The 71,736-nt window shown below is 40.3% G+C and overlaps 2 protein-coding genes across 7 annotated transcripts; both read right to left on the bottom strand.

Annotated features, from left to right (window-relative positions):
• Positions 1–15,259: 15,259 nt before the first annotated feature.
• On the bottom strand, positions 15,260–38,193 carry SMARCE1 (SWI/SNF related, matrix associated, actin dependent regulator of chromatin, subfamily e, member 1). Of its 4 annotated transcripts, none has more exons than XM_040245419.1 (11): positions 37,699–38,193; positions 35,438–35,489; positions 35,218–35,261; positions 32,211–32,315; positions 27,227–27,307; positions 25,773–25,904; positions 25,337–25,508; positions 20,189–20,361; positions 19,555–19,656; positions 18,720–18,942; positions 15,260–16,543 (listed from the first exon to the last, which is right to left on the bottom strand). In XM_040245419.1, the coding sequence occupies exons 2-11, from the start codon at positions 35,442–35,444 to the stop codon at positions 16,335–16,337; spliced, it is 1,248 nt and encodes a 415-aa protein (XP_040101353.1). In that variant the 5' UTR covers positions 35,445–35,489; positions 37,699–38,193; the 3' UTR covers positions 15,260–16,334. The 4 variants fall into 4 exon arrangements, with proteins under 4 accessions (XP_040101353.1, XP_040101354.1, XP_040101355.1 ...); XM_040245420.1 differs by having other exon boundaries at positions 18,732–18,942; positions 37,699–38,153; XM_040245421.1 differs by lacking the exons at positions 32,211–32,315; positions 35,218–35,261 and having other exon boundaries at positions 37,699–37,988.
• A 3,667-nt stretch (positions 38,194–41,860) lies between these two features.
• On the bottom strand, positions 41,861–57,913 carry KRT222 (keratin 222). 3 transcript variants are annotated; one of them, XM_040245418.1, is made up of 7 exons: positions 57,820–57,913; positions 57,559–57,669; positions 48,145–48,273; positions 47,247–47,467; positions 44,723–44,799; positions 44,251–44,386; positions 41,861–43,832 (listed from the first exon to the last, which is right to left on the bottom strand). In XM_040245418.1, exons 3-7 carry the CDS (start codon positions 48,247–48,249, stop codon positions 43,604–43,606), a joined length of 768 nt encoding a protein of 255 aa, XP_040101352.1. In that variant the 5' UTR covers positions 48,250–48,273; positions 57,559–57,669; positions 57,820–57,913; the 3' UTR covers positions 41,861–43,603. The 3 variants fall into 3 exon arrangements, with proteins under 3 accessions (XP_040101352.1, XP_040101351.1, XP_040101350.1); XM_040245417.1 differs by lacking the exons at positions 57,559–57,669; positions 57,820–57,913 and adding an exon at positions 51,201–51,471; XM_040245416.1 differs by lacking the exons at positions 57,559–57,669; positions 57,820–57,913 and adding an exon at positions 51,283–51,465.
• Positions 57,914–71,736: the final 13,823 nt, after the last annotated feature.

The following is a 71,736-nucleotide window of genomic DNA, read 5'->3' as shown; positions in this document are numbered from 1 at the left end:
GTGTCTTGTCTGGGTTCACCCAGAACCCAGCCTGGCACATCGTCGGAGCTCAGTAAGTATTTGCTAAATGAGTAATTCTCAAATGTTGAGCTGAGCTAGTCCTTCCAATGAAGTGGTCACTTCACTGTGAAACCCTGTGGAGAACAAAGTAGTATAAGGTTGGGTGCCTGTCACATGGTCACATGCTGCCCTGTAACGCCTTGGTATTCATTCATGGAACATCTATCTCTTCTGTAATATACTGTGTCTAATAGTCACTGGGGTACTATGATGAATGTCAATCAGTATTTTTTAATACTCTCCCTGAGTGGGGCTCCAGGGATACCATGGTGACTCAGGTTGGGACCACATCCTTGGGAGGAGACACAGACTGTGCAAACCACAGATGGTGAGCATCTCACACCACCTGGAAATAGAGGTGCTGGGAAAAGCTTCTCAGAGGTGGGCACATGTGGGCTGCATCTTGATGGCAGGGTAGGCATTTGTGAGGCTGAAGCGAGACCAGGGGGAGCATTCAAGATGACTGTGTGAAGGTCTGGCATCTCCCAAAGGCAGGCTGAGGCTACCCTCCAGCCATACTTCCTCACTCCCAGCTTCCTCACCACCCAAACCCACTGATAGTATCTTTTCTTCTTACTAACTCCTTCATCATTCACTCCCAGCCAGGCTCACCCTAGAGCCTGACTCCGTAGTAAATGTACAGCACAGATGTAGTTATTATTAGTAGTAATTTATATCTATTTATTTAAATTTTTCCTTTATACTGGAGTAGAGTTGTTGACAATGGTGTGCTAGTTTCAGATGTACAGTAAAGTGATTCAGTTATACATATACCTATATCTATTCTTTTTCAGATTCTTCCCCATATAGGTTATAATATGTGTTATTATTAATCCTAGTAAATGTAGGAACTGTCCCCAGATCTTGGTGACATTATTGGTGCTGGCATGGCTTGGGGACAGCAACTCCCACTGAGCTGTCCTTGGTTGGTCTGGCTTACTTGGGGACTTGTGTAAGGGAGAAAAGGCTGGCAGGGTTAGGGCATTCTTGAGCTCTCTGTACCCATGACTTCCTATCAGGCCCCACCCAGGACCAGTGGATGGTGAGCCTGTCCACACTGTCTAGCATAACGCAGAGCTAATGTCAGTGGGGCTGCCTGGATACACTGACAGCACCTACTCTTCATTTAGAGGCATCCAGACTCAGGCTGGAGACCCTCTGAAAGAGCAATAGAGTGGTACATTGGACCTATGGGCACCTCCACCCCCACAGTTTGTTCTGATCTAGCAGTTCTTCAGGTCTCGAGTCTGAAACGTCAGAACCCAGTCACGTGTCTGTGATCAGAAGATGCCCTTAAAATGCCACTTGAAGAATGTTGTTTGGGTACTTTTACACATCAGCTGTTAATCTGTACAGGATTTTCCCCTTCCCAGGGTAAAGTGAAAGAAGAGGAAGTGAAAACAGGAGGGGGAGAGTTTAGTATAGCACCTCTCGCCTTACAGATAACAACCGAAAACCCCCTAGGCGTTGAACAGAGCCTTGCACTTTCTATAGCTCACCTGCATCCATGGATTGCCTCATTTGGTTCTCAGAGCTCCCCCAGGTGGGAGGCAGGATTCTGAGCCACCTGATTTCACTCTCATTTGCAGAGAGTAGGTGCTCCTTAGGCAGGAGGCAAGGGCTGGGGACTGGCTATCCTGATAGTAGTTCTTCAGAGCCATTCTAGAGAGGTGCTTTGGGTTTCTGAGTTTCTTCAGGGAATCTGGATTGAAGCTGATCCATATCTGGTGGAGAAAGGTCTCTGTGACTAGGGATCTGAGCCAACAGTCCTTTGGCCAGAGCTCTTCGGCCAAACAGGACAGAAGCATTGGTCTTCCTAGTGCTGAGTCACCACCATCTGCTGACCTTTCCAGCCACGGGACTCTCCTGGGTGCTGGGGATTCCCTTCCTCAAAGCCTAGGGCCTCTGAGAAATTTTGATTGCATTATCTCCTACTGAGAAAGGGGTGGTCTTACCAGAGTCCAGTAGGCATGTTTTAACCTGTCTTGTTGCTTTAACAGTCTCCCATAACAACTCATTCCTATACCTCCCAGCCAGGAGGACCAAGTGGAGGCTGAGATTCAGCCTGGGTTTGGAATCAGAACCCTCCAGAGTATCCCCCCTCCACTTGAGCAACTGGCTTATTGTGTGATCAAACCCAACTTGAATCTGAAGGCAATCTCCTGACCCCAGGTTGTGGTGAAGGAAAGTGCAGCGTTTATTGCAGGGCACCAAGCAAGGAGTACAGGTGGCTAATGCTCAAAACCCCCAAACCCCACGATAGCTTTCAAGGAAAGATTTTTAAAGAAAGGGTGAGGGAGAGGGTTGCATGGTATGTGATCAACTTGTGGAAATTCTTCTGATTGGTTGGTGGTGAGGTAATCAGGGATTAACATCATCAACTTTCTGGTTCCAACTAGTCTGGGGTTACGTGCTTGTGGTCAGCATGCTTCCATCTGGTGGGGGTTTCAGTTATCTGTGAAATAGATCAAGGACATGACTCAGAACATGACCTATAGCCCTTGAGGAGGGACTAAAGGTCCTTGACTTTGTTTAATTGCTAAGCTACCGTTATTTCGTCTTACTTGACTGTTTTCCTTGATTTTTGCATTTTCTCACTTCTCTAATTAAATTTGTTATTTGGGAAATTCTAGGAGGCTGAAGTTTTTCTACAACTGAGAGGCAGGGAGAGGACATGTTGTGGGAGGTCTTCCCAGGAAGGCCCCATGGGGTCCTGCTTGGTTATAATCCCCCCTTTTCTTTGATACTCCTCAATCTGGAAGGGTAACAGGTGTAGGACAAGAAAGGGGATGAAATTTTGGATAAGGAGGTTAACCATAACTTGGCAGAAGAACTCAGTTTTAGGGGAACTCAGTTTTAGTTGATGTTCCTTTCTGTCTCTGCGCCAAATTTTCCACAGGTCCTCCCTTGCCTCCCATAGTGCCCTCTCTCCATCTCCCACTGCCCTTTCAGAACCAGCTCAGATACCACACTTCTGAAGCCTTCCCTAGTGTCTGCACACAGGAAAGTTCGTTTCCCTCCCCTGACTCATGGGACCATGCATGTGGCCTTTGGTAGAGACAGCCAGTGCATTTCTCTCCTCTTTCTCCAAGGGCCCAGGACCCCCTCATCTCTGAGGGTGCTCCATCACAGAACTCTCAAACCATCAGTAAGTATTGAATGAATGGGTGGAGATCTGTCACTCTCCTCCACCTCTATCTACCATCTTTTCTGGAGGAAAGGCAGTTTGTTCGTGTATTTCTGAGTAAGAGGTTCGAGAGGGAGCCAGGAAGAAATGTTCAGGGCAAATCCTGCCCCTCCCCCATCCTACCCCAAGATCTAGGAGAGCTGGAATCTTATCAGGATTAGGGTCAAGGGCACCCAGTCAGGGTGATTTGAAAATGACAAGAGGGTTCACTGATCTGGGCAGGAGGAAGGGGGCAGAAATCTTTGCCAGCAGGGTCTGGGCCCTGGAGGAATTTGTTGGCCTGCAGGCATGGGGAAGGGGAGAAGTCAGTTTCCAGATTAGGCCAGGGAGGCTCCATCCAGGTGTATTCCAGCTTCTTCTGGCTTTCTAGGGTCAGAGATGGAGGTAAATACAAGGAGCCAAGATGCTGGGCAACCTCCAAGGGGGCCCCCTTTGACCCCAGAACCATGTTTCCAAATGGATAAAGCTCAGGGACAGAGTCAGTTCAACCACTAGTCAAATGTCCTAGTTAATTACCTACTGCCTTCTCTTCAATCCACGGGAAGCCTAGGGTCCTGGGATGGGCACTGGCTGGAGATAGTGTGATGGGGATTCATTGGCATCCCTGGAGTCTTGAAACTGGAGGAACAGGAAGCATCCTGTTTAAAACTGAAACAATCTAACACCTTTTGTGAAGCACCAAGGAGGCGTGGATGGAGCCTGTGGTATGTGGGAGGAGCTATGAGGTACTGGACCCACCTTCCCATCCCCTGAGCTGGGCCCTCACCCTGAGGACCCTCCCTCTTTAGTCATCTTCAGCCCGCCTCAGAGCTATAGCAAGTTGTCACTCAGCTTAGCTCAGCCCAGGAGCTGAATCTGTCTCCACCTCTTCATTTTGATGGCAGCCTGGGATTGTTATCCTTCAAAGATCATCTCTTGGAAGGACACCAGCTCTTATTACACCTCCCAGCTTGCCTGGAGGCCAGTTCAGCTAATCCAGCATCTTTGGCCACTGGATTTGCTTCTGGCCTGGGTGTTACGACGCCACCTCTGGCACCAGTTGGGTGGGAAGACGGACAAAATAATTAAGCCCCATGAGTTGAAAGGAGAATTAATTCCCCTGTACAGGCTTTTGTTTCTTCTCTTCCTGGGTAACTTCAGATGTGTTAATCCAGGACTGTTCTTTTTTTCTTTTGTAACAGGTTTAATTTATAGCAGCACTGTTTTTTTTTTTTTTTAACTGAAGTTTTTCATTAGAATGTAGCCCATGTGAACTTTATAACACTAAAGATATTTCCCTTGTTTATGGTGAAAATGACTTAACTATATGAAACCCAGTTTTGCCAAGAGGAATAAAAGATCACCCCTAATGTTACTACAAACTCACTGTCTGATTTCTGTGTTTTCCCTTCTAGTTTTTCTCTGGATGCGTATTTAATTGTACAGGAGTATGACTCCAACACCAAGAAAGCAATGGCAACCCACTCCAGTACTCTTGCCTGGAAAATCCCATGGACGGAGGAGCCTGGTAGGCTGCAGTCCATGGGGTCGCAAAGAGTCGGACACGACTGAGCGACTTCACTTTCACTTTTCACTTTCATGCATTGGAGAAGGAAATGGCAACCCACTCCAGTGTTCTTGCCTGGAGAATTCCAGGGACGGGGGAGCCTGGTGGGCTGCTGTCTATGGGGTCGCACAGAGTCGGACACGACTGAGTGTTGGCTACCCAGGTGGCTCAGTGGTAAAGAATCCACCTGTCAATGCAGGAAACGTGGGTTTGATCTCTGGGTTGGGAAGGTCCCCTGGAGGAGGAAATGGCAACCCACTCCAGTGTTCTTGCCTGGGAAATTCCATGAACAGAGGGGCCCGGTGGGCTACAGTACATGGGGTTGCAAAGTCAGACACAACTGAGTGACTGAGACGTAGGAAGCGATCTGAGAGTGTATGTATAGCCCCACCTTGCTACATGTTCTTTCTTACCAGCATTAACTCGGAAAATACTTTCAGTATCATAATTTACTTAGCCAACCTCTGGCTAGAAATTTCCTGGGCTCTGTCAGTCCCTGGGGGTCAGGCAGAGAACGTGGGCTAGCTTCAGAGCAGAGTTCAAAGGACTCCAATGAGCCGTCTTACGCTCCTCTGCCCCCTGGCCCTGGGCCTGACTCCTGCCAGTCAGTTACTGCTATGTTCAAGTACTCACTGAAAGGAATGCCTCACTCATTGTTTTGTAGGGAGAAGGCCTTTCCAGGGCACATTTTTGCAACGTCTTTGATTCCTGCAGGTGTGCATCCGCTGGGCTCTGACCATTTGGACAGACATCTCCTCTACCAGACAAAAGGCAAGGGGCCATGTCGTGTTGGATCTTTATTACTGGTGCCTAGGACTTAGTAGCAGCAGCAGGAGGATTTTTGGAACATAATAGATTTCAGCAGCTGTTTGTCAAGTGAACGAAAATCAAAAGAATGATTCACAGCTCACGAGGAAACATGTCTCCAGTCCCCTGTTCTTTCCCCAGCCTGGGCTGTAGAATCTGATACATGGCTCTGCTTTAGGGCTGAGAGCTTTGACTCAGGGTAAAGAGCCTCATTATTCAACAGCTTATTTCTCCCTGCTAGGTAACCTCTGCACCTCTTTCCTTAGAATCCAGCTCTGTGTTGTCCCTTCCCCATCCCCGGACTTCAACCATAACATAATGACGACGATCATGCCCCTACAACCAGATTTAGGCCCTCATTTATTTAATGGGGTGGCCAGTGTATCTCAGCTTGCCCAGGACTTTCCCAGTTTTAGCCCTGAAATCCCTACTCAGTCCCAAGTAAGGGGGGGCCGGTTTTGTCCTAGTTCCCAGCATCCAGTTCTTAACAATGTCCTGTAGAGGGCGCTAGAGGCACAGCCCAGGTGCGCGATGGATGGAATGTCTGTCTGCTCTCCCAGTTGGGAGGTAATATCACTCGGACACCGTCGGACAAAGGGGTTCTGCCTCCGGCCAGAGTGAGTCAGAAAACAGCCCCTCCCCTCCCCTCCTGAAGGGGAGCGCCAAGTGTCAGGGAACCGACCCCTGCTGAAGAAGAGGGAGTTACGTGGTCCACAAGTCTGCTGCTGAGAGCCCTCTGTTTCTTGCTCCTGAGAAAGCAAATCATGGATTAATAAATTGCGGTTTAGTTTCAGGCTATCAAGCCTCCCAGCACTAATTGTCCTGATGGCAGGACACCCAGGTTGCGAGGACCTATAACACTTTCAGCCACAGCAGAACAAACGTGTCTGTCAACTTCCACCTGGTTTACAGACCTACCTTAGGAGAGCTTCCCTGGCTCAGATGGTAAAGAATCTCTGCAATTGAGGAGACCCAGGTTCCATCCCTGGGTCAGGAAGATCCCCTGGAGAAGGGAACTGGCAACCCACTCCAGTATTCTTGCCTGGAGAATTTCATGGAAGGAGGAGCCTGGTACAGGACTGTCCATAGGGTCACAAGGAGTCAGACATGACTGAGCGACTAACGCTTTCACTTTCACAGGAGCTTAAGTCAGAAATCATAAAATTTACCTTCAAAGTGGGTGGTGACAGTAAAAAAAAAAAAAAAAAAATCTTGCTACAATAATTCTAGTAACAATACAAGGGGAGGTCTTCCCTGGTGGCTTAGTGGTAAAGAATCCGCCTGCCAAACGAGGGTTCAATCCCTGGTCGAGGAAGATCCCACATACCTTGGAGCAGTGGAGCCTGAGAGCCACAACTATCAAGCCTGCGCTCCAGATCCCGGAAGCCGCAGGTACTGATGCCCGTGCATCCTAGAGCCTGTGCTCTGCAACAAGAGAACTCACTGCACTGCAAAACCTGCGCATCACAACAGGAGAGTAGCCCCGGTACAGCCAGAAATAAAATAAATAAATAAATAATTTAAAAAAACACAAGGGGAGACCTGTTCAGATCCTCCTCTTTATATTAGCATGGCTGCAGCCAACTCAAAGCAGCTATTCTGATAAGCACGCGTTTCCCGGTGCCCCGTTGGCATCAGCGCCCTGCTTCCACGTATAACGCCTATTGCTGATGTGTTGGGTTCAGCTGGGTCGCAGAGTGTTTAAGACAGATACCATCCTGGTGGGATCTTTTACCAGTTATCTCACGTGCTCCCCGTTTGTTGTTATGTACTTTGGGCGATGATTACGGTTCATTAGGTATGCTGTGAGAACAGTTTTGTAAGGCTGAGAATACCAACAAAATGATTTAAACACACAGAGCTGCTGTTTTTGACTTGGAATGCCCTATGTGTGGATGTTTCCATCTACACAAATATCTGGGAGATGACTAGATTATCAGTCTGTTTGTGCATGTGTGTGTGTGTGTTAGTTGCTAAGTCATGTCTGACTCTTTGTGACCCCATGGACTGTAGCCCACCAGGCTCCCTCTCCATGGAATTCTCCAGGCAAGGATACTGGAGTAGGTTGTCATTCCCTTCTCCAGGAGATCTTCCTGACCCAGGGATCGAACCCTGGTCTGCTGCTTGCGGGCAGATTCTTTACTGTCTTCTTTAAAGAGAAGTTTACTGTGTTCTTTAAAGAGAAGTTATTTTCTTCTAATCCTTTCTCCTTAACAAATCATTTTAAGGTTTAGGAGAAAAGCGTTGGTCCTTAAAAAGAGTTGAAGAGAGGAGGCCAGTTGGCAATGAGTTTGTATCTCACGGGTAGAATTTTATTTATCACCCATGGTAGTGGAGTCCGATCTAGGTGCAAATCCTGTCTCCACCATAAATTAACTGTGTGATCTTGGACAAGTTATTTAACTTCTCTGAACTTCAGAGTCTCCATCTTTAAAATAAGGATGATAGAATATCCTATAGTTAGGGAGTTTGGGATTGACATGTACAGACTGCTATATTTAAAGTGGATAACTGACAAGGACCTGCGGTGGCTGCTGCTAAGTCGCTTCAGTCATGTCCAACTCTGTGTGACCCCATAGACGGCAGCCCACCAGGCTTCCCCGTCCCTGGGATTCTCCAGGCAAGAACACTGGAGTGGGCTGCCATTTCCTTCTCCACCTACTGTACGGCAAAAAAAGAAAACGATATTCTATTATCTTCTCATAAGGCTGTGGTCAGGGATAAACAAGATGATGCGTTCAAAAGTCCTAGCTCTGAGCCTGGCATCAGGTAAGCATTCAACAGTTTGAGTGGCTCGTTTTTTCTTAACTCCAAGCTGACTGTGTGGTCTGTTAACCCAGCTTTGCTTTAGCTAGAATCCTATTGCAATTGATCAAGTTGTGAGTTTCTTTGGATTTAGATGCACCTATTGAATGGGTTTAGATGTTTCCAAGTTTGCTCAGGTATTCTGTCTTGGATTATCATCATCATCAACACACCAGCTTTTATTGAGTGTTTACTACATACTAGGGATCAGGCAACATACTTGAACCCGAAACTGCATGAAGGTCTGTGTTCTTAGCCACCCCTTCCCACTGCCTTTCAACATGGCAGGAGGTTTCCTAGGTTAGATTTTACAAGTTTTGCTTTTGGAGAGCATATCAAACTCTAGGCTCCTGGTTGCTGGTTGCAACTGGCTTTTGGATTTCTGATGACCCTGGCAATGATAAGACAAGTAATGGTTTAGCCGTATGAGGTCTACTAAGTCAAGCGGCATAAAGAGAAGCGTGGAAAAGCACCGCACGGTGGGGGTGTCAAACTCTTGGCAGAGTTTAGTCCAACTGGACTGGGAGGGGTTTTTGACTATCCTGAGGATCTGTTGCCAGGAACAATTCTTGTCCTGATGCTGAGACAGCTGGATCTTAGGTGAGTCATTTACTTCTCTTGGGCCTCAGTTTCCCCTTTTGGAAAATGAGGGGATTAAACCAAATTGCTGGTTCTCAAAACTTTGATGTGCTAGATTCCTAGGCTCCACCCTGGTAGACTCTAATTCAGTAGGCTTGGGTGGGGCCTGGCAGCCTCCCTGGGGATAATCTAATCCCCATTAATCTGAGAAACGTCCACCTAGACTGTGACTGATATTTGACTTTAAAGCTAATGTCCCAGGAAATGTGGAATGTCTTTTGAGGAGGAGGAAGATCCATTCAAGGCGCCCACACAGGAAGAGACAAGTGAAGTTCAAAGAGTCAGTGGGTGTGGGTGCTTAGTTGTTGTGTCTGATTCTTTGCGATCCTTTGGACTGTAGCCCATCAGGCTCTTCTGTCCATGGGGGATTTTTTTCAGGCAAGAATACTGGAGTGGGTTGCCATTTCCTTCTCCAGGTAATCTTCCTGACCCAGGGATTGAACCCTCATCTTCTGTGTCTCTTACACTGCAGGCTGATTCTTTACATGCTGAGCCATCAGTAACTCTGTGTAACAGACATCTGAGGTTGGTGCTTGCTAAAATCTGTGAGACTCAACCAAGGAGGTCTTCTAGAAGGTTCCCCAAGGCTCACAGATTGACAGGAAACCACAACAGGGGTAAAATGCAAACATAACACACCCTATCAGACTTGACGGCAGTTCCGCATGTAGTACAATAACTCGTATCACGGAAAAATTTATAAGTCATTTGTTTTAAATCTGTGTGTGTATCACTGCTATGTTTAAAATAGATAACCACTAGGACCTACTGTATTGCACAGGGAACTCTGCTCAATATTCTGTAATAACCTTAAATGGGAAAAGAATCTGAAAAAGAACAGATACATGTGTATATATAACTGAATCACTTTACTATACATCTGAAACTAACACAACATTGCTAATCAACTGAACGCCAATACAAAGTAAAAATCAGAAAAAAAAATGTGTGTATATGTATATTTATTTTGGGAGTATGGAGAGTTCTGGAGGAAAAGGAGGTGAGGATTCAAACAAGATTGCTTTTTATATGTACATCTCCTTTTATAAGAACACTGATCTCTGAGCAGATTCTCTTGAGCCTTTTTGATTACTGATCCACAGTGATGAAATCCCTAAGACAAATCTTCAATTTCCATAACATTTATATTGTGCTACAACTTGAGGCTAGGTTTTTTTTTTTTTTTTTTTTTCCCACAAGAAAAAATATTTGTAGGAGTTGATTGAGTCCAAGATTGTAAATATAGACTTCATTGGTAAAGTGATCAACTCTTATCTTGACTTCAGGAATTAGATATAAGACTCAAAAGGATGAAAAGAACAAAGGCTATAGTAAGTGCTCAACAACTGTTGGATTTTATTATTATTCAGCATTAGGTGATCAAGAGATTGACTTTCACTAATTTGATCTTGAGTTATAAACTGCTATTGACCTAGGGAGAGTTTCTAAGAAAACAAAGTCCTTGACACTCCAGGGATTATAAGGGAAATATAACTTCATCACTGACTCAATGGACATGAATCTGAGCAAACTCTGGGAGACTGAAGGACAGGGAAGCCTTGCATGCTGCAGTCCATGGGGTTGTAAAGAGTTGGACACGACTTAGGGAGTGAATGACAACACCAAAAATCACCTCCCTTTATCACAGTTGAATCCAAAGAGCTTTATCCCGCACTGCTATGTGGGATCCTTCAGGTGCTTTTATTTTTATTTATTTATTTGGCCTCTCCATGTGGCATGTGGGATCTTAGTTCCCTGACCAGGGATTGAACCCTCACACTCCCAAACTGGAAGCGTGGAGTCTTAACTACTGAACTGCCAGGGAAGTCCCTTTCAGGTTACTTTAGGATGATGTTCTTAAATAATGTTCTTTAAAATACTTTATATTTAAGCATAAACATAATTGTGTTTATGCTTAAATAAATAAATATCTGTGCTTAAATATACTTTTATGACAGGCAATGGTTTTGCTGATATAAAATTTTCTTGTAAAATAAAATTTTCAAGTGGAATAAATAAGTTGATTCAAAGAAAGCTGTTAAGTAATCATAGTAGAGGCAGTACCCAGAAATGATAAAAATTGTGGCAGTGGAATGCAAATGATCAAGGCTTGAGAAGTGTTGTGTGATGAATTGAATCTGCCTGTTCCCTGTTTTGCTACATATGAAAATTCTGACCCTTATTTTATAGAGTTTGCATATGTTACACAGTTATAAAATTTTCATTTTGGGCGACACTGTGAGATCATCACAGAACAACCCTCCTTGCTTCAGACAGGTGGTTTCTGAGGTCTAGAGATGCTGTGCCTTGATTAAGTGCAGTACACTGCAGAGGAACTGGAGTTTGATCCTGTTAGAGAAAATGTTCTTACTTTCTGGTGGTTTAGACCTCAAGAGTAGAAGAGGAATAGTCCTTTACCCCCAGTTCATCAACAGAGATGTTGGAAGAGAGACAATGTGTTCTACAGCAGGACCTCAAGGGGCACCAGTCTTGAAATATTCCAAGGTCTTTTGGTACACCTGAAACTAACACGATATTGTCAATCAACTACACTTCAATTTAAAAAAAAGGAAAATAAGAACAACAAAAATAAATCATCCTATCAACATGAAGATGCCTAAATGCCTAAAACAGTGTTATCATATGCATTCACTTCATTTTTTTCTCTCTTTTCTTTTTTGTAGATTTATTTTCTCTTTGCTTTAGTTTATTCATTGAAACCAGTGCTACTTCTCAACCACAATTATCCACAGAAGTATTACTAATCATTTGAGATGACTCAGGAAAAAAAAACAACCCATAATCCATCTAGACTCAACTGTCTTAAGAAATCCGTAGGATCATATGTCTATTCAGTTATTTAGGAAGAAAAAAGAGAAATATTTAGAGATCTTTTATTTGGAAGAGGATTACATTTATTCTCTTTGACTTCAAGGTATAGAAGCATAACCAGGAGGGTGAGATAATGGAAAGACAAGTTTTAGCTCAATGAGAGGAAATACTTTTAGTTAATTCAAGAAGTGAGCTGTCCTAAGAGAGATGGACCCTCCTCCCTACACCCTCTGCCTGTCCCCCCGCCCCCACCAAGACCAGAGGTGTTCATTTTAGGTGACAATCCTAGAGGACTTGTGGAAGGGAATGGTCTTATCTAAGGGGCTGATGGGTGGGTGAGGTGGCTGACCCAAGGTCTTTGCCACTTCTGAAGGTCAAGTCTGAGGTGGCCTTCCTTGCCTTTCAAATGGCTCACATAGGGAGGTGGCCATGATCTGCAGTCACTGTCTCAGTTCTATGTAAAAAGCAATTAAATCATTTGAGAACTTTCCCTCCCTGTATGTCTTGAACACATGCAAAAAATTACATATTTTTGTTGCTAAATGGGAAAACATGTGAACACAAGCCAGCTAATTTAACTATCTGTTATTGTGTTGTATTTTAAAAATCAGGCTGTTAAATACTTGATAGTTCAGGATTTGCATCTTAATCTGGATTTTAATAATAGGCAGTAATTTTTAGAGAAGTGTCAGCCTGGGAAGTCCAAAGTTTTATCATTTCACACTCAGAAAACTGCTATTAAGAGCTTATAATTTGGACTATAAAATGCAGAATTATTACATTAGACCAGGTGAAATTGTCATCTTGTAGATAAAAACTTACATTGGCAATTTCATACAGTTTAACTAGTCCATCCTAAAGGAAATCAGTCCTGAATATTCATTGGAAGGACTCATGCTGAAGCTGAAACTCCAATACTTTGGCCACCTGATTCAAAGAACTGACTCATTTGAAAAGACCCTGATGCTGGGAATGACTGAAGGCAGGAGAAGGGGATGACAGAGGATGAAATGGTTGATCAGCGACTCAATGGACATGAGTTTGAGTAAGCTCCAGGAGTTGGTGATGGACAGGGAAGCCTGGCGTACTGCAGTCCATGGGGCTGCACAGAGTCAGACACGACTGATCGACTGAACTGAACTGAATATTAAGATGTTTATATACAGTTTTATGATTACTAAGATCTGTAGATATTTTTGACTATACTCAGAATTTCCCCTACTGTGTTGATTAAAGAAACAACATTGTAAGCCAGATGACAATCCAGCATGACTTCTTCTAAAAAGGCTCAAGAGCTCCTTTCAGCTTGTTACACAGTATGGTTTTTTTCTTTTTTTTGTAAAGACACTGAGCTCTCTAATGTGCAAATCATTAAGAAGGTAATTGTTGTTCCAGCAAGTTTTGCCCAGCAATGAGAAGCAATAGGATAGAACTCCTGCCCTTGTTGAAGCCAGGCAGGGAGACTGTGTGGTAGTGCTTCGGGGTAGAAGGAAGTGATTTCTGAAGTGAGGATTTAACACAGTATAATCCCAGCTTCATTGCCTGCTCACACGAGAAGCCACAGCTTCAATTTAATGGCAGACAATAGGAATTTCACAGTCAGCACCAATTGTTCAAAACCTAAACTAGTCTCTAAAATGGAAGAAGGATCAAAACTAAAAATTTGGAGGGATTTAAGCTCCAGATTCTCGAATATAGTGAATCAAGTATCTTATCTTTTCCATAGGATGTTTTTATGTTAAAACGAGCTTCCTTCCAGTTACTTTCCTGAAAGCTCTGCTCTACAGAGTATGTCATTTTCATGTACTGCAGGAGAGGTACTTAAAAAGTCATGCTTGTTGATAAATGGAGAGATATGACATTTGAAACTCCTTTAAAAAAAAACACCTGGAGACGGTTGGGGATTCCCCTCTGCCATTTGTTGTTAAAAATGAATAAAAATGTAAGCCCTCAAACTTTATATGCATTCATACTCAAAACAAATGCATTAAAAATAATGGCTGTGGGACTTCCCTGGTTGTTCAGAGGCTCAATACAAGGGGCTCAGGTTTGTTCCCTGGTCAGGGAACTAGATCTTACCTGCTGCAACTAAAGATCCTGCATCCTACAATTAAGAACCAGTGCAGCCAAAAAAAAAAAAAAAAAAAAGTCATGTCTATGTGGAGAAGTAAGGGGACTGAAAGTAGTTCAGTCTATTTTATGTTGAAAGAGGCTCAAGAGAGTTTCGGTGACATGCCCAATGCCTACTGGGATATGGAAGACAAGGACCTTGATCATATGCCACCTTCTTAAAGAAACTAGGAAAACAACTCTGTGTTTTCTGCATGATCACTGACAGGAAAGAATTTTGATTTTCCTGCCCTGTGGTTAAAAGCTGCCAAATCCCATCTTAGTTTCTGCCTGTTGCTCTAGCATTGCATGCACGGGCTCGGTCTAGATAGACTTGTTTCCCCTGTCATCTCCAGCTTAGCAAAGGAACCACTTCCATCTTTTTGAGAGACTTCAATACCAGAGCAGTCTTGATCTAGCACTGTTTACCACCCACATTAACCACTCCTCTGCCCAGTTTTGACAATGTACTAAAAAGGATACCAAGTTTGTCGGGGATGAGTCGGTTGAAGTTCTTAGCCCTACAATACCCTACACCCAGAACTAGTACACTGTTTTTTAAAAACTTTATTTTTGAACAGTTAGCTGTGCTGGGTCTTCACTGCAGTGCTCAGGCTCAGTAGCTGCAGTGAGGGCTCAGTTGCCCCTGGGCATGTGGGACCTGTTTGCTGACCAGGGATCAAACTTGTGTCCCCTGCTTTGGAAGGTGGATTCTTAACCACTGGACCACCACCAAAAGGCCCTGATAAATTAGTTTTTGATTCAGAAAGAAACAGGAGAAAGATTTCATGCGTTTTTAAGAAAAAAACAGGTACCAAGGGGTGTTCCCAGCTTTGTTTCCTTTCCTGCTCTCACTCTCAGGAGGCTGGACAAAGTCATAGTCACTGTAGGCTGTGAGCTCAGTCGCAGTGAATTCACTGTAAATCAAGTCTTGTCCATATAGACAAGCTATCTACATGTAAGTAAAGGGTTTACCTTTATTTGGACATTTTTTTTTTCAGTGTAAAACTTTTTTCTCATATGTGAATGCAGAAATTTACTACTTTTGGGGTTGATGACCATGTGACATGACTACAATATAAGGAAACGAATTTTCTCAAGTGTCTTGTACAAATGAACTTACAGCAGTTTACGTACTTTGGTGAGACAGGACCTTATCTGGATAAGCAAATTCATTAACAGCTGTGAAAGGTCACTCCATATTGTCACTACATTATAACAAAATTAAAAGCTTGCCTTGCGTAAGAATATTTAGTGCATTAAAAACACTGAGACTCTTTTTTCCAATTTTTTATTACATTTGGACCTTTAAGAAACATATACCATCAGTTATACCACTATTCAGTAAAAATCTATTCTAGTTTTTAGAATGCTTATGTGTCACAAACTATCTTGCTTCTAGTCTCTAAGACTTTACTAAGAGTTTATCAAAAAGGTTGGCTCTGACCTATGGGATCCTGAGCCTTGAGGTTTTAAATGTTTTGATTATTGTAAAACAATTTCCAGTGGATGAACCTTAATTCCCAGCTGTTTTCTTTCTAGAATGGGCTAATCATTTTGAAGTTACATATTCCATTACAAGAATATTTACTTCTTTCAGTTTTGTGATCTATTCTGTCTTTGGAAAACTCAGGGAAAAAAAGTATTTTTTCCCCCTGTACAATAAAGATGGGTTCTCACCAGAACATATCTGATATTAATTATAGCAAAAGGTGTATAGATAAGTGTATATGTGCCACGTTCACTTTAACGACTATTTCATAAGCCAGTAACTAACTATGGAGACTATTTCTGGATCAATACAATCCAAGTGTGGCTGTAGGTACACTCAACACATTAACACAACTCTTGGTATCTGACACTGACGAAAAATAAAAAAGGGTAAGTGAACAAATACATACTCATACATGATTACGTTCTCAAGAAGCTCCTCTTTGTGGAAGGAAGCAAGAAAGCAGGCCTTCAGGAAGCTACTGATGGGGACTGGGAAGGCTTAAAGCTATGGCTTTGGTAAGCACCCAAGTGAGCTGTAGGAAGGCATTTGTACAAGTAGATTCTGCAGCATCAAAGGAGAATTCTCTAAAAGAGGTGGGCATTTTCTCAGTTAATCTAAATTCTGAGGCTCTCAGCAGTTGAGGGCTAGAAACAAGATCCAAAGAACCATCTCTGCGAACGCTTACGAAAGGTGACTGTGCCATTCAGCTTGTGATGCTAAATGGTCCAAAAGCCTTTGGTGGTGTGATATGGACAAGAACAATATTAATACACAAACCACATAACACCATTAAAACTCAAAAAACATTTTTTCATTTAAAAAAGTTATTTAGAACACATAAAACAAGGCAACATTTATTCTTTTTTCTCGTCTTCTGGTACGGGATCTGTTGGTGGCTCCTCCACGGTTGCGCTGTTGCTTTCTGAGCCAGTGTTGCTATCACTGGTCCCTTCCTCTGCCAGACTGTCCACCCCTTCCTGCCCGCTCTCCTTGTCCTCAGGAGTAGACGTGCCTTCTTCACCATTCTGTTGGCTTTCTGTCGTATCTTCAAGGTGTGTCTCCTCTGTAATCACACATTTGTCACTGTTAGTTCCCAGACAAAAATTTACACTTCTGTGTTGACAGTCCAGAGCTGCAGCATCCAATGATAAGGCAGCCACTCACTATATATGAATACACATATCAAGCACCTGAGATGGGCTAGTGTGACCAAGGAACTTTCAGCAGGTTTAAAACAAGTTGGAATTTGGGGGAAAAAATCCACTTTTTAACTGTAAATTTTGAATCTCAATACAGATCAAGTATTTCTGCTGAAAATTTAGCTTCCAAATTTCAATGTGCTCTAAGTCTCAAGTGCACACTGGCGTTTGAAGACTTATTAAAATTAATTTCATTTAAATTTCATTAAAAAGGGTTGGTAGCAGAACATTTCTAATTACACAGGGACATATTTTTTTGGACAATGCTGTGTGAAGTGCTCGGATTTAATGAGTGAGAAAGCAGGTAAGGAAATGGTATAAGACTGATAAAGTATTTTGTTATAAGTCATGGTAGGCTGTTTTCTGTTATTGCTCCAATAGTCTGAAACGATTTTCTTCAGTTAGGAGGATAAAAATTTGAGTAAAGACCTATGGTGGTGGTGGTGTAGTCGCTAAGTTGTGTCTGGCTCTTTGTGACCCCATGTACTGCAGTCTCCCAGTCTCTCCTGTCCAGAGAACTTCTCAGGCATGAATATTGGAATGGGTTGCCATTTCTTTCTCCAGGGGATTTTCCTGACCAGTAATCGAAGCCAGGTCTCCTGCTTGGCAGGAGGATTCTTCACCACTGCGCCACCTGTGAAGCCCAAAGACCTACAGGCACACTCTCCTACAGGCATACTCTATTCATAGATGACAAAACAGCGGCGGAGGACCAAGTAGTGTTCCAGTTGCCAAGTGAGTGAAGGAGCCGTACTTTCATCCTCATGCTCTTGCTTTAATCACAGAACGTGTTCATGCTCCAAACTTGTTAAGATAAAAAACACGTTCACACAAAACAGAAAACAATTCAGATAACTAAACTTAAAATCTGACTATCTGAAATGTTAATCTGCTGAATTACATTCTGTAGAAATATCTGGTAAAGATAGCATATCCCACTTAATGTTTTCCAGATGTCAAATCAGTTGTCAGCAGAGCACCAAGGGTGACTATGGTCCCTCTCAGCTCTTGTAATGACAGTCCAGGGAGCTTTTGGTTGTGTTTCCCATACTTCCTCCAGCTCAGTTCTGTTTACTACACAGCGCACTGAGCAGCGTCAAAACAGCGCGCAGGGCGATCCCAAGATTTCAGCCAATAATTGATTTAATCAGTACTTCACGTAAGCTTTGCACGTTATTGTTTGCCTTGAGGCATGCTTTTAGTCAGGAAAATCAGTAGAACTGGAAGTATGAATTTTTCTAGGATGGAATCAATAAACCCTTTCTGTGAGACTAGATAGAAAATTTTCAGGTTTTGTGAGTCAGGCTGTCTTAGTTGCAACTACTCAACTACACTGCTGGAGCCCCAAGGCAGCCACAGATAATGTGTAAACAAATGGTTCCAATAAGACTTTATTTATAAAAATAGGTGACAGGCAGGATTTGGCCTGCAGGTTTTATTTGCCCAACTCTGTTCTAGGACACCAAAGATGACTGATCTTAAGGGCAAGGACCACATGCTGTTTAAACAATTTTAGCAATAAAGGTTAAAATACTGAGTGCCAATACCATGTCAAATCCAGTAATGATGATTTTATGTACATCTGCTTCTTTATCCTTGGGAATTCAATTTCAAGAGGTGGGTGCTAGAATATTTACAAAGGAGGAAACTGAAATTAACTTACCTAGACTGAAGGTCACAGTGCTAGCATGGGGTGGAACAGTACCCAGATCTGTGGGCCCTCCAGGCCAGTACCCTTAACCATTAAACCACTACATTCAATACTTTATATCCCAAGTCAGGGAATGATATGACTCAATCTGGGCAAATACCCAAGACCTCAAACAGCCAGACTAAAGGCAACACATCACTGCTATTTTGTACCAATACCAACACTTTAAGTGAATCTATTATAAGACATTAAGATTTGGGAAGAAAGAATGCATATATCATATGGAGAATAATTCAAGAGGCAAGATTAACAGAGTGACCTCCAGAAAGCACTGAGAAAGGAGAATTAAAGACAGCTGTAAAAGCCCTCAACATTTACTCTGCAATCACCTGGCAGGCTACCTGTCTCCATCGGCATACTCTCGTCCTCCTTCTTGTCTTCGGTCTTACTTGCTGCTGGCTCCTCTTCAGGAACGATACTGCTCTGGCTGCGGTCAGCTTGCTCTGCTGCCTCTTTTTCCCTTTCCTCCTGCCTTTTTCGAGCCTGCTCCTCAGCTTGTGCAATTTCAGCGGCAATTTTTTCCATATCCACTTCTACTTTCAAACCACACAACTAGTAGTCAGAAAACAAAACACTCTCTTAGTCATGTTCTTTTCTTACAATCTCTGAATCAGAGAAATTATTTCACAAGTGGGTTTTCTTGGCTAAGAACTGTATTCATATATATGGCAGGGAAAAAACCAAGCTCTTGTGTCTACAGGAAAGTTGCCCTAGCAGCCATGTAGTATCAAGTGTTGCAGAATAGTTGGTGAAGCAATGCTGAAAGCACTGGCTTATACTCAAAGCTTCTATTTTATATTTCAGGCTGCCAAACACTATTTTTACCTGTTTTCACGTGAAGTGCAAACTGTGAGCTACAGCTAATAAAGACATTTGATGAGTAAGTTGCAATGAAAATAATTCACAAGTGTATGAGAGTTTAAAATATCAGAGGGTTCTAGAGTCTCAGGCCTAGTTCACTGAACGGGTATACTATACAATGTTTCAAACCTATTGCAACGTTGCCAGAAAATGGAAATCATTTTATAAAGATCTTACCAGCTACAGCAAAGTTAACCCTGTTTCAAAGTGAATGACACTACATAAAAACACTATTTTGGAAAAAAGAATGAGAAAAAAAAGTAACAGACACAGTGATACAAGTATAGGTAACACATTCGATACCCTTTTAAGCTCATTGTTAAATGAGTCTGTGCTTTCCAGGAATTTCCTCTTCTTTTCTTGGTGTCGCTCCTCTATTTGAAGAAGTTCAGCTTCTAATTTTCGCTGTAGAAGATAAGATCAGGCTTTGTTATTTACTACTAAATTATCTTCTCTAAAGCTAATGTCAAACACAGAAAATATGTCTCTTTTTTTTAATGGTCCACACTTTTTCACAGTGTGATAAGTGTTTCGCTTTTCAAATTTAAATTACTTATTATATAATGTGCTAAAATTTAAAAAATGTAAAAATGCAGCACAGAGAGGATGACTCATTAACAAGAGTAAGTTAGACAATACTGTCAGCTCTCAGCAACGTTTTGGAAGAAAAATATTTAGTATGCTAGTAAAAGTTGATAGGATATCTCAAAATTCTCAACAAATACACTTTCTGTCAAAAGGTTCCCTGTTACAGTTTTAATGACAAACTTATTAAATCTCTGGGAAGGGTCTACTCCCTCCAGCCTCTTCCCTGAATCAGGAACAGGTTAGATTGGACATAAATATTTAACAGGCACACTCATGCATGGTATACAATCAGGTTACCAGGAACCTATGGCACAGGCCCATCTTACCATAACAAACGTTTTGTCTTTACCTGATGAACCATTAAGGACTGGACTTGTCGTTTAAGAACCTGCATTCTAGCTGTTGTGACAACTGACCGAACGTCTGGCACCACACTCTCACTAAGGATTTCACTGATGAGGCGGTGGTTTCTCTGGAAACGGGCGGTGGCTGTATGCTTCATTGAAAAGCCATCATCATAATCTGGAATAAATAACATGATCTGGAAATCAGGTTGCCAATTACCATAATTAGCACTTAGTTACCAAGGAGCCATGGTCCTCACTGGTCTAATAAGTGGGTTTAAAGGGCGTCAAAGGAGCACCAGGGCAGTCACTTGACAAAAACCATACAGAGGATACGTGTTCACCGGCCAAGATGTTGGTTTTTCTCACAAAATCTTTTAAGTGAGGAGGTGCATCTGATATTTGGCTGAAACACAAATGAGATATAACCAAGTGTCTTTGGCCCGGAAATCAACATGAAGGCTGCACGTGACAGCAGTACAGATTTTGCCAGATAGTTCACTCTCTGGATAGTAATTCAAAGCTTTTACAACTGGTGGTGCGCAGGAACTTTCTGGGGTCTTTGTCACTGTAGCTCTTCAAAGTAAGGAAAATGCCCACTGAAAAAACATTACCTCTAGTAACAGCAGTTTCCAGATGGGCATATATATTCATCAGATTAAAATAACACTGAGGCCTTAAAAAATGTTTAGTTCTAAATTTCACTTCTAATTTTTATCAATTTATACATGTATACATTCGTTATCAGTGTATAAAGGTATCACACATTATTTCTATTCACTCAAGTTCATATACATATAGTATGGGTCTAGTTTACAAGCTTATTTTTAGTAGCTATTACCTTTGCTCTTACACTATTACACTTTGCCTAAGTGGGTCTTAGGAAGCATCACTATGAACAAAGCTAGTGGAGGTAGTGGAATTCCAGTTGAGCTATTTCAAATCCTAAAAGATGATGTTGTGAAAAGTGCTGCACTCAATCTGCTAGCAAATTTGGAAAACTCAGCAGTGGCCACAGGACTGGAAAAGGTCAGTTTTCATTCCAATCACAAAGAAAGGCAATGCCAAAGAATGATCAAACTACCACACAATTGCACTCATCTCACACACTAGTAAAGTAATGCCCCAAATTCTCCAAGCCAGGCTTCAGCAATACATGAACCGTGAACTTCCAGATGTTCAAGCTAGTTTTAGAAAAGGCAGAGGAACCAGAGATCAAATTGCCAACATCTGTTGGATCATCAAAAAAGCAAGAGAGTTCCAGAAAAACATCTATTTCTGCTTTATGACTATGCCAAAGCCTTTGACTGTGTGGATCACAACAAATTGTGGAAAATTCTTAAAGAGATGGAATACCAGACCACCTAACCTGCCTTCTGAGAAATCTGTACGCAGGTCAGGAAGCAACAGTTAGAACTGGGCATGGAACAACAGACTGGTTCCAAATAGGAAAAGGAGTACATCAAGGCTGTATATTGTCACCCTGCTTATTTAACTTATACGCAGAGTACATCATGAGAAATGCTGGGATGGATGAAGCACAAGCTGGAATCAAGATTGCTGGGAGAAATATCAATAACCTCAGATATGCAGATGGTACCACCCTTATGGCAGAAAGTGAAGAAGAACTAAAGAGCCCCTTGATGAAAGTGAAAGAGGAGAGTGAAAAAGTTGACTTAAAGCTCAACATTCAGAAAACAAAGATCATGGCATCCGGTCCCATCATTTCATGGCAAACAGATGGGGAAAACAGTGGAAACAGCGGCAGACTTCATTTTTTTGGGCTCCATAATCACTGCAGATGGTGATTGCAGCCATTAAATTAAAAAGATGCTTACTCCTTGGAAGAAAAGTTATGACAATCTAGACAGCATATTAAAAAGCAGAGAAACTACTTTGCCAACAAAAGTCTGTCTAGTCAAGGCTATGGTTTTTCCAGTAGTCATGTATGGATGTGAGAGTTGGACTATAAAGGAAGCTGAGCAATGAAGACGCTTTTGAACTGTGGTGTTGGAGAAGACTCTTGTGGTGTTGGAGAGTCCCTTGGACTGCAAGGAGATCCAGCCAGTCCATCCTAAAGGAAATCAGTCCTGAATATTCATTGGAAGGACTGATGGTGAAGCTGAAATTCCAATACTTTGGCCACCTGATGTGAAGAACTGACTCATTGGAAAAGACCCTGATGCTGGAAAAGATTGAAGGCAGGAGGAGAAGGGGACGACAGAGGATGAGATGGTTCGATGGGATCACCTATTCAATGGACATGAGTTTGAGTAAACTCCAGGAGTTAGTGATAGACAGGGAGGCCTGGCATGCTGCAGTCCATGGGGTCACAAAGAGTTGGACACTGAACTAAACCTTTGCTCTTATCACTACCAGTTTTTGACTGGTAACAACATGTGCTATTATTTGTTAATATTTTTATTTAAATCAACTAACTTTTTAAAAAAGCGCTTCCTCTTAAGCAATACACATTAAAACAAAAGTTCCTCTATCAGAGGTGGGGAACCATATTGCAGGAAACTCTACTGCAAAGGCCCTAACTGTGTTGCTGTGTCGTTTTAGCATGTCCCTTAATATTTGGTACTTAAGTAGTTACTGAAACTCTGATTATCAGAAATACCACCACTATGAACTGTTGTGCTGATTATTTTTGTTTCAAGTAGTTTCTGTAGGATATTACTTCTGAAATTAAAATTACTGGAACAAAAGATACCATTAAAAAATTCTGTGACTTTTTTTTACTTCTTAAGGGAGAGTTTTTCATATTCACACTTAGGATTATGTACATTTGTGCTAGGTTATCCATCTAGGTTTCCTTTTTATTACTGTTCTTCTTTCGTATGTCCTCAGTGTTGATCACTGGTAAATAAAGTCTTAGCAATATGGGCTTGTCTTTCCTTTTTTAAAAAATGTATTATTTTTTGGCCATGCTGAATAGCACGTGGGATCTTAGTTCCCCAAACAGAGCTCGAACTTACAGCCATTGCATTGGGAGGGCACAAACTTAACCAAGGAAGTCTGCACCTGTCTTTCCTTGCACTTTAGTTGGCTGATCTATTTTTGAGATTTCTTTGGAAGGAATGACGCTAAAGCTGAAACTCTAGTACTTTGGCCACCTCATGCAAAGAGTTGACTCTTTGGAAAAGACTCTGATGCTGGGAGGGATTGGGGGCAGAAGGAGAAGGGGACGACAGAGGATGAGATGGTTGGATGGCATCACTAACTCGATGGACGTGAGTCTGAGTGAACTCCGGGAGTTGGTGATGGACAGGGAGGCCTGGCGTGCTGCGACTCATGGGGTCACAAAGAGTCGGACGTGACTGAACTGAACTGAACTGAAGGGGAGGGTAGGTTTATATTTTCTAATTCACCAGGTATTTACTTTATCTCATGAATATTCTCTTTCTAAAAAAAAAATGCCTTCACTATCTTGTGAGGATAACTGCGTATGTCCTGTAGGCTTGTGGGTCTTCTCCGTTAGAGTGAGCAGCTGCTGTACTTGTGGACCTTCGGTCTTCCTCTTGGTTTTATGTACATTTCCACCCCCTCAAGTCTTCCTCTTTCTACTCTGTTCTGGGGGTAAAGTCCAAGGTCTAAAGTCATCCTTATCCTGGCATCTTAATTATTACTGTTCTTTCTTACTGTCAGCTCTAATTCTAATACCCTATTTTCAACTTAAAAAACATAATGGGCAGAAGCCTGAGAAACAGAGAAGGGCTCTCTTTTCAAGACTATTCCTTAGTGAGTCTCTTTCAGGCCCACTCCATGTTCATGCTGTTTGTTACCTTCACCTAGGGAAAACTTCATCTGATTCCTAATTAATGGCTTCTACATCCCAAGTCTTTGTTCCCACTTATTACTGACCTCCCATCCTTCCAATTATTTCTAAACTGGATCTTCTATTTTTTTAGTTCTGTGCTTTTTTCTTGCATTAATCATTCAATCTGAGCAATTAAGAGTTTGCATGTGCTTGTGTGTCTGTAGCACAGCTGACTCTGCTTAATATGCTCAATTGTCTCTATTCCCTATTCTAGTCTCTAAGTTTATTAGATCTGTATTTATGAGGATATCTGTCAATATTCCAGTCCTTTCTTTTAAAAACTCATTTTTGCTTTTTCTCCAAGTATTTCAGTTTATTCATGTCTTTAGATGGTATTAGTGCTTCTTTTTTTAAAGGTCTCTTCTTTAAGGCCTTACAAGCTTCTTGTTATTACTACTTTAAAATGGGATCTTAAATTATTTTCCTAATGTTTCTGTTGCTTGCAGCTAGAGCTTCCAACCTCTTCCACATCACAGCAGCACATGAGGAAAATGATTTGTATAGCATGCGTGCTATGTGGATGAGTATACTCATAGCGGGAGGTGGCTAGCTCTGAAGCTCCTTGCAGCCTCAGACCCCGCCTGGCTGCAGAGAAGCAGAAGGGCACGAGCACACCTGCAAACTCTTCATGGAATGCCAATTAGGAAGCTCTGCTCCACATGCAGGTGTGTGTATAACATTTGTAGGTGTGCACCCTCGTAGGGCTTCTTAGGTGGCTCAGTGGTAAAGAACCTGCCTGTCAAGCAGAGACGTGGGTTTGATCCCTGGGTCAGGAAGATCCCGTGGAGGAAATGGCAACCCACTCCAGTATTCTTGCCTGGGAAATCCCACGGACAGAGTCTGGCAGGCTACAGTCCACGGGGTTGCGAAAGATCAAAGGTGACTTGGCGACTAAGCAGTAAAGCACCCTTGTAAGTATCATTATGAGTTGTGCTTATAAATTCTAGTTGGATTTCTGAATTAACTAGAGTTCAAAATGTCTCTTCCCACTCATTAACTTTGTAGCTTAAGAGCCTTTAACTCAGCTGATTTAAGGAACCAATAACAATAACCTGAAGGCATGTAACTTTTAAAAGCAGCTGAGGTAAGGAGTACAAAGATTTTGATAAACAATAGGTAGTTTTTGCTATTGTCTGCACTAAAAAGGGTATTTCTTTTTCTTTGGGAAATTTACACACAAATCTTAATCAAAATAATTATTTAAAATACTGAAATGGCACTTAAATTATGCTTTGTTTTCCATTTCGGATAGGGAACAAACTTCAACTTAAGAGATTACTCATATTTTAATTCTCAGAGAAAGCATAAACAAAGCCCCACTTTTTTTTACCGTCTGGGTCTTCAGCAGGCTGAATGCTCATGTAAGGTTCTCCTTTCTCCATGCGAGACTGTCTCTGTCGACTTTCTTCCTCTAAAGCAGCTTCTGCACGACTTTTCGCATTTATGTAAGCAAGGTACGCGGGGGAATTATGGTAGGCCTTCATAGATTCATTGTATTCTATCTGAAATTCAAATATTTCTCTGTTTTAGAATTAATATTTTGCAGGTTATAATGAATACTTACATTATCTCATTTGAACATCAAAAGACAGTATAACTATCTCCTTCTTACAGACAAGGAATCTGAAGTCTAGAGAAATTGAGTGACTTGACCCAGGCAGATGAAGCCTCAGCTGTCTGATTAGATTGTATGTTTCTTTTATAAGTAATAAGCAAGTGTTTACGAACTTTATCTTGTACCTGTCCCACTGTAGTTCCCATCCTACCTTTTCTGCTTCGTATTCGTTTAAATATTCTTGTTTTTCTTCATCAGTGAGATCTCGCCACATGCCACCAATAATCTTGCCAATCTCCCACAACTTTAGGTCAGGGTTGGAAGCCTTTACTTGGTCCCAGACCTTGAAAAAGAAACAGTTCAGATTTTAGTATTGATGCCTAAAAATACAGACTTTTACAAATACTTTTTAATATAGAAACCTTTACTTTAATCAACAACAAAGGCACAAGGAATAGTATCAAAAGCCATGTTTCTATCAGCCTGCTGCAACAATTATCACGGGTCCTCCACTGGGTTACTTTAAGGTAGATTTCAGAAACCTCCAAACACTGCAGACACTTATCATGAAATAACTCTACATAGTCTGTCTTTCTAAAAATTCACGAGTTTAGAAGGAATGAGGTTATGGTGTGTAATACAACATAACATCGCCAAATTACACATATAGTAATTATGACCCAAAATTTCAAAATTTCTAAGTAGTGGTGACATAGGTAAATGCTCATCTTTAATAAAGATATCAGCTATACTTGTTATTTTGAGAGTAATGGAGGTTCATCATCTATTCCCCCCACCAAAAAAAAAGAAAAATTCAAGAAAGGTATAAAGAAAATAAAAAGTACCGTAAGTTGATTGTTTAGAGATAACCATTGTCTTCTAGGCTTTTTTTAAATTCAAACTAACATGTATTTCCTATTATTTTTATAAAAATAAGACACCAGTACTTATAGTCTCACATTCCTTTTTTTCACCTAACATGTTTCTCATGTCATTAAATATTCTCCAAAAGACTATACAATGTTGGCAACACAACTTTATCTTAAGTATTGTAACTGTTTATTATACACACATGTGTATTATTATTATTTTTTTGGCTATGCTGGGTCTTCGCTGCTGTGCAGGCTTTTCCTAGCTGACCCGAGAGGGGGACGCTTTCTAGCTGCAGTGTGCGGGCTTCTCGTTGTGGTAGCTGCTCCTGCTGTGGAGCACAGGTTCCAGGCATGTGTGGGTCTTCGCTGCTGTGCAGGCTTTTCCTAGCTACCCCGAGAGGGGGACGCTTTCTAGCTGCAGCGTGCGGGCTTCTCGTTGTGGTGGCTGCTCCTGCTCTGGAGCACAGGTTCCAGGCACGTGTGCGTCAGTAGCTGCTGCTCGGTGGCATGTGGGATCTTTCTGGACCAGGGCTCAAACCCTTGTCCCCTGCACTGGAAGGCAGATTCTTGACCACTGGAACACAAGGGAAGCCCTTAACTGTTTATTGAATCATTTTCTTGTTGGATTGTAGTTCTGGAATTTTGAAATCAGAACTAATGTCTTTAACAACTGCAATCCTGTATCCTCTCCTCTGACTATGCACTAAATGGCTGGCTAAGTCCGTCGAACCTTGATGTAAAGCAAAGAGCAAAGACTGTAGTCCTCATTCCTTTCTGGCTCCAGGGCACCTACCTTTCTGCTGTACCTCATGTAGGGCATCAGCGGCTTATCTGGTGGCTTTGGGGGTTTTGGAATCGTGATACCAGAGGACGCCTAGAAAAGAGTTAAATACGTTCATTACTCAATTGCTAGAAGTTCACCAGCAAACTGAAAAGAGAGTCCCTTTAAAAATTCTAATGCGCCTTTCTTCTACTCGTCCATGGATACAAGATTCTTATATTTTCTCCACTGAAAATAGCTATCACTGCAAATTCAGAAACGTTCACATCAAAAGAAAATAAAGAAAATGACTTTAAGCACAGAGCTTTTTAATATGTTACTTAGCAGTTTATTGCCACTGCTTTGACAACCTGGCTGTAAGAACAAATAAAATATTACACAATTATCCATACAGCAAAAATATATGGTTATACATCAGATGTCCCACATTTAGGACATTACCTGGCATCCTTTTATTTTGCTTAATTTACCATTACATATACAGTCAACACTTGATTATCTCACCAGAAGCTGAACCCAATCAGCACTTACCACATCTCACACTGCCCACTGGGGACTATTTACTATTTGTACCATTTCAGGAACACATTTCCACATGAACAACTACTACCACCACAAAGCCTACTCCCTAGATTCAACAATGAAAAACAAACAAAAAAAAACCTTCTTACTCCTTTGATATCACTAGAGATGTTATTTTTCTTAAGGTTCTATACCCATATCTAGTTTTTTTTTTTTTTTTTAAATAAAGGAGATTAGGAAGTGTGCACTGAAGTCATGCCTTTTTTGCACTCTTAGTCACAGCAGAGGAGTGAACAAGTTTACCAGGAACAGAGAAATGACAGAAACAGGCCCTGATTATTTTGAGACTGTATGTTAAGAAACTCCTCTTAATTTTTTAAAAATGCTGATTTTTTGGGGGGAAGACAGAGAAAAAAGAAATGGGAAACAGAAGGTGAGGAGACTGAAAAATAGTTTTTAAAAAGGTAAAGACAAAAGTGGGTGAGAGAAAGGCAAAAGGGAAAGAAAGAGAGGAGATGAGCTCTTTCTAAAGGCTAAATCCAGGCAGGAGACCAGGTAGCCCCGTGGGCAACCCCCCCACACCTCCAGTCCAGGAACGCTGCTTCTGAACCTACTCACATCTCTGCACACACTGCTGCATTTGATCAAGGGCCCAGCATCAAATCATGGCTGAATTACATTTGTTTCCCCCACATTTCTGGAAGACTCCTGATATTGATTTTCCTGCCAGGCTGGGAAGGAAGGCTGCCTTCTAATTATCAAAAGATAGGAATCAACAAATCTTTATAAGAAAACTAAGGTGACATTTTGCTCCCTTGCCCTTATGTGTTCTTGTGGTAAAACCAGAGGGAAACCTCCCACCCCAATTCTCAGCTGAGACCCCAAGTCTAACCTTATTTTTCATCCAAGGGCTCAGGGAAGAGTGTGTCTGTACCCCTTCCACCACTTTCAAACAATGCTTCTTCTTCCTATTAGAAGGGTCTCCCTCCAGCCCTATATACTTGTCAGTAACTCTGCTTCTTCATACATGAACTTATGAGAAAGCATTTCATCTCTACAGCAGTATTCCTCTCTTTCCACATTGCCCATGTATTCTTACCACACAGGATGCTGATGCCTGTGTAGACAAACCCTGCTTTTAGCCAGGAGTAGGCAGCAGGGTGAAGTGAGACACGGGGGATGGACACTGTCAACAGAGGTGGTACGAACAGCCAAAAGGAGATCTGTCTGAGGGCTGCAGGAGTTCTCTGGTGGGTGGGTGTGGATTTCTACAAAGCTAACCTTCTGTCATGAATTCAGAGCAAGAAGCACATGAAAGTCTGATTCTTCATACATAAAATTACTAGAAAGCACTTCCAACTCATAGCCAACACAAACCTTCAGAATTTCAAGGAGTGGGTTCCAAATGAATTAAAACACTAAAAACAAATTACAATAATATTTGCTCCTTGATATTTTTCAAAGAGCTGCATTTTATAACAATGAATTTGCTTCTTTTTTTTCTCCCAAAGGAAGGTATCTGGATCATTTGCATGTTGAGGTCATATTTTCATTACATTGACCAGTCAATTTACAAATACAAACAGAACCAAACCAAAACAATAACAACAACATTAAATTCTAGCTGGTTTTCAGGATGTTAAAGGTTAATATCACTCAACAGTCTTAATTTATTAACCATCTCAAACAGACATCTTTCTAAAATGTCTCAAACATTACTCTTCACCGCCCTCTCCCCCTCAAAAAAGCAGTTTGCACTGTACATAATTATAACCACTGCTTTGCTATAATCCTCTGGTTTGAGGTATGAAAAACTGTCGGTTCCTTTATTAAATGACCTGATAGTTACGATTTTGGAAGGCAGGTCTCCTTTTTCAGCTGTTTCCTTCCTTGCTGCTGTCAGGAAACCTACCTCCAGCAGCAACTGTTCCCCTCTCCAAACGGCAATGAGTCGGGGGAAGACAACTAATTATGCTAGTTAAAACTGCTTACAACAGAGGAAGGTCCCCTGTGAATAATAAAGTCTCTGGTTTAGTGAAATTTTGGCTACTTGAGAGATTTGTGTTATTTCTTCCCAATTTTCAGCTGCTTCTCTGGTAAGATTTTATCTAAGGTTTTCTTCGGGGATGAAATTCCCATTAAAGCACAGAAATGAACTGTTCTTAACATTCTGTCTCAATCTGTTTTCACATAGGTACTTAAGAGAATGTTAATCAGCATCTGATGAAGAACTGACCAGAAGTGAATTCCACTTTATAGCTACCATAAGCACTCCAAAAAGATTTCAACATGCTTATATGTATATAAAGTGTTTATTGTCTGAAAACTCTTCAAGTTTTCTGGAGTCATCGGGAAAACCACGTGTTCGTGGATCCTATGGGAAGCTACTCCACAGGGTGTCATCAAATCACTCCTTCAAATCAATGACTTAAGGTGATTTACAGACAATAATACCAGAGAAGCTCCCCCACAAAGTAACACATAAATGGGGTCATATTAAAATAACACTTTTATAAAGGTCAAAATCAGATCTATTGAGTCCTAACAGAGCTTAAATTAAATATACAGGCAAAAAGAAAAAGGTAGTTTAAAATTTTAGGCCTAATTTTTGTAAAGAATGATTACCCGAGAGGTCACTAAAAGCTGAGGGTAACACAGGCTAAAAGCCTCCACATTTCCTAGGCCCTTCACTTCAAGTCTACATAGCACCTGGACTACCCTTCAATATGGTGTTGAGAGGACAATAATACAAATAAAACAACTATAAAGAACCAGAACATCAACATTTCCATGCCCAACAGCCTTCCCATACTAATCTACTCTAAAACTAGTGCTTACTCCAAATACTGGGTTCCAACATCCCCAGGAAGGAATGGGGAGAAACAGATAACTGGCCAAGGCTGAGACAGCGACTGTACTTTCCTGTTCCTGGTAAGTCCCCACTGAATGATACCACTTTATTAACAAAGGATTCCCAGATACATCCCAATTGAGAACAGAATGCTTACAGAAAATAAAATACAAATGATTCTAATACTACCGTTACCACCATTACTTTTCCATCAAGATAGATAATCAAGAGCTGACTGTATAGAGCTATTAAAATGTAATCATTCTTTTGATTATTACCCATGAATAATTTTCTGTATTAACATAAATGATCCAAAATTGATTCTGCCCCTTAATTAAAATAAATGTTCTTTATCACTTGATAACTTTGCCACCCATTACACTTGTCAAACACCACATTCAGGCCAGGGGAAAAACAAGTACCAATGCACATAAAAACTGTATGCATTGTAAAATGCATACATACACACACTTTGTCAGAATTCTTTTCAGATACCATGAAATATGCATGGCACATAAAACTTGATATGCTTATGAAGTACAAATTATGCAGAAACAATGAAATATTTAGACAAACAAAACCTATCAAGCTAAGCAGTATGCTTACCAAGATAGACATATAGTTTGGTAGTTACAAGCTTTCTGTTCTAGCTTGACTACAGGGTGAGAGGGCTTTTCTGAAGTCACACTAATTGAATTATTTTTGAATACAGCAAACAAAAATCAGGTATTAAAAAGTTTACAGCCATTCTGAGTTGTATAAATTCTTACCAATATCACATTCCAATGTTATGTCGGCATTTGGCTTTTGGATTTATTTATCTATTTTTGGTAAATAATTTTTACAGTTATTCGCTTTTTTGGTACCTTAAATTTCCTTAAATGAAGTTAAAGATAATTTTAAAATAAAAAGTCTGAAGTTAAAAAAAAAGTTTGAAGTACATCATCCAATTTTGGTATCTCAGGCTGATTATTTAAGTGAAACATCTAAGTTTCAGAAATCATATCCTTTATCCTCTGAACTATAAATGTACTTCTGGTTGTAGATATGTATAGTCTGGTAACTCAAATTAATTTCGTTCAGCTTTCATTCTGCAGTTCTTTGAATTGGCACAAGTATCTTTTTAACTAGAGAGAAACAAATCTCAGTTACGACAACTGTTAAATCCAAAAGACAAATAACTGTGTGCAGCAGTTCAAACTGGTAGAATAGCCCAAAAAGGCCAGGTCTATAAACCCAGTCTTTATTAAGAAAATAGTTCTTGAGCCTAATGCCAAATACCTTAAATGAAAGATACTCTTTGCCTCAAAAAGGGCATCTTAACCGTAGGAAATCCTAGGTTTGTCTACATAGAGTACTACCATTAAGTGCCCAAGGCTTTATCTCTACCAATCACCAAACAGAATGGATTCTCCTTTTCTTCTATATACATATCCAGATCTCACTGTTTTTTTGTTTGTTTTTCAGTATAAGATTGTACAATGAATATTTCAAATAATCTAAAAGCCAGGTTAATTTTTTTTTTTAAATGGCTGTGCTGATGATTCAAAAGGACCTAAACCTGAAGGCATTTCTGGTCAATTCCAGTTGTTTGCTGGATGCTGTAATAGTTGATTCTCCTACCGTGACCCGGCTGTTGGTGCCCGGGTTCCCTCCCAGCCTGTAGTTGTTGTAGGCGAGATGACTGTATGGATTGTATCCCACAAACCCTGGTGTGCTGGGCATTTGCTGATGGAAACAAATGAGACAAAAACACGAATGAGAAATGAGCTCAAACGAGGAAAACACAGAAATGAAAAATGATCTGCATATGGCATGCAAAAGCAACCTGAATTTAAACAAGCAATGATGTGTTGTAATTGTTCTTTTTTTTCATTGAAAAACCAGTCTGCAAGTGGTTTTTGTTTTTTTTTTTTGTCTCTTTCTGTCTCTTTGCAGGGGCCAGTGGTGTTTGTATGTGTGAATGTGTGTTTGTCTTTCAGGATAAGCAATACACTGAAGTGTCTCGAACATTCACGATCTCTTTATGGTCAATATATGAAATAACAACTTAGCGATATATGTCTGAGATTGGAAAGCTTGAAATGTGATAAACTGGGAGTCTGAAAACACTTTACATGCAAAACAAAACATGATTTATTTGACAGTCATGTGAATGCCACCAATGTACTTATCTACCAAAAACAAAAACAAGAAATGGATTGCTTCCAAAGACAGCTTTAAATCATTTCATATAGTGTGAGAAATGAGAAGAGATTCAAATCAGGAAGCCAGAAGTCATCAATAGAAAAAAACATATGTGGGATTCAATGGATGTCACATACATGATTTCAAAACAAAGACTCATAAGAAATGCATGGATTTCATTCTGGGGGTACTGTCTGATCTTTTTAACCCAGTCATTCTTTTAAAGGCTTTCTCTTCCATCTCTTCTTTGATCCATCTTCCACAGGTCAATCACGAACAATTTCTGCATTTAGTTTTAATGTGAACTACTTCTCTAGTAGACAGACTTGAACTTTTTTTTCTCATCTGATTTCCTGATAGCCCTACCTCTTTCCAACCACAATTGCTTGTTGGAGCAACGGAATTTTCAGCTTTTGTAACTTATGTGTTGATGTGATCACAAATGGGCTCTTATATAGCAGTGCCCTTCGTGGTTAATAAAATGACATCCAATGTTCATGAGAATCAAAGTCTAGTGCATAAGAAGGATGTGGCAAAGAGAGACCAAAAGTAAGGTATCTGACCTAATGAAAGTCAGTCAAAACAAGTGACAGTGATTTCATTTTAACATGCAATTAATACCAATGCTGAATTGTATAATGTAAAGTAAACAAAACATCCCAACTAAGCTGTAGCTAGTATCAACACAATTTTCTAAAACATGCCACTGCACATATCCTTAGTGTCCAAAAAAAAAGACATTCAAGCAGATCAATCATTTGATATTCTTTACAAGAGAACAAGTGATCAATTTCTAGTCTATGTAGTTATAGAAGACGCAAATCAAGCATATATAAGTAGGCAAAACACAGATGAAGCATCAAAGGCACAAAAGAAGTGTATGTTACTTGGAGTGGTGGTACATTTGGGTGGTAGTGGTGGGTGGAGGTGGTGGTGGTGGTGATGGAAGGAGAAATGGAAATAAAATAAAGGAGGATAACTCATTTAATATCCATTCTGTTGGATGTACTAACCTCTAGTCTTCTGTATATTATGTGTAATGTAAAATTATAATGGTACAGAAGTATGATTAAAGAAAGGTAAAAATATCTCTTTCTATATTTAAGAAATCATAGGGTTGGTTTCTGAGCTATTTCTATTATCTCAAAAAAGTTAATGTCCTCAAGATAATATACACTGTTAGAGGCAGTATTTGCGTCAAAATGACACCTTCAAAGGTTGCGTACGCAATGATAATCACTGTTCAATATTATGAGGCAATAATGTAAGAAAATTAAGTAAGGGAACTTAAAAAAAAAATTGAAACTAAAACACTGCAATTATACCATTTCCAAAAATGAAGTACATGGTTAGCTCTTTGAGGTCAGGAATCTCAATTGTTCAACTCCACCTGTATAGCCACTAGCAGAGTGCCAAGGAGATGGTAGTAAGAAATGTTCTTTAAGAAAGGAAATAAACCAAACACAGGACTTTAAGATCTACTGGAAGTAACTCTAGAAACTGTACGTTATAGAAAGTTGAGATGTGATACAGTATCCCTTTTTAAAAGCATCTTACTAAGGAAAAACAAATTGTTGATAAACTGAAACATACAGCAGGTTAGTAAATAAAAGTTAATCTAGTGGAGAAAACAAAGTTACACAAGGCCCTAATTAGTAAGCTAGCCTGAAATTTAGGGGTAGGGAGTACGGAAGGAGGGCTAACAGCTTTAGTTAAAGAACTTCTTTTGTAGGATATGGTCAATGTTAACAGTGTTTTTCGTTTTTAAATAAAAAAATAACAAGGAATCTATTTCAGCAAGGCTTGAAGAGTTACTGTTAAATCTGTTTTGTGGATTGGGCAATTATTTTACATGCTGACCAAGCTGGGCCAGAGCTTGCTTGGTGAAAAAAACTAGTTCACTATTATTTATACACTTTGAAACGTATCAAGGGCATAAAACTCAATAGCAGGATCTGACCCACAGATAATGAAATCCTTACTTGAACAGCTTGAAAATAAAGATTTACAATAAGGTAGTATAGAACTGGAAGCTTTATTGTTTGATTTAATGTGAAAATTATATACAGATAGGAAGAGAAAAAATGTAACCAATTGAAGGTTAGGTTTAAAAACAATAAATGCCAGAATGAGCATTTATTTCATATTAGCTTTCAAGAATCTTAATAGAGATGAACAAGAAAAGTGTTAAACTTGCCACTTATTTCTAATTAAAAAAAGAACTGAGCATAGGAGGTTGGCATTTCAGTAGTATGTTTCTTTAAATGTTGGGGTTGGTTCAAGGTAAGATGCAGAGTTATTTTATTTAGTAGGAAGTGCTGTTTTTTAGCTGAATTTTTCATCCTGTTGCTGTGATGATTGAGTGACTGTCACTGGAAGACATCTGGGTTTTTGTATCAAGGCCAGACTTGGCTATTACATTAACAAGAAAATTAAAACTTACTGTTGCAGGAGCTGGGGTGGGAGGTGGGGCATAAGATGGTCTTTCTGTTTGAAAGAAAATAAATAACTTCTTGTAAACAACTGAGATATAATACTATGCAACAAAACTACCAATGGTCCTGTTTTGAAGAAAAAAAAATGAGAGTATTTTGGAATTCCCATTTGCTAGGGCATTAGTCTCTTATTAATATAGATTGATAAATATAAAAAATGAAACTTACTTGACATTTTGGAAGATTAAGTTCTCAGTTCCTTAAGAATGAATCTGAGACACTAAAATAAAAAAAAGGAAAAAAAAAGAAAAATAAAGATAATCAAAACTCAGCAAGCATAAGAGAATGTTTTTCTAAAGAATAGGGTAGTTTGATATTTCTTTGTAAAATTACATTATCTTCTAGTAATCAAGCCTTTTAAATATTTTACTAGTTCTTCAGGTCACTTAGTTGATCAGAATTAAATGACTAAAACAAATGACAGGGGATATTAAAAAGTAAAATTAGACATGTACTTGCAAGTTTTTTTTCTTTTTGATACTGAGCCACCTCTTGTATGGAAAATGTTTCGCTGATGCCATGTAAACATTTAATCAAATTGGCAAAAATATAATGACAAAAGAATATGATGTATTATTGGGGCCTACCTCAACAAGGCCTACCAGATACTGACAGCTCCCTGATCAGCCACAGTTCTGCCTTCCTTTTAGGATAACAACTTCTTTCTGGTAAAACAGCATTTTACTCCTGAAGGCAGTGGAAAAGGTAACTGGTGTGACAATAAACTTCACATTCTCTTATAGGAGTAATGGAGCTTCCCTGGTGGCTCAGCGGTAAAAGAACCCGCCTGCCAACGCAGAAGACCTGAGTTTAATCCCTGGGTCGGGAAGATCTCCTGGAGAAGGAAATGGGAACCCACTCCAGTATTCTCGCTTGGGGAATCCCATGGAGAGAGGAGCCTGGTACCCTATAGTCCATGGGGTCGCAAGTGTCAGACACAACTGAGCCACTAAAAAACAACAACATGATGGTAAATAGCTTCATAGCCGCTGGGAATAAATTTCGAGAGTCTACTGGAAAAAACTCTTATTGATCTTTCTTAGCTCGACTCAAAATATATCTCCTCAATGGAGACTTCGGGACATATCTGTACAAAATTAAATGTTTCCTCATTTGTACTCCAATTTACACAGATCAATGATATCATATTATACCTGCTAATATGGGGGCTGAATGGAGACAGGGACCAGCTAGTTCATTATTGCTGTCCCAGTACCTAGCTCAATTCTTACCAACTTCAGTCCTAGTAACACTAGCTCAGAACATGACCACACACACGTGAACTTGTTCCTTACCTCACTAGACATTACACACAGTGTGTACAAAGAGACGAACATTCATTTTCAGAAAAAAGGCAAATAACTTCTATGACTACTCGAGTATTTTCATCTGACATTAGGAGAAACAAACATGATTTTTTTTTGCTCCTGTTTTGTATTTTAAGGGCATTTCTGGAGCATTATGAGTAAGAGGCCTGGTGTGGAAAGAAAGAAATCATTTATTTTCTCAATGGCCCAACCTGGGTCTCCCGTCTCTCCTTAAGGGACATGCAGGAAACCAGAGTCTGGGGCAAATTTCCTTCCTGCTCAAGCTTGGGTGGGCTGTCAACATCCAACAGGCCTTGCTGGGGGGGGGCCCTGATAATAACTGCCACAAGCTCCCAGGTGGGTCACATTTTATTGTTAATACTTTAAAATTACTGGTCTTTTGCTACACCATAAATTTCAAGCGTGATCTCGTACAACTGTCCACCACTGTATGCATCTCCGGTGCCTGGCATTAAATCCTGGAGAAGTTATTTGTTGAATACCTTATACGGGACAGGTTTACTACTTTAACACCATCTGGTTTAACAGTCACACTACCAACGAGATGTGTACTGCTATTGCCATTTTACAGAGGGAAAAAAGGAGTCTCGTTCAGTATAAGTAACTTGACTCAAGACACAGAGTCAGGAAGTGTCAGAGTTGGGTTTCAAACCCAGGCCAAACTGTTGCCGAGCCTTCGCTTTTCACTCCAAGCCACACCGTGAGTCCTCAGATCGCTGCCTGGGCAAGGGGAAATCACCTTCCTGGGGGTGAGGACCACGGGCTTAGCTTGCCCCAAGGGCTTCCTCTGAGATCGATTCGGTTTGGTTTGACGTGAAGGTGCACTTTACCAGCTACTCTGCTGAAGACGAGCATGGAGAAGCGCTTTGACCACTTCCGTGGGGTTAGTGGAAGGGGCACTTCTGGCCGCCCAAGAGGAGCCCCAGATGGGACTCTCTCCCCACCCTGGCGCCGCTAGGCCTCCAAGAGGCCGCAACCGGCCCCCGGCCCTGGTCCCGCGGCCAAGCCTGAACCCCAGCAACCCTCAGCAACCCCAGCCGAGCCGGGACCCCACGCCTCTCCACCCTCCCGACCCAGTCGGGCCCAGTCGGAAACACTCACCCGCGGGCAGAAAAAGCGCCCGCAGCTCCGGCCTCGCTTCCCTTTGTCCCGCGCACGCCCCGCCCCTCGCGTCCCGAGCTTCCGCGCTCGCACTTTCAACACTCTTCTTAATTCCTTTGCAGGCCCCAACCGACTCTCTTCAGAAAAATAAACCTTCTAGTGGGGACGCGGTGCTGTTTAGTACAGTCAAGGATTTTTTTAAGGCTCCATACGTTCCTCAAAGCTCCCGGAATGTCAGAACTTTGCCAGCCGGGCGCCGATTCGTCACTCCGGAGAGGGAGGAGGTGGCCCGACCGCGGGTAGGCCCGGACCGCGCGGGCCCCCAAGGAGCCGGAGCGGGGACGGGTGACGCGGCGGGAGGTGCGAGGCTGAGCCGCGGGGAGGTGGGAGCGCGGCCTCAGCTTCCCCGCGCGGGGCCGGAAGGCGGCGGGAAGCGCGCCCAGTCGCGAGTCCCGGAACCACTGTGGCCGCGCGGCCCGCGCACCACCCGGGCCGGACTCAGGCCGCGCACGCCCCCGTCCCTGCCCCCGAGAGTTTCTGTGCTGTTTTTTTTTCCTTCCGGTCTTTTTCTTTCCTCTTTCTCTGGGAGCTGGAGTGTATATACTTCACCAAGCCGAGGATGGAGGCGTGGAGAGCCGGGTTTAGTTTCCGTCCTCCTGCGCGCCTCCCAGGGCTTCCTGCCTTAACCGCGGGCAAGAGCTTTGGCGAAAGCAGCACAGATCTTTCCAGTTGTTCCCAAGCGCAAGGCTGGTGTAATTGTCACAGGTTTCTGAGCCAAGGCCCGGAGATGTAAATCTCCTTGCCCCTGGTTGTGTGTCCCTGCAGCGCTGGGCAAGGCGTCTGTGTCCTAAAGCGCCTTGGCTCATTCGGTTTCCTCTGCCAGGAACGACAGTCCTTCACTTTTGGGCTTAAACTCATCTGTTCTTCCGGATCCAGCTCAAATTCTGTCCCCGATGCCCTCCGGGAACTCCCCGCCTCACGCGCCCCTCCTCCCCTCGAATTTCTTCTTCTGAACGCCCAAGAGTCTTTGATAACTATTATGGCCTTTACCTAATACATTGTATCAGATTGTGTTTGTTATTCTCAGTACTCTATGAGAGCCTTGAAAGCAAAAGTTCAGCCGTCAGCATTGGTCATCTTCCTACAGCCAGTGCCCAGTAAGGCCTTGAACCATTGTAAGAAGCTCAGTAAATGTATATTGAGGCAGGCTACGGTCTAGTCCAGGACTGTTTTCACTAAATCATGACCACGTTGATGTACTAGATAGCAGCCTCTCCGTGGATATATAAACACTTGACCGACGTGTGCCACTGCAGAGGGGGAGGGGTCTGAAATCACTTGAGAATGGTGTTGACATTTAGAATGATTGGATTCTTCAGCTACCATCCTGGGTGTGCCCGCAGGGACTAGGGCATCTCCAGAAGTACGCAAAGCCAGGGACAAGTGACCCTCTGTCCAGTGCTTCCACCTCCAATATTTTCATGTTCATGATTACAGATTAGTGAAACTAAAGAGCGTATTAAAGGGAAAAGAGGTCATCAAAGGATAATGGGCAGCCTGAGTGGGGCTTGAGATAATGTACCTGAAATTGCTTTTTTTAAAATATAAAAGCATCAGATATATGGATTAATGTAAGATACACGAAGGCTTCAGCAGGGAATCCCAGTACCTTCTTCCACTGGCTTTTATGGTGGAGGATTGGGCAGGCGCCATGCTGGGGCAGGTGCTTGGTTATGTCATCTCTAGGCAGTCTTCTGCAGAAAAAGTTCTGGGTGTTAGCAACAAAGCATACTGTAGTGGGAAAGGGAGGACTCAAAAATAGGAGGAAAGGAAAGGAGTGGTGACATTGATACACTGTCTCATTTCCTGATCTTTGCTCAAATGTCACCTTCTCAGTACCTTTTTCCTGATCTATATAAAACTGTAACTCATTCCCCAACCTCCTAGTCATGTTTTTTTTCTATATTATATATTACCACCTAACATACTCTGTTTGTTATATTTTTATGTTGTTATCTTTTTCTTCCCATCAAGAATGAAAGCTCCGTGGGCTGGGGCATTCAACATCTGTCAATATCTGTGGAGTGAAAAAATGATCAGCTATCTCATTTTCTTCCCTTTAGTTCTTTCTCTGCTCTGAAGATTTGAAAAATTAAGAAAGGAAGAATATAGGCAAAATATAATAGAGGAAGTCCTAGAGATTAAGACTGAAGAGTGAAATATCCAACAGGATGGACTCTGCTTACTCTGAGTTGATGTTGATTTTTTCCCCAAGCAGACATTAGGACATATGATCTTGCATGGGCAGGGATATTTATGGGGCCTGCAGGACAGGTTATTTTGAATGGTGATTATTCCTGGAAGATGTGGGATGAACAGTTAATATGCCTGTTCATACTACATGTAAAGATATTGGGAACCCTCACAGGCACCGAATGGTAAACCCCAGAGATAGGACCAAGCAGTTTAGTTTTCTTTCTGGCAGCAAGATCCAGGAACTTTACCTGTGTTGCTCTTTGACACTAATACTTCCTTGAGGTTCTTCTTCCTCCCCAAATTAATAAGTGATTAAGCTGGGATTGAAGTCTCTTTGATTTCTTTCCCTCCTGCTGTGGGAAGATGCTGGGAAGGACAAAACAGGGGTAAAACAAGACCATGACTGGGAAGGAAGAAAGAGGAGAACATGAGGAGAATAAGGAAACACTCATAGTCCTTGGACACCTACTAGTCTGTGAATTGGCTCCAGGAGGTTTATTGCTTTATAACCTTTTAAGATTGTACACAATTTTCAGGTGCTTTCTCCCAACCCTCTTCCAGATAGAGGTTTTGACCTTTAACAGATTTTCAAAGAGGTTTGTGACTCAAAAGGTTTTGAATCCAACACTGAGCCATGCAGTTTGTCTAGAGTTTGTTCTAATGAAGCATTTTTAAATGTATTCCCCGCTCCCCACCACTTAAAGTAGGGAAAGGAAGGACAGAACTCTGTCTGAACCACTTATAAAAGTCTGGCTAATAAAAACAAAAGTGTGGCTATAAGAAACATGGTGAAATAAGCTAGTTTTCTCAGGCCTTTCTGTGAAAGCAGAAGTTATGGCTGTTCAGTTGCTATTACTAGAAGTCATTGTGAAATACTGAAGTCCAGTAGATTTCCAGGTCTGAGTGATTCACCATGTTGTGTAGACTTTGACACAGTGTGGTTTGCTTTTACAGTCTTCTGCCTTACCTTCAAAATATCTGGGGATTTGGGACATGCACATGAATTCTTCTCTCCCAGTAATTGTTTTCATCCATATATTCTTGTATATTTGAGTAGTGCTTTGCCACGTATTTTCACATGTGTATTATTTCAAACAGCTCTGTGAAGTAGGCAGGGCAGGAATGATGATCAAGTGCCACCTTTCTCTTCATTTTCAGATGTGAAAACGGAGACCTAGAGAACTTAGGTGACTCCTTCCTGGTTGCATGGGTCATGAGTGGTTGCATGGTTGCAGGGCTGGGATTTTGCAGTTGTTGGTAACTGAACTTATTATTTACTTTTCCCCCCCCAAACTTTAAACTTTTGATTTTTTATTGGGTTGTAGCCAATTAACAATGTTGTGCTAGTTTCAGGTGAACAGTGAAGGGACTCGTAGTATTTACTTTTGTATTTTGTTATGGAAGCGTGCATTTGAACCATTTCAGAGAGACTGAAGAATGTTAATTTCTATTCATCCATCAAATGAGGATGATACTGTTCATCCTGTAGGATTGCTGTGAGGATTAGAGATTGAGTTTGAGGATGCTGATTATAGGACCAGGAGCAGAGTGAGCCCTCTGCAAATTGTGGCTGCTGTTATTATACTTTTTCCAGGACTATGAGATTATTTTTATTTTTTAATTAGAATATATCATATATTAGCATATACCATTCTTAATTTTTCTGTTGTTAAATAAAAGTATAATAATTGTGCTTTTATGCACCTTGGTTGTAGTTTTCTCCATTCTGCAATGAAGCTAACAATATTGGGATAATTCTGCTCAATACAATGTATCAAACTCAAATACAATACAGGTTTGCAAGTTCATGTTTCAGTTGTTTTTTTTTTATTGTAGTGGTATCATTTACTTTGGTAAACTCATATCCCAATTTAAAATGCAAATACTGAAGCAAATAAAGCTGTTATAAATTCAGGTACTGTATTTTAAAATGTATATGTTATACATACAAGAGCTGCATAGTGGAATTACTATCACGAGCAGTTACATTCATGATGCTGGGTACTGTTTTTAACACTGTGTATAGATGACACTAGATATATTCCTTTATTTATGATACTGTTGCTTAGTACAGTAACTTTTAGTACAATAGCTTATATGATTGCATTTCCAAAGCTTTAATAAAGTTAGTAGCATTTAACTAATATTGAATGAAAACACTTTGATATACAGGATGTATTTTAGGTCAGATGCTTATGCAAAAAGAAGCACTTCACATGCTGTTGTGTCGTTGACAAAACAAAATCATCCCTTTCACTAAATAGAATAAGCCAGGCTAAAATAAATCCGAACTAACCAAAAGAACATTTAAATGTTATTCCCTGTATTATGTTAAAGATTATTTAACATAATTTTCTTCTGGTTAAAATTACTTTCTTTTTTTTTTTTTTCAGTTGAAAGAAGAGAGAGAGAGAGAGTTCCAAAGGCTGTATTAATATGCTAACAGCTGTAGCCCTTTAGGTGATACTTTAGCTGGGAAAAAAAGTATGGAGAGTTGTACTCAATGTTTTTTCTGCTTAGAAAAAAATTGATAGCCTATAAATTTCTAATGTTTTAAAACAAGTATTTATTATTTAAGGTCTTTAAATATACCTGTGTTAAACAAATTAGGCTGTTTAAAAAACTTTGCAACAATACTTCACTTATTCACAAATATATTTTCTTTCCATATTTATTAGGGTTTGAACAACTTACAAACATAAATCCTGCAAATACTCTTTGCTTAGATAACAATACTGTTATCTTAATTCACATGAATGTTTGCAAGAAATATTTATAATACTTTATATAGTATCTTTATCTAATGCTCACATCAGAGACTCAAATTAAAATCATATTTAATTTATACAGATGGAAAAGTTGGAATGATGAGAGGTTGGATCCTGTTCCAGTAATTGTAGTAACTGGATTTCCTCTTTTGCTTGTGCAGCTGGCCCTCTGATTTTTGTGTGGGAGGATACAACCTTTACAGTTCTTCGAGTAAATTTACTCTTCAGGAAATCAGATAATGATGACAGAAAACTTTCAGATGAAGATTAATTTAATCATCAGATGCTCCTGGGGGTGTCTTCTATTGTTTGCTCAAAACATCTGGTAGAAAATAACTCTTATTTTCTACCTGCACAAATTATTATCTCGAAAGGAAAGAATTCAGTTAAGTGATTCCTCTTTAAAGGTTTGTTTATAATTGCTTTCTTTTTTAAGTAGAAAAATCCATTTAGATGTAATCAGTGATGGAATAATGATGATTCAATGTGTTTCTTGATATAATACAATCATATTTAAACAGACCCTTACCTTTTCTTTAGAATATTCAGCCATTGAGTGAAAATTTGAAGACTTAACTAAACCATTTTAATGCTTACAATTTCTGACAAAAATTTAAGGGAAAAAGAAGACTATTTGGATAATAAATAAAATAGAACCTGTACTTAATTTCTGATTTTAAGCTCCCTTTGTCCAAAAAAAAAATACGCCTACAATTATATTTAGAGACATTTTGTCCCTCCCTCTTTTTATTTTTCTGATGAGTCATACATTGGTCATAACATATATACTTAATAACTTACATTTTGGAACAGAAGGTGGCCAGCAGGCCTACCCTGGTCCATCCTAATGTCATTTTCATAAGTCAAATACTGTCTTTGGATTAATTAGTTGTTGATGGACGTTTGATAGAGGGGATACTGCATGATCTTCTCATGATAAGCCTGACTTCTATATCTGGTAGATTATCCTGCTTAGTCTGTGAACACCCTTCATCAGTGGCTGCTAAATGAAGATCAAATCGAAGAGAAACTGATTTTTTCCTTAATCGAGGGTTATCTTTAAAGAAGGAACCTTCCCATTCTTTAATAACTTCATCCACTTTCTCTGTCCTGAAATGATAAAATAAATCTTCCTATATGAAGAAGTACAGCTATAGTAAAAAACATGTAATATGTATTGTATATGAAAAATAAATCAAGAAATGTATATAACTTATATTAAATTTTAAATTACAATTTATAATTTATATTGTGACAGTTAAATGTGTATTCTTTAAAAATCATATGAATAAAATTTCTAAGGGGTTCTATGGAATTTTCATGTCTTGGCTATATTTTTTGGAAAAATGATGAATTAAGGGTTGAGTACTTCATCTGAGTTTTTATATATTTATTCATGTCTGATTAAAAATCACAATATGTAAAATTATGTTTAGACACATTCAAAGATTACTGAGATTACTCAATTGAAGTTAACTTTTTTTGCATGTGTTCATTATTATTTCTAAGTCAACATTATTTTACTTACTGAATAGTGCCACGAGCTTCAGTGCTTTCCTTCACAATATTTCCATTTAATATTGCCTGTTTGGTCACTGTTTCCACTTTTTCATCCTCATACTTTTGTGGGACTTTTGTTGAAAAAGATATTTCATTTATAATGGCTGTGAAATATTATTTATGAAATATTAAATACAACATTCACAGTACTATTCACAGTACTATTATATACTAAGTACTAGTCACAGTCAATGTGTATGTCAAACTTTATTCAAATATTGCTGTTTTTGCCACTTTAGAATATTTATTTATAATAAATTCTTATTAAATATAATATATTATAAAATATAATACAATTTTATATTATTTTAAATAATGATATAATATATTATATATAAAATTACATATATTAATAATAAATAATAATAAAATATAATGAATAAAGTGAAGTGCCTATAAATGGCACTTCACTTTTCAGGTTAGTTAAATCACAAACTCACCTGAAGGTAAAACAAAACCGACTCTACTTGTGGTAGGTTTTTGTTCTTTTTTCCCACCTTGGATACTACCATAATATCTGCAATTGGAAACAAAATTATAGAAACAACATTGTATTAGCATGTAATTGACACAAATGCTCTCCAATAAGAGAATGGGTAAATTGTAGCTTAGTTGGTAAAGAATCTGCCTGCAATGCAGGAGACCTGGGTTTGATCCTGGGTTGGGAAAATCCCCTGTAGAAGGAAATGGCAACCCACTCCAGTATTCTTGCCTGGAGAATCGCATGGACAGAGGAGCCTGCCAGGCTACAGTCCATGGGGTCACAAGAATCGGATAGGACTTAGTGACTAAACCATCACCAATACAAAGGAAGTACTATCTAACAGTGAAAATAAGTGAACTAAAGATATACTTTATCTGTAGGGAACAATCTCCCAAGTATAACATTGAGTGGGGAGAAGAAAGATTGTAGCTAGCTAATTGTACAAAGATTAAAATATATGCAAAACAATTCCCCATTTTGCTTAGGGATATAAATATAATGAAACTTATAAGCATCAGACCTGGGAGCCAGGTTAGACTGATGGAGGGGGATAAGATGGGTGGGGGTGTGTTTTAGGTGCTGGGGTGGGGATTAGGGGGACTTCAGTAACATTATAAATGTTTCACTTCTTAAACATAGGAGTTCATTATATTTTTCTTGATAACTTTTGTAACTTTATCTTAAATAAATTTAAGTGAATGTTGCTCAGTCATGTCTGACTCTGTAACCCCATGGACTATAGCTTGCCAGGCTCATATGTCCATGGAATTCTCCAGGCCAAAATACTGGAGAGGGTAGCTGTTCCTTTCTTCAGGGGATCTTCCCAACCCAGGGATCGAACCACGTCTCCCACATTGCAGGCGGATTCTTTACCATCTGAGCCACCAGGGAAGCCCAAATACCTGTGTATCTTAAATATAGGATAATAAAACTTTAAAAATTGTGTTAAAGGAATGTTAAAGACCACTTTATCAACATCTTGAATGATTAGGCATTAAACCACATCTACAACCATTTTATTTCATAATAAATGAATTATATGTATACAGCTATATAATTTATTTACATAGCACTGTTTTAAGCACTTTACAAACATTAATTCATTTAATCCTCAGCAATTCTGAGGTAAGCATTTTATAGATGAGAAACTGAGACAAAGAGAGATTCAATAATTTGCCCAGCATCACTTAACTACTAAATGGTATTTTTAATTCAATTTGTGTTTTTCAAAGATTTGGTAAATGTTAAAACTTATTATAGATGATAGTAGTTTCACCAGTTTTATAGAGGACTCAGAATTCTGACAGAGAAGGCAATGGCACCCCACCCCAATACTCTTGCCTGGAAAATCCCATGGACGAAGGAGCCTGGTGGGCTGCAGTCCATGGGGTTGCTAAGAGTCGACTGAGCGACTTTACTTTCACTTTTCACTTTCATGCATTGGAGAAGGAAATGGCAACCCACTCCAGTGTTCTTGCCTGGAGAATCCCAGGGACGGGGGAGCTTGGTGGGCTGTCATCTATGGAGTCGCACAGAGTCGGACACGACTGAAGCAACTTAGCAGCAGCAGCAGCAGAATTCTGAAGCAAGCACAAATAAAGCTTTATTTTTCTGGGAATATTGAAAATTCTAGGTTGTGCTGTGCTCCAAGTCATATGACCTTACAAGAGATTGCAGATTATGAAACTGTGAATTATTAAGAATCCCTCTTTTGATGCCTTTTATTGTCAGAGTATCTGGAAGTCTTTCAAACCATGTACGTAGAACAACATTGCTTTCCATGGTTGTAATATAATAGTAGTAACAACAGTATTACTAATAGTATTATTATTATTTTGGAGTTTGATGTGTGCCTGGAGTGGGCCCTTATGGGAGGGGGAAAAGCAGAAATGTGTGAATTTTTCAAACTTTCTTCGTGGGTGGTCTATTGGAGGCACTAATTCTATAAGGGGTGAATGGCAGGGAAAGTGAGAATGTTAAGGAAGGTCTTCTTTGTAGTGATGGAGGATCATTTCCATTTTGTTCCAGGCTTGCTTGTACTCTTTCTTGTAGCTCAAGTCCCTGACTTTGGCTCGTCTATTCATAATTTGGTGTGTGCTTAGTCGCTCAGCCATTGACTCTTTGCGACCCCACAGATTATAACTTGCCAGGCTCCTCTGTCCATGGGATTTTTCAGACAAGAATTTTAGAGTGAGTTGCCATTTTCCTCTCCAGGGGATCTTTCTACCCTAGGGATCAAACCCATGCCTCCTGCATTGCAGAATGATTCTTTCACTGGCTGAGCCATCAAGAAAGTCCCTGATAATTTGAGGGGGCTGGAACTAGTTCTCCCACTTATTTTTTTGCAGTGCCTATTTTGTGGTAGGAACTCAGTGATCATGCCTTGGTAATGATAGGTTTTTAGATTTAATTTTTCCGACTACATCAGTGACCTAAGTGGCTCTGTATTTCTGGTCATTCACTATATGGAAATTAGGTACCTGATTTCTTCCTTTTCTAGGAGGCGGCGATATGTTGCGATTTCCTGTTCCAGCCTCATCTTGGTGTTGAGGAGCATTTCATGCTCTTGAAGCTGCCTTTCAATGCCGCGCCTTACTTCCTGTAGCTCTTTTTCTAGTCCTTCAATCACTGCCTCTAGGTCTTGCAGCTGCATCTGGTAATGTTGCTCACTGGCATGTAGGGAGTTTTCAAGACCCCTTTCCTGTTTTATACAGATCTTCATCAGTGAATCAAGGAAACAAACTGCGTCTCTGAAATCTGATTTGCAATGTCTTCATTCAGTTGAGTTCTTTCTTTAAAAGGTTGCAATAATTGTATAGCACTTATGCAAGAAGTATTTCCTTACAGTTTTAGCTATGGCCCAACTTTTAAAAAGTTGTATTTTCTATCTACAGCTGGAGAGTTTTCTGTTTCCAAGGAAACCTGTGATCATTTTTATGCCCTCCCCCAGCCACCAGGGAAGCCCCTACAGAATATTGAATATTAAAGCCAGAGCAGACTCCTTATAAAAGGCATTTTTGGAAAGTGTTTAATATTTTTCTATTAGAAGTCTTTATAGCATGGACAAAAGAATCCTCCACTGTTAGGACTTTGGATAATGACAAAAGCTCTTTTCGCCCATTCTAACATTTAGAGACCCTCAGGGTTCTGGAGTAAGGATTATTTCATTATTGTAAGTGTGAACTAAACCTTCAGTGAACTGATGATCGACATTGCCATGATGGAGGCAGGGCGCTAGTTGAATTAGGTCAAATGGATAGAATTCAGTGCCCTGATTTTTAGTTTTTCACTGTCCAGTAATGGATATTACTCCTTCCCTCTCCTAATCAGATAACATCTAGGGACTCAACGGGCCAAGCGCCTTGAGGTCATTCTCACCACAGCATGGAGAGATTCAATTTCCACTTGCAGGTGGTGCCACTGGCGTCGGGCTTCCTTGAGTTCTGCTTGAGCTGCCTTTAAAGCCTCTTCATCTTTGTCCATTTTTTTGCTTAGATCTTCTTCCAACTAGAAGAAAGCCAACAACAATAATAGCAACAACAACAAAAAGGGCACTTTTGAAAATGAGACCTTTAAAGGCAGTTGTAGACAAACAGTATAGGAATCAAATCTTTTTTCTTTAAATTACAGATGTATGTTCTGGTTGGTGCTCAGTCCCTAATTAAACACATGAGTGAGTTAACTGCACTCTTAGCCTTGGTTTTCTCAGATGTAAAACAAACCTCGAAAGTCCTTTCCTACCATGACAGTCTATGAAATGCAGAAAAATACATTTTAATGAGAAGTGAGTTTGCAAGGCCTAAGTTTGAGACCTCTGATTCTTAACTTTCCATTATTTATGGCATCATTAAAGAAGAAAGACAGAAAATTAGCTACTACTTCCCCGTTCCCCCACTTTTTTCTTATAAGCTGCTTTATGAATCGATTATTTCTGGGACTGGATATATGAACAGGAAGTAAATACTACTAGAAAATATATTATGAATAATTTGTAGAGTTATGTTATCATAGGCATTAGAGATTCTAAAATAGACTTCTATATTAAAAGAACCCACTGTTGATTCACCTTTTGCAAAATGATCTTTTTAGAAGGCATGCTAACTTTGGCTATCTAGGGTGGTAGCAAGATGACTTCTTTAAAAACTGCTCTCTAAATGTTCTCATATTAAATAATGAGTGAATTAGCTTATATTCAACTTTAAGTGTTCTTATGCTGATGCCGGGATTGAATGAAAGTATCTTTGGACAGAATTCTCAACATTTGGCCCGAGGAACTGTAGGAGCAGTGTGGCAAAAATTAGAACCTTTTAATGTTCATATAAAAGTACATTTTAAAACACACAAAAATTAATTTGGTGGTACAATAGATTTTTTTTTAAGGAAATATTGGATTAAATGAAAGTCAGTAAAGTATAGTTCAAGGAATTAGATGACAAAATTCATTTGCTGTGTCACTTATTCTTAGTGTTAGGTTGGCAAAACAAAGCAGCAACACGTATTAGAGAAACCGCAAAAGAGGAGGACAAGAATCTCAGAAACGGAAGAGCATAAGAATTCTGGTATCTACTGGATTTTGAGTGGGGAGCTGGCAGCTAGGCTTGTGTGGTAGCTAGATTCCAAAGATGGCTCACAGTGAATCACACCTCCCCAAATTCATGTCCTTGTTTGGTCCTGTTCCACACTGAATCTGGGATGACTTGTGTCTTGCCTTAATCAGCAGAATATAGAAGATGTGCCAGTTGTAGGCCTTAGGAAGCCCTGACAACTTCCACTTCTGTGCTTTCGGGGGCCCTGGTTATACACTGGGAGCCTCAATGCATAAGAGGTCCAGATACCCTGTTGAAGAGATTGTGTAGAGGCCAGATGGAGAGAAACAGGCCCAGCTGTCTCAGCTGAGCCAGCATTCCAGAAATGTCCTGCCAAGGTGCCAGACGCAGGAGTAAGCCACGTTGGCTGTCCCAACCTAGTTGTGCCCCAAGATGCCTGTGGTCCCAGCCAATGTCATGCGTGGTGGAAAAATCACCCCTGCTGAACCCAGTTAACCCATAGCAGTATGAAAGACAATACAATTGTCTTTTTAATTCATCAAGTTCTAGAGTGTTGTGTTATATAGCTGTAAATAACTAAAATAGCTTACATTTGTTTTGTAATAATTAAGTAATCATGCTTTCTCAAATTTATTCTAGTTGATTTTCTGAATTCTTTGGGAAAAGAAGAAGTCCCCTAAAGTAGTTTTATGTTAAAAGGAAACAAAACTTACTGTAGTCTTGCTTTTTCACTTTAGTCTTTCAGCATTGTGACTTGTAAACTAACTAACTTGTATTTCTATTTTTGCACAATAAAATGTTTATTTGGTTTATAATTTTCAGAAATTGTCATCTATTAATTGTTTTCTTCTCTTTGTAAAAGGTGAGTGAATTCTTGCAACACTTCAAATATCTCAGTGAATTTGCTTCATTTGAGATGCTGATCATTCTTTATGAAGACTGAAAATGTTACCTAGAGATTAAATTTATGATATTACTAAAAATGAATTACTAATGTGATAACATCCTATGATTTCCCAGCAATATTTTTTTCCCTTTTGGTGATGTTCTTAAGTAAACTCTTTGCTGTGTTTGGGTGCTTGGAATAGAACGTGAACTCAGATATGATAGGTAAACTAAAAAAAAAATAAACTCTAAATTTCTGAAGCTTTGTTTCTAAAATAGATGTTTTTCCATTTGTTTAGATATGAGACCTTAATTAATTGCTAAGGGTGATTGTCATTTTAAAGTGTCTATGAAATGAGGATTTAGCCCTTATTTAATTTGGCTCTTTTTCTAAACAATACTTAAATATTACATGCTTAGTATTAGAGATAAACATTTCTCACCTTTTAGTACCAAAGCAAAAAAATCTATAGTCAAAGTGAAAAGTCCTTATTGATTTGGAGAATTTTGATTGTCCCAATTTATATCATTGTTTCTGAATACCATGTTCACATACTCACATGACTTCTGTTTGTAACAGTCTGGTATAAAATCAAACTCATGAAAAAATGATAGAAACCTTTTAGAAATATTTTACTTAGTTTTATCTTGCAAAGTGTGCAAGATAATAAATTCACTATAAAGCTTGTCATTTTAAAGGTGTTATTTAAATTATTTCTATAAGTAAATCCGTGATATCTTCCAAGGGTATCTGAAATGCTTCCTTCCTATAAGATGTCTAAAAGAGATTACTGTGCATCATTTTATTGTATACTGATCCGATGTTTTGTTAATGACAATAACCTCATGATTTATATAAAAATCAAATGCATCAATCAATATTCATTTAATGGTCATTTAACAGTAATAAACACAGCCTTTCCCCCTATAGTCCCTGTCACATTGCAGTAAAACCTAAATTCCTTCCCCAGTATATGCTGCATTGAAAAGGAAATACTGTACCTCAGAGAGGCCGGGACAGGAATTGGATAGACATGGATTGTCTCCTTATCCTGGAAGATGCCTGTCTGTATGAAATCATTACCTGGATCCTTGTTGAGAGCACGGTCTCTATCTGATTTCTGGTGAGGAGCTTTTCATAGTTTGCCCTGATCTCATTGAGTAGCTGGGACAGCTCCATTCTTTTCCCATCCTCCACCTTGGCTAACAGAACCTTATCGATAGGATGAGTCTCTGCGGCAGAACCTGCTCTGTCTGCATCGCGAGCAGAGAGAGCGCCACGGAGTCTTAAAGATACAGAGCTCCCTTTTTTTCAGAAGCCATGGAAACCCCTGGGTTTCTCATCAATTATGCAAATATTTGGTAAAACCTTTTCTCCTATTGTTGATCTGGTAGAAGTCTCAGTCTCTCCATAAAGGAACCAAAAAAGGAAGACAGTCTCAGTATTCCTGGATTGGGTCTCTGTAAAACCGAGCACATTTGGCAGAGGGAAGTTAATTTAGCTTGTGGAAAGAAAATGGGGCATAACATAAAGAAAATTGTGTTTTGTTTTCCGAAAATATTACATGGAAATAAACCTGGGCTTAAAACATGGTGCCTAAGCTTTTCTTTTATGACTTTCCTCACCATTTGGATTATTTAAACAGAAATGCTATGGGAGGGCATTAGAACATGTTGTAAACCTTGAATATTCTGACAGTTACTGGAAAAAGTGACCATTATATTCAGCTGACAGCTGTCATAAGCTGCAAGATTGACTGATTGTATTTCTCTTAAATACATACTGCTTGACTTGTGGTGGGCGGCTGGCCTGATGGCAGAGTTTGATATATTGAGGTGAATTCCTGAAGGCATATTACAGATGAAGCTATGGCTGGAGATAAGTGCTAATAGAGGATGAGAACTGACAGTTAACACTTCCAACGTTTCAGCAAGGTTGAAGAAATACAACAAGACAGCCCCTGTGCTGGGTATATTCACTGAGATAAGATGTGTTGTCGGGTTACTCTTTCATGAGTAAACACAGAGTTGATGACAACTCCTGCGTACTCATATAACATTTGTGCAGCTCTTCTAACTTTATAAAGTACTTTACCTCTGTCGTTCTATTTAATTGTCACAATCCCTGTCATTTTGTAAACTGTAAAGATGATAAGTCTGTGCAGGAGGGATTATGGTGTCTTTCCCAAGGTCGTATGGTGATTGGTGATGTAATAGCATCCTTGGGACTGGGCTTTGATCCCTTGGCTATATTCCAAATACTATCTAGTCTGCCTCCGTGTAATGTTTCTCCCCACCTAAATTCCTTGTCTAGCCTGAAAAGCTGGCTGCTGGATATGACTGAAATATTTTAAAGGCTAGATCTATCACTGTTATTTGTAGAGTGGCTTGGCTGAAATTGTATCTGGAGTGTAGTTCAGGAAATAATCAATCTTTGGCTCTGGTGCTCACAGGGCCTTTGAATGTACATTATGCTCTTTTAATTTCTGAATTAACTCACCGCTGGCTAGTCCAGTCTGTGCCGGGCATTCTCACAGTCCCCTCCAAACAAAGCTGGGCACCCAGAACTCCTGCTGAGAGGTGAGGTTCCAGGTCATTCCTCTGCTCTGTTTAATTTGGCCCTTGCCTCCTCCACCCTCCCCATTGGTCACAGTGGATTGGTCTAGGGGTGGACACTTCACCCAAGGAGCGTCAATCTTTAGGTCAGAGACCTGTGAGGCAGCCTGACCAAAAGCTCTGACTAAAGAACATCGCTTATGATTATTTAGGCCAAACTGATTCTCTTTTTTGGGTAATTGCAACTGAGCAATGGGAAGAGAAACAGGCATTGATAGTGCAAGGAGAATCAGGAAAGAATTAAACTCTTATTACTTTATGTAGTTCTTGCTAACCTTCGCCTAAAATACAGAGAGCTGAACTAGATTCCAGGCCTGGCAATCTGCATCTGAAACAAACCTCTCAGGTATTTCTACATTATAGCAGTGCTTTGCAATAAAGAAACAGAATGTGGGCCACGAATTTAAAGCGCATATGTAATTTAATACTTTCTAGTCATCATATCAAAAGATAGAAACAAGTGAAATGAATTTTCAAATATTTTATTTAACCTTAAATATCTAAGATGCATCATGTAGTTGTTATTGTTCAGTTGCCAAGTCATGCCCGACTCTTTGCAACCCCATGGACTGTAGCATGCCAGGCTTCCCTGTCCCTCACCATCTCCCAGAGTTTGCCCAAGTTCATGCCCATTTAACTGGTGATGTCATGCAGCCATCTCATCCTCGGTCACCCTCTTCTCACTCTGCCTTCAATTTTTGCCCGCATCAGGGTCTTTTCCAATGAGTTGGCTCTTTGTGTCAGTTGCCCAAAGTGCTGGAGCTTCTGTTTCAGCATCAGCCCTTCCAGTGAATATTCAGGATTGATTTCCTTTAGGATTGACTGCTTTTATCTCCTTGCTGTCCAAGGGGTGCTCAAGAGTCTCCTCCACCACCACAGTTTGAAAGCATCAATTCTTTGGCACTCTGCCTTCTCATCAGGAAAGCTATGACAAACCCAGACAGTGTGTTAAAAAGCAAAGACATCACTTTGCCAACAAAGGTCTGTATAGTCAAGGCTATGGTCTTTCCAGTAGTCATGTATGGATGTGAGAGCTGGACCATATACCATATAATAAACAAAAAGTATTAATGAGATAGTTTACATTCTTTATTTGTAATACTGTCTTTGAAATCTAATGCATATTTTTATGCTCATTTCAATTTGGGCAAGCTACTCTTAAAGTGCTTAGAACCCGCATGGCTAGTAGCTACTGTGTTAAACACTGCAGCTTTAATATTTGGGCCCTGCTGGCCACACAAATGGGAGTTCCATGTCTGAAACATTCCACATACATACTAGATTAAAAGAAATAGTGCCAGATTTTTTTTTTTTTAATGAGAGAGGAGATGTATTTAAAAGTATTCTATAAGCATGTGAATCATGAAGTTATTTAATTCAAGATCTCAAATGTCACTTTTCAAGGAAAATTTTGCTAATTTGTTGTTAAAAATACTGTCTTTTATTAGAGAAATTTTTAATAATAGCTCATTACATGGATAGCTCATTAAATAGCTCATTAAAGACTGTGGCATATATAAAATTGCAGGATCCATGTAATTCTCAATGCACTAGTTAGAGTTACATACTATTCTTTATGCTTTAGAAATCATAACAGAGTTCAAATAAGCAAGGACCTCCTTCCTTCTTATAGGGATCATCTTGAATCTACTCTAGTTATGAGAAAAAGAAATCATTTGGAAATGTTGTGTTTTGTTACTAGAGACAAAGTAATTATAACATAGCTCACAAGAACCAAAATGATGTGGTTGAGAACACCAGTTGTAGGGACATTCACGAGAGTGAGCCCCCAGCCCCTTCAGAATTAGAACTCAAGACTGAAGGTCATTCATTCATTCAGTTGGTTATTGGATGATTACTGTTTGCACAGAAGTGTGTTGGGTAAAGATAAAGTTCTAGAAGAGTTCTGAAGTGGAGAGGTGACCTTTTGGGCCATATTGTGGGGAGAAAAGGTGGAGAAGGAATTGTAGAGGAAAGAGAAAAAAAAAGAGGGGGGTTCAGGGTCAGATCATAGGAAAGAGAAGCTACAAAGCCTACACTTTATTTGGTCAGAAATGGAAAATCATTCCTGGTTTATGAAATGGGGAGTCACACGATCAGATTAATTGGGGAGGAGTGCAGAAGATTTCAGAGTAAGGACACCAGTTAGAGAACCAGTGTTCCTGAAGAAAGAAGTAAAGTTATTTTCAAAGTTCTGGCTGGACAGTCATAGGAAACTGGACATCAATAATGCTGTGGGCATAGAGGAGGGGGAGCATGCATGAAATCAGTGAGTTTTAGCAAGTGGCAATTGATTTTGAAGGGAAGAGGAGGAGAGGGCAAAGATGATACAGAGTTACACTCTCTGCAACTGGAACATGCGTGCTTCTGTCCCAGGTTTAGAGTGAATCCCTGGGACTGGCCACCAATTGAGGGTCCTTCGCTTTGAGCAGGAAAGGATTCAAGAGCGAGCCATAGTTAAGTTGAAAAACAAAGTGAAAATGTTAGATGCTCATTTGTGTCTGACTCTTTGCGATCCCATGGACTGTATGTAGCCTACCAGGCTTCTCTGTCCATGGAATTTTCCAGGCAAGAATACTGGAGTGGGTAGTCATTTCCTTTTTCAGGGGATCTTCCTGAGCCAGGAATTGAACCCAGGTCTCTCATGTTGAGGGCAGATTCTTTACTGTCTGAGCCACCAGGGAAGCTCACAAAGTAAGATGAAAGCAGGTTTATTTAGAGAGATACACATTCCATAGACAGAAAGCAGTCTGTGTGAGAAAGTGAGAGGAGCTCTGAAATGTGGGATGTCTAGTTTCTATGTGTGTGTGTGTGTGTGTTAGTGTGTGTGTTAGTTGCTCAGTCATGTCTGACTCTTTGTGACCCTCATGCAGGGTCAGGCTCTTCTATTTATGAGAATTTCCAGGCAAGAACTGGAGTGGGTTGCCATTTCCTTCTCCAGGGGATTTTCCCAACCCAGGGATAGAACCGGAATCTCCTGCAATGCAGGTGGATTCTTTACCATCTGAACCACCAGAGCTGAGTAATTTCATAGGCTAATGAGTGGGAGAATTATTCCAACTATTTTGGAGAAGCAGTGGAAATTTCTAGAAACTGAAGTCCAGTGAAGTGCAGAGCCAAGATCCAAAGCCAGGCAGTCTGACTCCAGAGTCTACCCTTTGGAACATAAGCTGGTAATGTCTTAGTAATCGATGTAAAACACTTGGCACATAAGGTGCATTCATGCTAAGTCATTTCAGTCGTGTCCCACTCTTTACGACCCCATGGACTATAGTTCACCATGGACTATAGTTCACCAGGCTTCTCTGTCCATGGGATTTTCCAGGCAAGAACACTGGAGTGGGTTGCCATGGCCTTCTCCCAACCCAGGAAATCTTCCCAACCCAGGGATCGAACCTGCATCTCTTATGTCTCCAGCACTGGCAGGCGGGTTCTTTACCACTAGTGCCACCAGGGAGAATATAGACCTCCTAGTTCTTCACCACCTCCTGGAGTTTGCTCAAACTCACGTCCATTGAGTCGGTGATGCCATCCAGCCATCTCATCTGTTGTCCCCCTCTTCTCCTTCTGCCTTCAATCTTTCCCAGCATCAAGGTCTTTTCCAATGAGTTGGCTCTTTGCATCAGGGGGCCAAAGTATCGGAACTTCAGGTTCAGTATAAGTCTTTCCAATGAATATTCAGGATTGATTTCCTTTAAGATTGACTGTGATTTCCTTGATGTCTAACATGCAGCAAAGTCTGAGAATCACTGTTACAAATGTTAGGCTTCCTTTCACTCTTTTCCTTCTATGCTTCACGCAGAGGAAATGGGTTTTTAGCACTCATGTCTGAAATAGGACTCCCAAAGTTAAACATTGGCAAGTCCCATTATTTGCTATAGTTGATATAAATCTGAGTCCATAGGCTAAGGTAGACAGGACGCATAAGTTACTATATTTTTCTATAACAAATTAGTCTTTACTTTGAGCTTTGATTCTGCACAAGATGTGTAATTAAATTTCATCATATGGACTTCCCACCTTTTTTCCACAAAATTTTGTGTCTAAGTTTTGGGGAACTTTGTAGTTGTGACTCTGGGGCCCCTGTACTATCTTTGATGTCGTCTAAGTCTGGGTTCCCTGAGTTAGTCTCTATCCTTCCTACTGGTTCCATTTGTGTTGTTGGGGGTTGGGGAAAAAATTAACACAAAATCTGTCAACCCAGAAATCCTCTCCACAAAGACAGTAGAGAAAGAAAACACGTTGCTTTATATTAGAATATGATGCACATCCCAGGAATCACTGAGTGCAAAGACAGGAGAAAATCTTCCCCTTCTAGAATCAAGCAGATACAACCTGTTACACCCCTGTTCTCAAGAGAAGCAGTAACTAGTCCTCCAGAAAGAGGACTTGACATCACCATTTGTCACACACAGTTCATCTCGTAACTTTACCTGGTAATTGGGGTCACCATCTGTGTTCGCTAATGGGCCTCACATAAAGGAAAACTACACTTCTTGTAACAGGAGGTAATTTTGGAGAGAGGCTCCTACTTTCCCATAGGAACTGGGAGACTGGTGTGCTATTTTCCTTGGATGTTTACATTTCAAATTCAAAGACATTCATAGGTTGCAAAGCTGGACAAAATCTTACTTAGCTTTAAAAAAGATTCGCTTACATTTCAAAGAAACAGAGAAAGAATTTACAATAACAAGGTTTCTAAAGTAAATGCTCTAAGAAAACGGAATGTGTGTGTGTGTCTTACCTTATTTCAACAGGGAAGATTAAGCCTCTTAGTTTGAATTTGTATTTATGCTTCTAGCCGCTTGCTTCCTGCTTGAGGCCTTGAGAACCATTCTGCTATATTAGTGTGCCGCTGGCATGGATATACCAGGTGGGTTGTTTGTAACTCCAGCTGCCAGATACCCCGTTCAATCATAACCTATTTGGCTGTTGTCCATTTCCTGGGGTCACAGTCCAAGAAGCAGGATGTAGTGCTCCTAAGCTATCAGGTCCCCAAGCTTACCTCCTGTTCTGCTGCTTTGCAGGGGCTCTGACTCAGCAGCAGGGTCTGGGGCTCCTCTCTTGGAGACCCACCACTACCCCTGTCTCTTCATTCCTCCTTTCTCCCCTTTTCCTTCAGTCCAAGGGAAGTTCTTCTATCCTAAGTTTCTGTTCCAGAATATAAGCCCAAGACCTGTCTGTCCTGTTCACAGCTCTTTCATCGCTTTCGAGCTTTGTGCCTGGCAGTGAGGAGACAATCAGTTCAGTTCAGTTCAGTCGCTCAGTCGTGTCTGACTCTTGGTGACCCCATGAATTGCAGCACGCCAGTCCTCCCTGTCCGTCACCAACTCCCGGAGTTCACTCAACTCATGTCCATTGAGTCGGCGATGCCATCCAGCCATCTCATCCTCTATTGTCCCCTTCTCCTCCTGCCCCCAAACCCTCCCAGCATCAGAGTCTTTTCCAATGAGTCAACTCTTCGCATGAGGTGGCCAAAGTACTGGAGTTTCAGCTTTAGTATCATTCCTTCCAAAGAACCCCCAGGACTGATCTCCTTTAGAATGGACTGGTTGGATCTCCTTGCAGTCCAAGGGACTCTCAAGAGTCTTCTCCAACACCACAGTTTAAAAGCATCAATTCTTTGGCGCTCAGCCTTCTTTACAGTCCAACTCTCACATCCATACATGACCACTGGAAAAACCATAGCTTTGACTAGACGGACCTTTGTTGGCAAAGTAATGTCTCTGCTTTTGAATATGCTATCTAGGCTGGTCATAACTTTCCTTCCAAGGAGTAAGTCTCTTTTAATTTCATGGCTGCAGTCACCATCTGCAGTGATTTTTGAGCCCAAAAAAATAAAGTCTGACACTGTTTCCACTGTTTCCCCACCTATTTGCAATGAAGTGGTGGGACCAGATGCCATGATCTTCGTTTTCTGAATGTTGAGCTTTAAGCCAACTTTTTCACTCTCCTCTTTCACTTGCATCAAGAGGCTTTTTAGTTCCTCTTCACTTTCTGCCATAAGGGTGGTGTCATCTGCATATGTGAGGTGATTGATATTTCTCCCAGCAATCTTGATTCCAGCTTGTGTTTTTTTCAGCCCAGCGTGTCTCATGATGCACTCTGCATATAATGCATATAAAATGAATGATGCTTCTTCTGTTGTTCGGACCCTGAATCCTCTTTATTCCAAGACCAAGGGTTTTGTGTTTTACTTCCCTGAGGCAATGAATAGAGTCACTTATTTGCTTGAAGGAGGTGGGAGTTGGGGGGTGATGAACTACCAGCGGACAGATACATAATTCAAAACCATTACATTCCCCACATTTTTAGTGTTTATGAATCAAAGCAAGTTAGGCACATATCCATCCTCCATCTTGATGGATTTTTACTGAGTGATATGTTGGGATTTTGGCCTGAACCTTTGAAGGAAACAGTGTCTCTTCCAACCTGCTTGTACTTAAGACTGGATTTTTGCTTTCAGGATGAAAAAAACATTGAAAGGAAAACAATAGGTTCATTTATTTTCAAGTAATGTACTTGGGTACATATGTATGTGCTTTTAATATAATGTACTTGAGCATCTGTTCAAGTGCCTAATTTTGTTGCATGTGTGGGTCCTGAATCTTAATCCACTTAGTATTTTGCCTGTCCTACATATAAAAGTTGTGATCAGGTTTTATCCTAAAAACTGTACTGTATAGCACAGGGAACTCTGCTTAATACACTTTGGTGACCTGGATGAGAAGGAAGTCCAAAGGGAAGGGTTGGCTGATTCACTTTGCTGTGCAGTAGAAACCAACACAACATTGTAAAGCAACTGAACTGCAATAAAAATGAATTTGAAAAAAAGGTAAAAACCGTACCAGAGAGAACCAATGGCACACAAGTTTCTATCCAAGGGATTTCTCCTCCAGGCAGTTGTACATTGGAATCTCTTTTCTTTAAACAGTCTAACTGATCCTTTAATTAGGGGGATAATCTCATAGAGCTTGGGTATTATTTTGCTTATTAAGAGTAATTTCTTTAGCTGCTTAAGATAGTGTGAGTTTCTTTTTTAATCAATCATGCCATTTGATAGATTATAGATGCGTAATTCATCAGCAAATAAAAATGTATTTTTTTGTACTTTAAAAAAATTGGCATGTGACAGAACTTCAGTTTACTATTTTGTCCTCTTTCTGTTATATTGTTGATTTTTCTCACAGGAGCACGCCTCCACACGATCTGGTTTAATCTTATGTTTCATGTATCAGTTAAGAATATAATTAGACAGATTTGTGTTGGAACATGTTTGTCAGCATTTCCCAGCCTGTTTTAAGGTGTGCGAGTGATACTGGCATTCATTTCTATTTGTCCTGCACATGCATTTCACATGGAGTGATTTATGAGAGCATCATACACACGTCAGAGTGTTCTTGGTAAAATTCTTTGCTGTTGTAACTCAAGAGTGAAACGCAGGGCTATTTCTCTAATCAAAGATTTGGCATTTGGGTCCTATTTTTTCTGGCATTTTCCATAGCGCTTCCCCTTCCTAGCTTGTTCTTTGTAGCCCAGTACATGGATGTTTCATGCTCCCAAAATGAGCATTATTAGAGAGTGAGGCCAATTTAGGATATCAATTATGTAGAGTTTCAGTGTATTACCAATATAACTCGTGTTATATTGTTAGCATTGCAGACTGTAAACACTAAACAAAACTCCACAAGAATTCTATTTCCTGTTCTCCACTCCCTTTTCATCAGGAGATCCCAACCTCTGAAGTTATAATTCTTAAGCTAAAACTGTGTGCCCATCCATTGCTCCCATTTGAGCCACAACATTAGACTTTCTTTGTTGGGTCCCAGTACATCTTCTTCACCAGTTTGACAGGAATGCTTCTAGCTTCTCTTTCCACCTTTGAAAACCTGATTTTTCTAAACCTTCTTTCTCTAACTTATGACATTGACCCTGCTGTCTTCTAGTAAGTGTCCCAGGGAGTCTTGTCTTAACTTCCCTTTATCTTAGTTTATTTTAGACAATTTAATCCTTTTTGTTTGCTTTCATCCTTTCTTGGATATTGTCTTCTTGCCTTCTTTTTGTCTCTCTTTAAATATTAAATATACATATATACATTCTTTTTCATGATGATTGATCACATGATATTGAATAGAATTCCCTGTGCTATACAGTAGAACCTTATTGTTTATCCATTCAACATATAATAGTTTGCCTCTGCTGTTCCCAAACTCACTATCCATTCCTCCCTCACCTCACCCCCTTGGCAACCACATGCTTAGTCTCTATGTCTGTGAGTATTTCTGTTTCATAGATAAGTTCATTTGTGTTATATTTTAGATCCCACATATAAGTGATAGAATATGATATTTGTCTTTTTCTGACTTACTTCACATAGTATGATAATTTCTAGTTCATCCATGTTGCTAAACATTTTAATTTTGTTAACTTTTTTTTTTTTTTTTTGACCTAGTCCATTCTCAGAGCTTTCTGCACTGCACAGCAGTTTTTGGCCTCCTGGTTGATAGTCCCCATAGTAATCTAAAGGCATCCCTTAATTCTGCTCAACACTTCCCCTGAATGCACCTGTGAGTTTTCGTCCCTTCAGTCTGGTTTGTATTTCTCTTTATAGTATTCTGTAACTGTTATTTGACAGTTAGTAATTCACATGTGTTTATTCATTCAAGGACATTTAAAATTTTTAATTAAACTTTTGCGGTAATTGTAGATTTAGTTGTAAGAAATAGTAACAGCGAAAACTCACATGCCCTTTATTAAAATCCCCCAATGGTAATATCTTTTTTTGCCTTTTCATACTGTTCACGGGGTTCTCAAGGCAAGAATACTGAAGTGGTTTGCCATTCCCTTCTCCTGTGGACCACATTTTGTCAGAATTCTTTACCGTGACTCGTCTATCTTGAATGGCCATAAACGGCATGGCTCATAGTTTCATTGAATTAGACAAGGCTGTGGTCCATGTGATCAGTTTGATTAGTTTTCTGTGACTGTGGTTTTCATTCTGTCTGCCCTCTTGGGTAAGGATAAGAGGCTTACGGAAGCTTCCTGGTGGGAGAGACTGACTGTGGGGGAAACTGGGTCTTGTTCTGATGGGCGGGGCTGTGTTCAGTTCAGTTCAGTTACTCAGTCATGTCTGACTCTTTGCGACCCTATGGACTGCAGGACGCCAGGCTTCCCTGTCCTTCACCAATTCCCAGAACTTGCTCAAACTCATGTCCATTGAGTCGATGATGCCATCCAACCATCTCATCCTCTGTCCTCCCCTTCTTCTCCTGCCTTCAATCTTTCCCAGCGTCAGGGTCTTTTCCAAGGAGTCAGTTCTTCACATCAGGTGGCCCAAGTATTGCAGTTTCAGCTTCAGCATGAGTCCTTCCAATGAATATTCAAGACTCATTTCCTTTAGGATTGACTGGTTTGATCTGTAATCCAATTTTCTGTTGATGGGTGGGGGCTGCCTTCCCTTCCTGTTGTTTGACCTGAGACCAAACTATGGTGGAGGCAGTGAAGATAATGACGGCCTCCTTCCAAAGGTCCTGTGCATTCACTGCTGGACTCAGTGCTCCTAACACTGTAGCAGACCACCGCCAACCCATGCCTCCACCAGAGACTCCTGCACGCTCACAGGCAAGTCTGGGTCAGTCTCTTGTGGGGTCACTGCTCCCAGATTGCCGGGAGAAGTAACAATAACCTCAGATATGCAGATGCCACCACCCTTATGACAGAAAGCAAAGAAGAATGAAAGAGCCTCTTGATGAAAGTGAAAGAGGAGAGGGAAAAAGTTGGCTTAAAACTCAACATTCAGAAAACTAAGATCATGGCATCCGGCCCCATCACTTCATGGCAAATGGATGGGGAAACAATGGAAACAGTTACAGACTGTTTTCTTGGGCTCCAAAATCACTGCAGATGGTGGCTGCAGCTATGAAATTAAAAGATGCTTGCTCCTTGGAAGAAAAGCTATGACCAACCTAGAAAGCATAATAAAAAGCAGAGACTTTACTTTGCTGACAAAGATTCATCTAGTCAAAGATATGGTTTTTCCGGTAGTCATGTATGGATGTGAGAGTTGGACATAAAGAAAGCTGAGCACCGAAGAATTGATGCTTTTGAACTGCAGTGTTGGAGAAGACTCCTGAGAATCTCTTGGACTGCAAGGAGATCAAACCAGTCAATCCTGAAGGAAATCAGTCCTGAATATTCATTGGAAGGACTCATGCCGAAGCTGAAACTCCAATACTTTGGCCACCTGATGCAAAGAACTAACTCATTGGAAAAGACCCTGATGCTGGGAAAGATTGAAGGCAGGAGGAGAAGGGGATGACAGAAGATGAGATGGTTGGATGGCATCACTGACTCGATGGACGTGAGTTTGAGCAAGCTCTGGGAGTTGATGATGCACAGGGAAGCCTGGTGTGCTGCAGTCCATGGGGTCGCAAAGAGTCTGACACGACTGAGTGACTGAACTGAACTGAACTGATGATGGTAATATCTTATGAACAATGGGACAAAATGACAACCAGGATATTGACACTGATGCAGTCAAGGTACAGGACATTTCCATCACCACAAGGTATCTCTCCTGTCATCCAGGGCCTTTTCTGAGTGTTGGCTCTGGGCAGTGTGCTGGGCAGCAGGAGGCGTGCAGAAAGAAAACAGATAGTGATATTGTTGAAATTACTTCAATTCGAAATACTAAGTGGGAAGTGCCACGGAAAGGCATCTTGGAAGAGGGAGTAATTACTTTTTGCTGAGATCAGAGAAAACAAACACAAATTAAAAATGAGAGACTTAATTCTTCCTCTTGAAAATAAGGAAAGAGATACCTCCCCCATCTCTCTTTTCTTGAAACAATTGCTTTAGAAATCTTGTAGATTCTTTCTCTGTCTCTTCAAAACATAAGTGCATATTTTAAAAAGGTCAGTAAACCATTGGCCAGCTATATGACCCAGGAATGTTTTCCTCAGGGACCTGGGAACCATACTTTGGAATGTAAACATCCAAGGAAAACAGCACCCCGGCCTTCTAGTTCCTGAGGGAAGGAAGGAGCCTCTAACTCCAAAACTACCTCCTATTACAAGATATGTACTTTCCCTCTATATGAAGCCCATTAGTGAACACAGATAGTAACCCCAATCACTAGGTAAAGTCACCCGAATTACTAGGTGAACTATGTGTGACAAATGATGACGTCAGGTCCTCTTATTTGAGGACGGGTTTATCTTGAAAACAAAGATGTAATGGATTTTAACTGCTTGGCTCTAAAAGGGTAAGAGATCCTTCTGTCTGTGGTTTTCTTAGTGGATTGAATGAAATGTCCATCACATTCTGGTTTAATGCTTATTCAATGCAAAAATGTCTTCTTTCTCTACTACCTTTGTGGAGAGGCTTTCTGAATGAGGAGAATATTTTATTTTTAATTATATTTCCCCAACAAGTTCCAGTGAGTTTCCCTGGTAGCTCAGATGGTAAAGAATCTGCCTGCAGTGGAGACCTGGTTTGATCCCTGGGTTCGATCCCTGGGTCAGGAAGATCCCCTGGAGAAGGGCTTGGAAACCCACTCCAATATTCTTGCCTGGAAAGTTCTATGGACAGAGGAGCCTGATGGGCTATAGTCCATGAGGTCGCAAAGAATTGGACACTACTGAGTAACTAACACACACACACACACACACACACAAAGCTTCAAAAAGCAGCTAGTCCCTGATCTTGGCTTTGAAAGACAACCTACATGTTACAGACAATCTATTCTAAACTATCTAACATTTCCTATTTGTAATTTATCCCACACATAGGACCCTGATTTAGGCAGGTGGCAATGGAGGCTCTGACTTGCACTTTAAAAAAATTAATCGAGGGGAAATTCACGTAACATAAAATTAACCTTTAAAGAATGTACAGGACTTCCTGGCGGTGCAGTGGTTAAGAATCCTCCTGCCAATACAGGGGACGCGGGTTAGATTCCATGTCCTGGTTCAGGGAGATTACACATGCTGCAGAGCAACTAAGCCCTCGTGTGGCAACTTCTGAAGCCTGCACACCTTGGAGCCTTGCTCTGCCCAAATCAAGAGAAGCCATTGCAATGAGAAGCTGCATACTGAAACTAGAGAAAAGCCAGTGCAACAATTAAGACCCCCTGCAGCCCCAAATAAATAAGTAATAAAACTGTACAGGTCATTCAGCACATTCACAATGCTGGGTAACCAGCACATCCATCTAGTTCCAAAGCATTTTCAGAAGAAAAACCGTACCCATTAAGCAATCACTCCCCATTCCTCGACCCCCCCAGCCTATGTAACCATCAATTTGCTTTCTGTCTTTATGAAGAGCAGCACTAATCATAATACCCCCAAAATGGAAATAACTCAAGTTTTCATCAACAGATGAGTGAACAAACTGTGGTGTATCCATTCAATGGAATATTCAGCCACAATAAGGAATGAGTACTGATACATGATACAACATGGATGAGCCTTGAAAACATCATACAAAATCAAAGGAGCCAGACGCACACAAAAGGACACGTACTGTCTATATTAAACATCCAGAACTGGTTAAAACAATTTCTTTTTTGGAAGGAACGTTTTAACACGTATGGAAAGACATTATATGCTAGACTTCGAGCTCTTACCGCAGATGATGTGGCCTTCATGTGCAGTGGTAATTGGTAGCAGTAAAGAGGGAGAGGGGGGAGGTAGAAAAATCAGAGGGTGGCTGATGGTAGGGGACACAAAAGTTTACAGAAACTCCTCTGTTTGACATTGAACATCCATCTTGCCTAAGCAAGCTGTGTCTCTGTATAAACCTTCTCTGCCATTAGCGCTGGTTGCGTCCTACTTCTGGATATATGCCTTGCATCACTATGATGGTTGTAATCGTCTAGTCCTCAGAACTGAGCATGTGTTTCAGATGCCTTGAATGCAGGGCTCAGCTTTAGTTTTCCTCTTTTGTTGTCTCCAGCAGCTTTCCCAGGACAGATTGTGTGGGCAGCAGGAAAAATGTGGATCACATTCAGAGGTACAACATAGTTCTTATTGGTAACCCAGATTTGTATATCTTTGCATATTATTTTGGCTTTTTGGTCTTCACATAATAGCTTGAATTACTGAGTGCTGTTTTCAGGGCTGTTTTCTTGAGTTGCAGCAAAGGTGTGAAGGACCCTTTCGAAGTTCAAGAGGGAAGGTGTGATTTGCCTCGAGACGCCTCAGCGGGAAAGGGCCTCATTTCTCCTGGAGGGGAGAACCTCCTGGATTTTCTCGAGTTGCGGCGGGTCCCTCTCGAGTTACGACGGGGACCTCAGGGACCCGCTCTTGTGGCCTCACTGCACAAACTGGCTAAATGAACATGCCTGCTCCAGAAGCAAGCTCTCCGTGTCCTATGTCTCCCTCTGCCTTCTTACTTCCCCTTGGTGCTTATCACTTGCTCAGTTCTGTGCTGTCATGACAGAGTCCTCCAACTTTTTCTGGGCTGGACTCTGCTCCCTGAGAGCTGCTATCAGATGCATCTGTTTCTGTCCATACCTTCCTTCTCTTCTTCCCTTGCTTTCAATTTTCCAGTCCAGTTTCTGAGTGTCTGAGCACCCCTGGCTTCTTGGCACTGTTGTATAGCTTTGAAGGAGGCAGTGTGCGTGGCTGGCAGTATGGTAGATCGTATTTATACGTGGATCCCTTTTTAAGTAAGTTTATATATAAAAACCTGAGTCTCAGATGTGGTACATTTAGGCTGTTTATAAAAAGATATTTTACAAAAGAAATTTTTAGCTGTACAGTTTTGTTTTTTTTTTAAAGGATATTTCCCCATAGGCTTGGAAGAGGTAAACTCTGGCTATTAAATAAATGGAATGTTCATTGCAAGGCTCAGGTTTAACTTTCTTATTGTATAACTAGGAGGGGAGTTGCTCCCTTAGGGATTACTGTTGTCTGTTTAGGACTGAATGATAATCTTTTCCTCTTGGGCGTGGGGCTTATTCTGATTAAAGACATGAATACAGCATACTGGCAATTTTTGGTATAATGCGACTTAATTACACCTCTAGATTGTATCATTTTACATGAATATAATGCTTCTACTTCTGTGAACAATTTTGAGTGTTTGGAGGAAATAGTGGAGTCTGTAGATTTTAACCTTGAAAAATCATTATCTTTGAAACCTCTTCAAGCAGCCACAAGACTAACTACCCATGTCTTGAAAGAGATGTTCATTGAACTGAGCACTGTTTGAAAATTATTTTCTATTCTCTTTGATAAATTCTCAGTGTTAATCTCAAAGATTGAGTAAAACAGAACCCACTCTGTTTTCAACTGTATACTCTTATATGATACTATTGACGGTTTAGCTGTGCTTTTTACTTTTAACTATAACTTGGTACATAGTTAATAATTTCTGAGCTGTCTTTGAAAGATAATCTGGTATTAAGGTAAAAGTGTTCAAGAATCATTTTCTGATTTGTGCTTAACACAATGGTTGATTTCTTTTTAAAGATTTATATGTTTTTATTTTTGGCTGTGCTGGGTCTTCATTGCTGTATGAGGGCTTTCTTTAGTTGCTGAGGGTGGGGGCTACTCTCTAGTTGTGGTATATCGGCTTCTTGTTGCAGTGGCTTCTCCTGTTGCAAAGCTCAGGATCTAGGCACATGAGCCCAGCAGCTGTGTCCCATGGGCTTAGTTGCCTTGTTGCACGTGGGATCTTCCTGGACCAGGGATCGAACCCATGTCCCTGCATTGGCAAGAGGATTCTTAACCACTGGCCCACTATGGAAACCCAGTTGTTGATTTCTGGAAGACTGTAGTCTGCAATACTGTTTGTGGTATTTATGAACATTTGAAGATATCCTTTTCTTTTTTTTTTTTTTTTGGCCTCTCAATTTGACTTTTATTTCTCTTCTGGTTCTTACACCACTGGTGCATTCAGTAAAAAAAAAAATAAAATTCAGTACATTTAAATATATCTTTTTGCTTAAAATACAAACCATTACATTGGGAAATTAATATACTTTCTGAAAATTTGTCCAGCCTATATGAAAACAAAATTGTTGGTTGGACAAGAATAGTTGCCTTTTAGTGATTCCATGTTCTGCTGCACCTCTTAGAAATATTTCCACACTGTTGCCCTCAGAAAATTCATTATACTAATCCATTAAGCTTTAACTCCTTTGGAATCATTTTTTCAAATGTCTCATCTTCCCAGAAGCTCACTTCATCTATAATTTCTGACCCCAGCAGTGAAATTGGATGACATGTGGACCTACAAGTACCACAAGCTCAGTTACGCACAAAAATCATTATCTTTGAAACTTCTCCAGGTTGTTAGAAAACTGATGACTTTTGCCTTGAAAGAAATGTTCACTGAGGTCAGCACTGATTGAGAATTAGCAAATGTGTTCATTTCTCTTTCGAGAATCCTAAATGTTAATCTTTTAGGATTAACTTTGATCTTTTTTCAACTGTATGACACCTTTAATAGTTTTCTTAAATTTTGTCAATTGTACAAAAATAAAATGTGAAGTTTCAAAATTTTCTTGAAGCCTGCCTAGGACTTCTGAAGTGATTAATGCTGATTTTGTGTTCTTATTTTATTAAAGTTTAAGACCCTCAAATAATTAAAGTGGAATAGAGGAATTGATACAATATAGTGTACTGAGTTAGTATTAAACAGCAAGCTTATAAGTTTCTCCAGGTTCTTATAAGCCTCTGCAGTGGCTGCTTCTTGTTTCTTTTGCAGTTAAATCGTTCTATGCAGATCCTGAATTGTAGCGGAAAAACTCTACTTGGAGATAATAACCATGATATGCTGCACTTCTAGCCCGCCGCCAATTTCTTACTAACATAGGGAAGCCCCTTGGTTTCCATATTACAAAGATCCCCTGGAGAAGGAAATGGCAACCCACTCCAGTACTCTTGCCTAGGGAATCCCATGGACAGAGGAGCCTGGTAGGCTACAGTCCACGGGTTGCAAAGAGTTGGACACGACTGAGCGACTTCACTTTCACTTTCTTTCACTATTGTTCACATATCTATCATCTGTCTTTTTTTCCAGTTTTTTAGTTGATTTACAATGTTGTGTTAATTTCTGCTGTACAGCAAAGTGATTCAGTTATACATATATGCACATTCTTTTTTCATATTCTTTTCAATTATGGTTTACCATAGGATATTGAATAGAGTTCCCTGTGTGTACAGTAGGACCTTGCTGTTTATTCATTCTTTATACATAATAATTTGCATTTGCTAACCTCAAACTCTCAATTCAGCCCTCTCCAACCTGCCTCTCCCCGTCGGCAGCCACAAGTCGATTCTCTACGTCTGAGTCTGTTTCTGTTTCGTATGTAGTCTATCTGTCTTTAATGAAAGCTGTCTCACTAGAAGGACAATATTTTTGGTCAATAACCGTAGTGTTGCTTGATGTTCTCTCTCTGCGTGGTCTTGGCTTCACTGTACTTAAGGTGGAATCTGAGCCTGTTCCTGTGTCTTCGAACATTCCAGTCATCAAGTGAACATCCCTTAAAACTTCTGTTAAGTAGAAACAGTTGCACACAGAATAAAGTCCTTAAATGGCATATGTAGGAAACACAGATGTCAAGCTGATAGCTATTATTGGCCTGTGTGGGGCCATGTGGTTGATGATATCTGCATTTTTAGGTTTCATGATTGTTACTTTTCTTCTAAATGATCCCAAATATATGTAATATGTTGAGTGAGAGACATGAAAGTATATTACAAAGTCTTTCAGGCTGAAAGGATGATGCCCAATAAATTAGATTTTGTAAAATAAGTGAAGTTTTAAAAGTGAAGTTTTATAAGTTAAAGACACAAAGAGAACAAAACATCAGGTGAAGGATAAAGTTTCTCTGCAGAAGTTCCCCTCAACAGACTAGTGGCTGCTACTGAGACTACATACAGTAAAAGAATCAGAGTCCAGGGCCATTCTCCCTCTGCTCTTGAACCAGGTATTTAGTTCTGGGTGCTGTATTTTAGGATACTGTTTAACTGCAAATATGTCCATTATGTCAATAACACGTGATCTAGATAATGAAGAGTGAAACAATGTCAGATGAAACTGGAATTTTTGTTTAGAGAAAAGAGAAGATAAACAGCCTATAAAAGACTGCTCCCAAAGCCTGAGCCAGGATCAAATTTCTAGAAGTTAAACAGGGAGACAAGTCTGGCTTAACATAAGGAAAACTTTTCTGACATTACATCTGTTCTTAAATTGGATGACCTGCTTTACCAAGTCAGGAACTTTCCAAGCTCTGGGCAACCTTCAGCTGGAGGCTAGAGGCCTAGAATCATCTTTCAGGAAGAATTTCTGTTCTGGGTTTGAGGTTGAAATAAAAGTCAGTATCCAACTCTTTAAAATTGTGTGCTTTTTTTTTTTTTAAATTGAAGCATAGTTAATTTACAATGTTGTGCGAGATTCTAGCGTACAGCAAAGTGGTTTGCGCTCAGTTGCTCAGTCATGTCTGACTGTTTGGGACCCTATGGACTGTAGTCTGCCTGGCTCCTCGGTCCATGGAATTTTCCAGGCAAGAATACTGGAGTGGGTTGCCATTTCCTCCTGCAGGGGATCTTCCTGACCCAGGGTTGAACCCGTGTGTCCTGCATTGGCAGTCAGATTCTTTACTACTGAGCCTCCTGGGAAGCCCATGCTATGATTGTGATAGAAATCACAAGCATTAATGTTGGATCTTTACAGAAACTTTTAGATGTGGAACACCCTATGGGGAAAGCAAAATGACCTCATTTTGAAATGGTGCAACAGAGTTCTTGATAAAACATGGAGATTTAACAATCTGACCTTTCGATCTTAGGCAAACTAAGAAAACATTATTTGAAGTAACGTGTTTCACAGATAGCTGTCAGCAACAAGTGAAGCTAAAAATGATCTGTCTCTAAAGATGAGGATGCCAGACTTAATTGACAGAGATTGTGAGAGTATGAAAACCTCTTTCCAAAAGGTCAGTGAATTCCAGGGACCAATAATCTCAGTTATGTATTGTACCTATAGATTGCTTTCAAGGATAAGAGGGAGTGCTTAGACTATGATTACATCTCTCAAAACATGTATCAGATCTTTACAAAGTTCTTTGCAGAAGATCTCCTCACCATCTTATTATAAAATTTTTAGAATGGCTTTTGCTTATAATGCATATCATCTATACTTTTTGTGCATAAACATTTAGTTTTAATGAAAATATTTGCCTCACCTGTTTCATCTTCCACCTTTGCAGCCAAGGTAAGATTATGAAGCTCACTTCAAGATGCCACAGTTGACTTTACCAGGAAACATCTCCTATCCTACTTTGAAAGCTGGTCTTCCCCTTGTTTTGCCCACTATCAGAAACCCAGCTTCAGTTTTAACGGCCAAAGGGGCATTTGGTATCCTGTCTTCTGTTCTGAACTCAGGCTGAGGGTCACCTCTGTTAGCACTTCCTGTCTCCAGCTTTGACAGTTTCCTCCTGTTGTGGAAGATGGAGGAGTGTTCTGGGAATTTTAAACCCTGCTTATTTACTTTAGTTGGGGGAAAGGTAGTTTTGGAAAAATGGAAATATACATAGTCCTCTTTTGGGTACTTTTTACAGAATGAGGCTACATTGTGAGTTGAATATAGGATGTGGTAAAAGTTCATTAATGTATGGATATGAGAGTTGGGCCATAAAGAAAGCTGAACACTGAAGAATTGATGCTTTTGAACTGTGGTGTTGGAGAAGACTCTTGAGAGTCCTTTGGACTGAAAGGAGATCAAACCAGTCAATCCTAAAGGAAGTCAGACCTGAATATTCATTGAAAGGAGTGATGCTGAAGCTGAAACTCCTATACTTTGGCCACCTGATGTGAAGAGCTGACTCACTGGAAAAGATCGAAAGGCAAAAGAAGAAGCGGGCAGCAGAGGATGAGATGGTTAGATAGCATCACTTACTCAATGGACATGA

This window comes from Oryx dammah, unplaced genomic scaffold (assembly GCF_014754425.2).
Source record: "Oryx dammah isolate SB20612 unplaced genomic scaffold, SCBI_Odam_1.1 HiC_scaffold_8, whole genome shotgun sequence".
Classification (NCBI taxonomy): Eukaryota; Metazoa; Chordata; class Mammalia; order Artiodactyla; family Bovidae; genus Oryx; species Oryx dammah.
This window is presented reverse-complemented; position numbering and strand designations above follow the sequence as displayed.

Coding starts and splice junctions, on each gene's coding strand:
- SMARCE1 (XM_040245419.1), bottom strand. Junction 20,362..25,336: donor GCCTGCTGAAGACCCAGACG/GTAAAAAAAAGT, acceptor TATTTATTCCAG/ATTATGATGATGGCTTTTCA. Junction 19,657..20,188: donor AGTCCTTAATGGTTCATCAG/GTAAAGACAAAA, acceptor TATCTTCTACAG/CGAAAATTAGAAGCTGAACT.
- KRT222 (XM_040245416.1), bottom strand. CDS start 51,378: ATGGAGCTGTCCCAGCTACTCAATGAGATCAGGGCAAACTATGAAAAG. Junction 48,274..51,282: donor TGCTCTCAACAAGGATCCAG/GTAATGATTTCA, acceptor GCTTTCTTCTAG/TTGGAAGAAGATCTAAGCAA. Junction 47,468..48,144: donor TTGAATCTCTCCATGCTGTG/GTGAGAATGACC, acceptor TGTATAAAACAG/GAAAGGGGTCTTGAAAACTC.